Source organism: Amblyomma americanum, chromosome 8, assembly GCF_052857255.1.
Source record: "Amblyomma americanum isolate KBUSLIRL-KWMA chromosome 8, ASM5285725v1, whole genome shotgun sequence".
Taxonomy (NCBI): Eukaryota; Metazoa; Arthropoda; class Arachnida; order Ixodida; family Ixodidae; genus Amblyomma; species Amblyomma americanum.
The window spans coordinates 54,911,806-54,983,894 of record NC_135504.1 but is presented as its reverse complement, the minus strand read 5'-3'; the positions used below and the strand labels follow the sequence as shown (position 1 = coordinate 54,983,894).

The 72,089-nt window shown below is 48.4% G+C and overlaps 1 protein-coding gene across 1 annotated transcript; it reads left to right on the top strand.

Moving 5' to 3' along the window:
• The first annotated feature begins 36,649 nt into the window (after positions 1 to 36,649).
• On the top strand, positions 36,650 to 38,443 carry LOC144102394 (uncharacterized). Its single transcript, XM_077635676.1, has 2 exons — positions 36,650 to 36,921; positions 38,189 to 38,443. The coding sequence occupies exons 1-2, from the start codon at positions 36,817 to 36,819 to the stop codon at positions 38,441 to 38,443; spliced, it is 360 nt and encodes a 119-aa protein (XP_077491802.1). The 5' UTR covers positions 36,650 to 36,816.
• The last annotated feature ends 33,646 nt before the right edge of the window (positions 38,444 to 72,089 follow it).

Here is a 72,089-nt window from a genome sequence, read left to right as displayed (position 1 = left end):
GGTAAAAGTAAATACACGAAAGCCAGGGGGCTGTTAGAAGCGTTTTCTATCACAAAGATAGGCAACCAGTGCGTGAGAGACACTTCGATTGCATTGTACGTGACTGACAAGAGATTCCTGGAGTGTGCTTCATCATGTCTACTGCGATCTTTGGGCGGCCTGTCTGGGCATGTGCCGATGAAAGCTACATATGTACGTTTCTTGCATGTAATAACGTAGTTGGAAGCGGCGCCTCGTCCTGTTGCCTACCTTCGTGTTTTGTCCTTTTTTTCGAACCTTAAAAATCAAAAAGGAACTAGAACAATGGTAAAATCTCTTGAGTGGTCTTAGGTTCGTACTGGAAGATACGAATAATAGTGTTGGGCAAATATGTCTTCTAAATCTAGATTTAAATAATCTGAAACACAATTTACACTATGATCAAACTGCTAACAACTATAGTATTTTTGAAATTCGTCAATGTTAAAGAGCATTCAAAAACAGGCACTCCGTGCCGAGCAGACACAGGAAACCACGGAACAGGAACGGTCACTTAAAAACCATTAATCAGAGACAAGGACGCGAGGTATCCAAACAAGGCCTTGTTCACGGTCTCCTTTCCTTTTTCGCGAAAGAATGTCAACAAAATTATTACGCCTGCCTATCTTCCTCAGGTTTACTATTTTCCTGAGTCATTAGTGAAAACACTACAAACTTGAAAATAGGCAGCAACATTGACGCTGATAAAAGCGACGGCACTGATTTCTAAAAGTGAACCTGTACCATTTGTCACGAATTATAAGAGATTCACGTAATTGACTGTCTCATGCTTGAAAATAAAGCACGCCAAGGGTCGGAGCGGCCCTTTCTCCGCTGCGGCCTTTGCGAGCCTGGCCGCTCGCTTACAAGCGTCGTCCTTCCCCCGAGCTTCTTCCGCGACGTTGTTCCTCCATGCGACTGACGCGAGTTTGAACCGCGCATGGAGACTCCAGGGCTGGCAGCGAAACGTCAGTGCTCCCTGGCAGTGAAATGACCATATTCTAGCGACCAGAGGAAGCAACATTGAGCTGGTCCCAGAGGCGTGTTGCGACGCCACCAGTCATGGCATAGGTCGAGACACGAGCACCCATCCTCTGCGTTGACTGCGTACGTTCGCCTAAAGCAGCGAGGTGAAATGCCGCAGAGTGCGCGTCTGAGTCCCGGTCGATATTAGCTCTGCTCTTCCTGAAGTACAAAATTTTCAGCTTGTTTTTATTCGTTTCAGACAAATAATAACCTCGGCTGTCGCTTACAAGCACCAGTTTAGCCAATCAACGCGCACACGAAAAATTTGCGACAGTATTCGTGACGGCACAGGTTCATCTATCGTGAGATCTGTTTGGTATAAACCCAATTAAGATTTCCGCGGTTTTTGCACTTTTAAAATTATTCTACTCTGTATTTTGAAAAGCGGTTTTTGCCGGATAAGAGGGACTCTAAAGAATGCGATGTTGTTATCGACTCAAAGTGTTAAAAAAGGACAGGTTGACCTTTAAGTAACCCCACGAGGTTAAAATTTATCCGAAGCTCTCCAATACGGAGCGGCTCTCTCTCTTCCTTCTGTCATTCCCTACTTGTTTACTTCTCTCATGGAGAGGTTGAGGTGTCCACCGAACTCGGGATGTTGACAGCCCTGACTACTACATGTTGACCGGTATTCTTAGCCTTAATAGCTAATGGCCTTAAAGTACACAAGGAGCAGGATAATCTTCGAGCTAGAATGTAGCCCGACTCAGTGTGTTAGAAGGTACATACACTGATAGCCCATTCGTGCCAATGCGGGTCGTAAACCGAGCAAACTTACCTCATCTGAGCGTGGATTTCAATCTCTCTGATCAGCTGGTGCTCCAGGCGAGAACGCTGCAGCTCTGACTTTTGCAGCACCTGCACGCACAACGTTGGTGATGAAGATTAATTTATATTGTCACGTATTGGTGACGGGAGTGCAGGAAATAGTGAGGAAACAGCGAAAAGTGATTCTAAAAGTACACAGTACAGGGGGCTGCACTGCGCCCTGTCACGACCCAGCTGGTGGCCCAGCAGCAGAATTGTCTCAGGCATGACGCGGTGGGGATGACTGGTTCCCAGCAACAAGGACGCCACGGCCAGCAACCGACTTCGGACAGTCCATGGGGGAATAAAAGGACGGCACGTCAAGTAATTAACTGTATCCGACCGCAGAGAGCTCGCCGCAGTTGAGGCCCGCGGCGTCGGAGGGAACACGGGTGTTTTCGATTCTCGATTTGCAGCTTTCAAAACTTTTGCACCACAGTAGGAAATAGCAGTGGACTTGCGATTCCTCCTGGCCCATTCCCATCGGTCGCCTCTGCAACGAGTGACTCCGCTTGGTACGTAGTGTGCAACTTTCCCTGCCTTGGAGAAATGTGCCTCGTGATGGATTGGCCACCGCCTGATGAAGGGGCGGAACCTTAGGGGATTTAAGGAGCGTGATGAGTGAGAAAGGATGCTCTGGGCCTGGGCGACAAGGCTCATTGAGTCGTTCGACGCATGAACACTTAATTTTTGACTCTTTGCTCTTTTGTTCATACGTAAATAAGTTTCGTCAAACAGGCATTAAGCCCGCTTGTTCTAGTTTTCCCAAACATCAGGTTCCACCTTCCCTCAGCCCGAAGGCTCGAACATGCTGCGCAATGGAGCCCGGGTTCGAGTTAGCCGGCTCCCCACGACAACTGGTTGTCATTGGGGGATGCCGCTACACGAGTCGTAACATCCCACAAGGGACTGAATCACTCGCCGGCGGCGAAAGCAACAAGCGTGCTCGGCGGTCGTCGAACAGAATGCCCGCCGCCCTCGGCCGCGCTCAGTTTAAAGCTGGTAGCGAACTGCCGAGGCAGGGTGTCGAAAGTTACTGCGGCATTCTGGAACAATGTATAGTCAGCTCAACCTGAATGCGATCAATCGATATACATATTGCTACGGTTGTGCTTGTGCTTGGAACGCTCGTGCTTGGTGCGCTCGCGCTTGGAACGCGAAGAGGACGAAGTGCGTTTCGGCGGCTGGGCTTCGCGTGCCCGGTTGTTCGGCTGCGTGGCTGTAAGCTGTTTCCCTGTAAATATATTTTTCCCTTTTGGTGTGCACATCTTCACGTTACATTATTGGTGTGAGGTGCGGGGCACAGCCACAGCAAGCACGGAACTCCGCAGCGGTCGTCAGCTCGCCGGCTCTTCAACACTGACCAGCGAAGAGGCCGCTCCGTCGGCGTCCGCCAACCCGGCGTTCATCATTGCCCATCCGAGAGATCCTGGGACCTTCAACGGAACGGACGGCGTCGACGTGGAGGACTGGCTCGCAATGTACGAGCGCGTGAGCACACACAACAGGTGGGACCCGACCCTAAAGTTGGCCAACGTCATCTTCTACCTGACGGGCACTGCCAGGGTATGGTTCGAGACCCACGAGGATGAACTCACCAGCTGGGATCTCTGCAAGCGCAAGCTTTGTGACCTGTTTGGTAAGCCATTCGGGCGTCAGCTCGCTGCGAAGAAGGAGCTCGCATGCCGTGCACAAACGTCCACAGAGTCCTATGTATCATACATTCAGGACATATTAGCTCTCTGCATGAAAGTCGACGCCACTATGTCAGAGTGCGACAAAGTAGGTCACGTGCTCAAAGGCATCGCAGATGACGCCTTTAACCTTCTTGTATACAAGGACTGCGGAACGGTTGACGCAATCATCAAGGAATGCCGCCGGTTCGAACAAGCGAAGAGCCGCCGAATTTCTCCGCAGTTCACGCGGTTGCCGAATACGACTGCGACGTCGTCCTGTGTAGACTCGACTCCACCGAGCCGTCTGCCGACATCTGAGAGCCTGACACGACTTGTGCGCCAAGAAGTAGAGGCAATGTCCCCCGTTGCGTTTCATCCACCCGCAACAGACAGTACTCCAGCAGTATCCCTTATACAGGCTGTCGTTCGCAAAGAATTTGCCAATCTTGGGATTCAACCTGTTTGCTCAGTTAGTGCCCCATATGCTCGCCGCATGTCCCCGGAGCTCGGTTCTGAACGTGCATACTACCCTCGACGCAGCCGCAATCCAGATGAATGGAGAACACCTGATGACAGGCCCATCTGCTTTAACTGCTCCCGAGTTGGCCACATATCTCGACACTGCCGAAGCCGTCCGTCCTCGACCTACAGCCGCTACCCGCCGGGTTCTGCATATTCCCGCCGCTCTCCCTCGCCCTCGGAAACGACCTCTTCTGGCCACCACGCTCAGACCCCGCTTACCAACCGTTCGTCGTCACCTCAGCGCCGTCGATCTCCATCGCCCCGACCTCGCCGCCCTTCGTCGCCGGCCCCATATGCCCGCTCCCGGTCGGAAAACTGATGGCTGCAGCGTCTGGGGGTGATGCTGCTCTGACGACCCGACCAGAAAACCCTCCTTTAACTCTTCATGCTCATCGGAACATCCTTAACGTCGACGTGGACGGGGTCCCTGTTACCGCTCTGATCGACACTGGAGCGCACGTCTCAGTCATGAATGCTCGTCTTCGCCGTCGCCTAAGGAAAGTGCTCACTCCTGCCCCCTCAACTGTGGTCCGTGTTGCAGATGGCGGTATGTCTATTGTCGTCGGAATGTGTACTGCTCGTGTTTCAATAGCCGGCCGCCATACTTCTGTGCTCTTCACTGTCCTCGAACACTGCCCTCATGACATCATTCTCGGCCTTGACTTTCTCACCGACCATTCCGCCCTTATAGATTGCGCCACAAGCATCGTTCAACTCGCTCTACCTGTTCCTTCAGAGCCACCGGATCCAATTGTTCACCGACTGTGCACCGCCGACTTTGTCCGCCTGGACCCCGATGCCGCCACTTATGTCCGTTTCTCCTCTGTCCCGCCAGTTCCCGATGGTGACTACATCATTACTCCGGTTCCTGATGTGCCCTTTACACGCAGTGTTGCCCTTGCGCATACAGTTGTCACCATGTCGGCAAATCAAGCGTCCCTTCCGGTTCTCAACTTTGCCTCTTACGTTCAGCCGCTCCCACAAGGTATGTCGCTCGCCACGCTGTGCCCTGCTGCCGAATGCGTCGTATCGGCGGTGAGAAGCGTCCCACCCTCGTCGAACTGCCGCGACTCTGACGTCCCACCACCTGATCAATATGCAAAAATGATTGCTGCTGACCTCTTACCAAGGCAAGCTCACGACCTTCGGTATCTTCTGTCGTCTTTTCGCGACATCTTTGACTTCGATGACCGCCCTTTGGCTCGAACATCTGTGGTCACGCATCGCATCAACACCGGTGACGCAGCTCCTATTCACAGACGACCCTACAGAGTGTCCAGTACAGAACGCACCATCATACAGCAAGAGGTGGACAAGATGCTCAGTAAAGACATCATAGAGCCCTCGTCGAGCCCTTGGGCCTCACCAGTTGTGCTGGTTAAAAAGAAGGACGGCAGCTGGCGCTTTTGCGTTGATTACCGGCACCTAAACAACATAACAAAAAAAGACGTCTATCCACTCCCAAGAATAGACGATGCTTTGGACTGCCTTCACGGAGCCAAATTTTTCTCTTCAATTGACCTTCGGTCCGGGTATTGGCAAATCTCTGTTGATGACAATGACCGCGAAAAGACGGCATTCGTCACACCGGACGGCTTATATCAGTTTAAAGTTATGCCATTCGGTCTCTGTAATGCGCCAGCTACCTTCGAAAGAATGATGGACTCCTTGCTTCGCGGCTTTAAATGGTCCACATGTCTATGTTACCTCGACGATGTTGTGGTTTTTTCGCCCACGTTTACCACGCACCTCGAAAGACTGGCGAGCATTCTTTCTGTCTTCCGTAGAGCCGGGCTACAGCTCAATTCGTCGAAATGTCAATTCGGTCGCCGCCAACTCACCATTCTCGGACATCTAGTCGACGCTTCTGGTGTCCGCCCGGATCCTGTTAAAGTTAAAGCCGTCAAGGACTTCCCTATTCCCCAGTCGTCTACGGATGTGCGCAGCTTCGTCGGCCTTTGCTCGTACTTCCGCCGTTTCATCAAAAATTTTGCCGGCACCGCTCGCCCCCTGACCGACCTTCTAAAGAAACACACCCCTTTTACCTGGGGCCCTGCCCAAGAGGAGGCCTTTTCTTCGCTAGTCGACTTACTCACCTCCCCACCTATTCTGGCCCATTTTGATCCGTCGGCTCCGACTGAAGTTCGCACAGACGCCTGCGGTTATGGGATTGGCGCCGTGCTAGCCCAACGTCACCAAGGGCAAGAACGCGTTATTGCATATGCCAGCCGCCTCCTTTCTACAGCTGAGCGAAATTACTCAATTACAGAGCGCGAGTGTCTAGCTCTTGTTTGGGCTGTAGCTAAGTTCCGACCGTACCTGTTTGGCCGTCCATTCTCCGTAGTGACCGATCACCACGCCCTTTGTTGGCTGTCTTCACTGAAAGACCCCACAGGCCGGCTCGGACGTTGGACGTTGCGCCTCCAAGAGTATTCTTACACTGTTCATTACAAGTCAGGGCGTCTCCATCAAGACGCCGACTGCCTGTCTCGGCACCCTGTAGAGCCGCCTGATCCTGGAGACACCGACCTCGGCCCGTGCCTCTTCGCTATCTCCGATCTGGTTAACATCGCGGACGAGCAGCGACAAGACTCTTCCTTGCGTATTCTCATTGATCGCCTCAACTGTGCCAGCCGAGATCCTTCATTGCAACTGTTCGTCATTCAGGATGGCGTCCTATACCGCCGCAACCTTCGTCCTGACGGACCTCCGCTCCTGCTAGTCGTTCCCCACCGTCTCCGTTCATCTGTCCTAGCGGAACTACACGACCTACCGACCGCAGGCCACCTCGGCGTCTCCCGCACATACGATCGGGTCCGACGCCGCTTCTTTTGGCCTGGTCTGTACCGCTCTGTTCGGCGTTACGTTGCCTCCTGCGACCTCTGTCAACGCAGGAAGAGACCATCAACGTTGCCTGCTGGCCTTCTACAGCCTATTGACGTACCTCTCGAACCATTCTACCGTGTTGGACTCGACCTTCTCGGACCTTTTCCGACGTCCTGCTCCGGCAACCGTTGGATTGCTGTCGCGACCGGCTATGCGACCCGGTACGCTATCACGCGTGCGTTACCAACAAGTTGCGCAACCGATGTCGCCGACTTCCTATTGCAGAACGTAATCCTTCACCACGGCGCTCCACACCAATTGCTGACGGACCGCGGCCGCTACTTTTTGTCCCGAGTAGTTGACGATATCCTCCGGTCCTGTGGCACGCAGCATAAGCTCACTACAGCTTACCATCCCCAGACGAACGGGCTTACCGAGCGCCTCAACAGGACTCTGACCGATATGCTATCCATGTATGTCTCGCCCGACCACCGCGATTGGGACGTTGCCTTGCCTTATGTAACATTTGCTTATAATTCGTCGCGGCATGATACCACCGGCTATTCTCCTTTCTACCTTCTGTTTGGTCGGCATCCTGCGCTGCCATTGGATACATTACTACCGAGTTCTACTGCCTCGACCACAGAGTATGCACGTGACGCCATCTCCCGAGCAACTATGGCCCGTGAAATCGCCCGAGACCGGCTCACCGCATCTCAGACCTACCAGAAGTCAGTTTACGACCGCCGGCATCGCCCAGTACACTATCCGCCGGGCTCACTCGTCCTCCTTTGGTCTCCTTCTCGCCGTGTAGGTCTCTCTGAGAAACTTCTACGTCAGTACAGTGGCCCTTATTGAGTTCTCCGTCAGGTGACCGACGTGACCTACGAGATTACACCTCTTCATGCTCCGACGTCGTCCACTAGCCCTTTGACTGACGTCGTTCATGTAGTCCGTCTCAAACCGTACCACACGCCTGCAACATCATCCACTTAGCACCGGGACGGTGCTTTTGCCGCCGGGAGTTATGCTACGGTTGTGCTTGTGCTTGTAACGCTCGTGCTTGGTGCGCTCGCGCTTGGAACGCGAAGAGGACGAAGTGCGTTTCGGCGGCTGGGCTTCGCGTGCCCGGTTGTTCGGCTGCGTGGCTGTAAGCTGTTTCCCTGTAAATATATTTTTCCCTTTTGGTGTGCACATCTTCACGTTACAATATGTTCGCGTCTTGGATCGCGAACAAAAAGATAAATTCGCGTGTTCGCAGCTTTCAAGAATAAACAACAGTACGAAGGTTCACGCAATATGGCTCAAGGAAAGCTTTGACCAAAGTGCACAATGTCACAAGATACTGTGGGTGCACTGTGGGGTCGGAGAATTATTACACCCCCACCCCACATAAGCAGACCACCAGGCCAGACGAAACCTTTTACCCATTGGAAGCAGGTGGTTGGTACCCAGGCGCACTGGGCATCGACCATCGCATTCCCCGCCCCCGCCCCACCCCTTTCCTTCATACTAGGTGGAAACTCAAACTGCTTGGCTACAGCTGCGGTCGCACGCAGAACGTTTATCCACAGTTTCTTCACAGGGTAGTTTGAGTGCGCCTAGCTAAGCGTTTCAAATGCCTCGCATTTTTAACAACCTGCGTGAAAACACGAGTACTAAACAACATGTCAGCAACCTTCTGACTTTTTGGTTTTACATTATAGCTCTGATTAGCAAATTTCAACATTTGGTTGCCAATGTTATTGCAGTTCTCCGTCCGTTGAGCACTGCTTCCTTAAGACTGTGAGTACCCAAGCAATCTGTGTGTTGGCTACCATGTGAAGTATTACAGTCAAAAGGCTAAAAATAGCGGAGCAATATTAAAATTTTCCATTCCAGCAGTCTAAGGTGTTCAAATATTGTCACGTAGTGGTGAAGCCAGGCATAGAGAAGAAAGAGGGCCAGGCTTGCTCCGAAGATGAATGCTTGACTGGCCGATCTCTCGGCCCTAAAGAGAAATTAACCGTTCGGCGACGGCGGAAGCACCAAGTGTGCTCGGCGATCACGATGGAGCGGAATTTTCGCCGATCACGGGCTGCGCCCAATTTAAAGGTGACGAATTACTTACGAGATGAAGCACTGAAATCACCTACGACAATCTCGAACGTCGTATAAACAATTGCACGTGGTCACAGCCTTGCAAATCTGGTCGCTTTTCACACCCCAGCTATCACGTAACGTGCTGGCGGCTGCGATAATGAACAAGTGAGTGCTAAAAAGCTAAGCAGCTATACTAAACCTGCAATTAAGTTTGCCATGTAAGTCACAGCGCTGTAACATGCAGCCTAGCGAAAGGACCAAGCAAGGAACAGAAAACAGCAAGCGGCCTCCGAGTGCTTTCCTACGCCGCATATGCCTGCGCTTGAAGGCATGAGCTACCAGTGTCTACGACGCTCTTATGCAGCCACACGTGGCAAGAGTCAGGTGACTGGGCTTTGCCAAGAGCATCTAGGCAAGGAAGCTTATCGAATACGTGCCTCTAATCGTCCAAATTGTTGATTATCGCTTATCGCAGCCGAAGTGACTGACGACGGCAATTTTGATTGCGCAGTGGGACAGTTGAAGTGCCACCTGGGCACGTTGCCCATACGGCAGTGCCTGGGTTACGGGAAAAAAAAAGCATCTCTTGAAAAAAACGTCCCCATTTGCAAAGTAGGAAAAATGTCCCAGTTGGATGCCGTCAAACTTGACAGGTACGACAGAGAAGGGCTATTTCTTCTTATTCCTTCTTTGGAGACATCCGTTTTTGGGAACGTGCGCCATATTTTCTCGACAACACGTGTGCGCGGACAATGTCGAGCTGCTGAAAGATGGACTATGCATCATGCATCTGCGGATCCACCTTCTCCTAGATAATATAGGCCCAAGCAAGTCTACATAATAGAGCGCAGTAATGTATTGATAAGCCTACACTGATATATGTATATAGATGTGCACACCGTAGATTTCGCACACGGCCGCGTAGATAGGAGGTATCAAAAGGTAGAACGTCGCGAATAATACACGGCCAGAAACATAGACACGAAAACGCTTTCATGTTTGTCTTCTCGGGTCTTATTTGCGCAATTCTACCTTTAATTCAAATCAACTAGACCGCAGGAACGTTCTACTTAGGAGATACGTTCTCTAAGTTGTCCAGAAGATCTTGGGAAAAGAAGACAAAGAAAAGCGGCAGAATAAATAAGAAGGCCTCAATAGAATACATGCTATTTTAAGGAGACTATCCGTATATGAAATATTGGGAGGAAAGGTGCAGTAATTCGTCGGCAAGCGCTTGCGCATAGAGTTCGAATGCACTTCCGCAGTCACACCCGGTATTTCACTGGTATTTTCTCACAGTTGCCCGTTCCGTACGGGAAGGGGCAGAAATAGAGACAGAGAGAGAGAGAAGGAAGGTGGAAGGCGGAGCTGGTGAAGGCGGCGAAGAGAATACACGTGGCGACACTCGGGTGAAACAGTTGCGTGCGGACAGAGGTATTCCTGAGAGGAGGCTCTCGCTCACCTTTGGTGGCATGATTCGATGGAGCCGTAATTAGCCCTTACAAAAATTTCTTTAGACACCTTCTAGGCAATCTATATACAATACCTAGACAACCGTCTATAGTCAATGCAAATCACATAGACAGTCTATAGGTAATCTATAGATTTATGGCCATACAATTTTTAGCAGATTTTGTCTACAGGCTATGAATAGACAAAAGGAAATATTACCGCGAATATTTGCAGTGTTTGTTCGTTTTTCAAATCTGCCGCCACACCACTTTATCGATTTGTTTACGACGCAAGACGCGACTAGATTTATCTCGATTGATGGCAGCCAGGCAGAGCTGATTCTACGTTGTTCCGGAATGTTCTAGTAATTTTGCACGCTTTATCTCGAAAGTTCGCTCTCAGCTTTAAATTGAGCACGGCCGACAGCGGCGGGCATTCTGTTCGACGACCGCCAAGCACGCTTGTCGCTTCGCCGCAGCCGAGTGATTCAGTCCATTTTGGGTGCAAGTCAGCCCAATAAACAGTTTCCTTTAAGAAGACCATTTTTTCCATCTTCATCGCTGCTTCGACTGCCGTCACCACTACGTGACACCTGGTGGAGGTGCTGGGTAGCCTTCCATGTTCCGGACGCCCCCTTCAAGTCGTGAAGCCAGCCCTCAGCGCTTCGCACCCGAGGACGAGCCAGCAGCTCAGCCAGCCAGCCGGCGTCTCCAGGGAGAGGAGCCTGAGTTTGGGAAACTGCCGGACCGCACCAGACAGCGAAAATACACTGCTACGAGCACTGCAACCTCGCCGAAGATGTCGACACCGATCATACTGCAGCAGCCGCGGGTGCCGTCAACTTTCAATGGATCCCTAGGCGAAGACCCTGAAGAATGGTTGGACCAATTTTATCGCGTGGCGTCATTCAATAAATGGGATGATGCGGCAAAAAATGGACACGTGTTTTTCTCATTGGATGGCTCCGCACGCACGTGGTACCAAAACTACGAGTCGTTCCTTACGACATGGGAGCTGTTCAAGAGAGAACTATTGAAGGTATTCACCACTGTCGTGACGAAAGAAAGAGCCGAACGACTCCTCGAGTCCAGGATCCAGCTTCCGAATGAGCCCGTCCGCGGTTACGTCGAAGAGATGAAGCGCCTATTTCGCCGCGCTCACCCCGAGATGACCGAGGAAAAGAAAGTTCAGTTTTTAATGCGCGGCGTAAAAGAACAACTCTTTGGCAGCCTCGTCCGCCAGCCGCCAAAAACAGTCGAGGAATTCATGCAAGAAGCCTGCACGATTGAGAAGACCCTCGACATCCGAGCTCAGCAGTACAATCGCCCTTCCTCTGCCTGTGCAATCCGTTCGGACACGGCAGCCACCACCAGCGACAGCTTGCGGGAAGTTATCCGCGAAATCGTCCGAGAGGAGCTACGCCGATTACTGCCATCCTCCCCACAGCCACAAGCAGCGACTCTGATGGATGTGGTACGGGAACAAGTGCAACAGGCACTTGGCACCCCGACGGCCACAGAAGCCCAGGCCATGACCTACGCCGCTGCAGTAAGGACTGCTAAGCCCCAACGACAACCCCTACGTCCTCCCCGAGATGAGCCAATTGTTCCACAACGCCGCCTCCCAGCCCCCGCCCGCCCTGCCTATGACCGACGCTCAAGCCCCAGGAAATGCGATGCCTGGAGGACTTCCGACAACCGCCCGTTGTGCTTCCACTGCGGTGAGGCCGGCCATATTATTCGTCACTGCCCGTACCGACGTATCGGTCTTCGAGGATTTGCCGTTAATTCCCCACGACCACGCTTCGGACAACGTCCGCAGGAAATCGACGATTACCTGCGTCGAGAGGAGTACACGCCGAACCGCTTTTCGCGCTCACCATCGCCGTCAACATCGCGCTTTGCGTTGCCACGTCGCAGCTACGCAGCCGGGGTACGAGGAAGGTCTCCGAGCCCCCGTAGGGGAAACTAAAGGCAGCAACGCCGAAGATCCTCCACCGACCACGCCCCATGAAGACGCTGCACCCGCGACGCCGCATGAAGAACCGACACTCGCTGCACCGACGCCGCACACAATGAGAATCCCGACCACGACGCAGGCTGCCTTGAAAACGACGCCGCCACCCAGAAGAGCTTAGACCACACGCCCCACCCGCGACTCGCATACGCGACGAAGCCGTGACCCGACACCGAGAGCGACATGCAATGCAAGAGCCAGGACCTCCGACTTTGAAGTGAATATCGACGGCCGGAAAGTTACCGCTCTAGTCGACACAGGAGCCGATTACTCGGTTATGAATGGAAAATTCGCTACGCAGCTGAGAAAAGTCACAACGGCTTGAGAAAAGTCACAATGGCCCACAAATTCGCACCGCAGGGGGCCACCTCATTACGCTATCAGGATGCACAGCGCGATTGACTGTCAAAGGACATACCTATCCTGTGACCTTTGTTGTGCTACCGCAATGCTCCCGTGAAGTGATCTTGGGTATGGATTTCCTTAATGAGCATCAGGCGATCATCGACCTGCGATCCAAGCTGATCACGCTTTCGATGAACGAAGCCATCGCTTCGATGAAAACTGGGGAAAATCACGTTGCCCTGAGTGTCCTGGAGGAAGAAGTGAGCGTCCCACCCCGATCAAGCGCTATCATGACCGTAGGCGCCACGAAAGCCATTAACGCTGAAGCCATCATCGAGGGGAACATGCAGTTGCTTCTATACCGAGGAATCAGCATCGCAAGAGGCATCGCACATTTCCGCAATGGCACGGCCGAAGTACTGCTGACTAACTTCAGCGAAGAATACCGACATATTAACAGAGGAACGACGATTACTTTCTTCGACGAGACATCCGACGTACGAGACTTCTTCGCCCTCTCCGACCCCTCCGCAGAAGATTCGCCTGACCAAGAGAACTCACCCACTTTCGACATCAACCCAGCCTTGCACCGGAACAGACAAGACCAGATCCGCAATCTGCTTCAAAGCTACAGTGAGTGTTTTTCGACATCGCCGAAGGTGCGACAAACGCCAATTGCCAAGCATCGCATTATAACGGATCAACACGCACGACCTCTCCGTCAAAGCCCCTACCGTGTGTCACCGCGAGAAATACAAGCCATCCGGGACCAAGTCGAAGAAATGCTTCGCGACGGCGTCATACAGCCTTCAAACAGCCCATGGGCGGCACCGGTTGGTCTAGTGAGAAAGAAAGACGGCGCATTTCGATTCTGCGTGGACTACCGCCGCTTGAACAACATAACAAAGAAGGACGTCTACCCCCTCCCCCGCATCGACGACACACTGGGCCGCCTCTGGCGCCAAATATTTCTAATCGATGGACCTCAAGAGCGGCTACTGGCAAATTGAGGTCGACGAAAGAGATCGCGAGAAGACAGCATTCATCACTCCGGATGGGCTGTTTGAGTTCAATGTGATGCCATTTGGTCTCTGTTCCGCACCAGCGACGTTTCAACGAGTAATGGATACAGTGCTGACAGGCCTGAAGTGTCAAATTTGTCTGGAATATTTAGATGACGTCGTTGTCTTCGCCTCGAACATTGAAGACCGCCTCAAAAGACACCTAACAGTACTAGACGCTATCAAGTCGTCTGGCCTAACCTTGAAAGCAGAGAAACGCCACTTTGCCTACGAAGAGCTGCTGTTTCTAGGCCACATCGTTAGCAAGGAGGGAGTAAGCCCAGACACGCAGAAAACAGCTGGTATGGAACAGTTTCCAGCGCTGGCCGATAAGAAAGCAGTGCGCAGATTTCTTGGACTGTGCGCATATTACCGACGATTTGTGAAAACCTTTTCGCACATCGCCGAGCCCCTGACCAACCTGACGAAAGCAGACGTGCCGTTTAAATGGGAAGCGCCGCAAACAGAAGCCTTCGAGGAACTTCAGCGTTGTTTACAGTCCCCACCGATCCTTGCGCATTTTGATGAAAACGCCGATACTGAAGTTCATACCGACGCAAGCAGCGTGGGACTAGGCGCCATCCTCGTTCAAAAAAGTGACGGGCTGGAGAAAGTCATCGCATACGCTAGCCGTTCCCTTTCCAAGGCCGAGGCTAACTATTCTACAACTGAGAAGGGGTGCCTTGCCATCATCTGGGCTACGTCGAAATTCCGCCCCTACCTGTACGGACGACCGTTCAAGGTGGTCAGCGACCACCACGCGCTCTGCTGGCTTGCCAATTTGAAGGACCTCTCTGGCCGACTCGCTCGAGGGAGTCTGCGTCTCCAGGAGTTTGAGGTCGCCGTCGTTTACAAGTCCGGACGCAAGCACTCTGACGCCGATTGCCTCTCACGAGCCCCTGTAGATACACCGCCGCCGGACGACGATGAGGACGCCTTCCTGGGACCCATCAGCCCCAGCTCTTTTGCCCCAGCAGCAACGCTCCGACCCCGACCTAAAACGCCTCATCAAGTACCTGGAAGGCAAGGTTTCTTCACCCCCCCCCCCTCCCCGCTTCATTCAAGCGAGGACTGTCTTCCATCTGTGTGCAGAATGGGGTCCTCGTGAAGAAGAACTTTGCAGCGAGCAAAACAGCCTACCTTCTTGTTGTACCTGCTTGTCTCCGCGAAGAAGTTCTACAGGCTTCACACGACGAGCCGACAACTGGACATCCATGGTTTACTCGCACCCTCTGCCGCATTCAAGACAAGTATTACTGGCCCCGACTGTCTGCCGATGTCGCACACTATGTGAAATCCTGCCGATATTGTCAGCGACGAAAGACCCCTCCCACACGACCAACAGGATTTCTGAACCGCACTGAACCTCCCTCAAGGCCCATTCAACAGATCGGCATGGACTTGCTTGGCCCTTTTCTAGCATCAACGTCAGGAAATAAGTGGATCATCATAGCGACCGACTACCTGACCCTCTACGCCGAGGCGAAAGCCCTACCGAACGAAACGGTAGCAGAAGTCGCCAAGTTTTTCGTGGAATGCATTCATCTTCGACACGGCGCCCTCGATGTGCTCATCACGGACAGAGGAACAGCATTCACGGTGGAACTAACGCAAGCCATCCTGCGTTACAGCCAAACCAGCCACCGGAGGCCAACTTCATACCATCCGCAGACCAACGGACTGACCGAGCGCCTGAACAAAACCATCGCCGATATGCTCGACATGTATGACGATGCCGAACACAAAACCTGGGATATCATCCTGCCTTACGTCGTCTTCGCCTACAACACCGCAGTGCAGGAGACCACCAGGATGACGCCTTTTAGGCTCGTCCATGGCAGGGAGGCCACGACCACGCTAGACGCCACGCTGCCCAACGTTACAGAAGAATAAAACGTCGACGTTGCCGCCTACCTTCAACGCGCAGAAGAAGCTCGAAGGCTTGCCTGATTACCGATCAAAAATCAGCAGCGGTCCGACGCCAGACGCTGCAACCTACGAAGACGCAACGCGGAATACAAACCAGGAGACCAAGTCTGGGTGCGGACGCCCATTCGCCGCCGTGGATTGAGTGAAAAGCTTTTGCGCCGCTATTTCGGCCCGTACAAGGTTCTTCGTCGGCTAGGTGAACTGGATTATGAAGTCACCCCTGACGCAATGACAGCATCCCAGCGACGCCGCGTACGACCAGAAGTTGTCCATGTAGTCCGTCTGAAGCCGTATTATGCGCGCTAAAGGCCGCTGCATTTCCATGCTCTATTTTCGCAAGATCCCTTTTTTTCTCTTACTAGTCGCATTATTTGTTTTAATGAATCGGGTCGATGCTTCTTTGAGAGGGGAGTAATGCCGCGAATATTTGCAGTGTTTGCTCGTTTTTCGAATCTGCCGCCACACCACTTTATCGCTTTGTTCGCGACGCAAGACGCGACTAGATTTATCTCGATTGATCGCAGCCAGGCAAAGCTGATTCTACGTTGTTCCGGAATGTTCTAGTAACTTCGCGCCCTTTATCTCGAATGTTCGCTATCAGCTTTAAATAGAGCAGGGCCAACAGCGGCGGCCATTCTGTTCGACGACCGCCGAGCACGCTTGTCGCTTCGCCGCCGCCCAGTGATTCTGTCCATTTTGGATGCAAGTCAGCCCAATAAACAGTTTTTTCTTAGAAGACCTTTTGTCCGTCTTCATCGCTGCTTCGACTGCCATCACCACTACGTGACAATATCTATAGGAAGGGAATTAAGAAGAGCGTAAACAATCTATAGACCATTTTTGTTAAGGTTAGCAGCGGTGCGCCTCCTCCTGCATACATCCGATCGGTTCAGTGATGCTAAAAACTGCCAGTGGCTACAGGACACACCAGTCGCATTGCGGGAAGGCAATGGATGCAGCCGAGGCTCATGCTCGGAGCACTGCACGTATGCACAGACGAATCGAGTAGACGACAAACGCTCTCTGGAAGCTGCCCGCACACGCCCTGTGCAGCAAGGGGCCCCTGTGCGTGTCCAAACAATTTCTCAGGGAAAAAGTGACTCGTAAAGTTTCCCATGGCATGAAAACAATCGTCGTGCCGTCACGCGTGACGTCACTGCGTTAATCATTTCACGAAGCAGCAAGCGCGTATCACTGAACTTGCTGCGATGGCCGAGTGGCTTTGGCTGTCTGCAACTGATCCCAAGGCCGCGGGATCGAATCGTGGCAGCGGCGGCCTCATTGCGATGAAGGCCACATGCAAAAATGCGCGTGTGCCCTCCACTATGGCCTCCATCACTGTCCAAACTGTGCCACTTCAGGTCGTTAAACCCACAATTTGCAGCCCGAAAGACGCGGGTTCGATCCCGGCCGTAGCGGTCGCACTTAAAGGGAGCGAAATTCTAGAGGTCCGTTTACTGTGCGATGTTAGTGCACGTTAAAGAACCCCACCCGGTCGAAGTTTCCGGAGCCCTTCACTACGGCGTCCATCATAGCCTGAGTAGCCTGGGACGTTAAACTCCCATAAACCAAACCATTTTTTTAGTATCAGTGGTCGTACATGCGGTTAAGCGTTTGTAATTTTTTTTTTGCCTGTTACATAACTACGACGTCATCGAAGGGCTTGTGCCAATAACCAGCGCAACTCTGGTATCAGTCTTCCTCACCTGCGACAACCACCTCTCCCCTGCGGAGTAGGGCGGGGCGGTTGGGAGGTGCGTCGGCGTCGCGGCTCACACCCACGTGACGAAGGCACGGCAGCTGCGAGCTCGCTGTGCTCTGCTCGAGGCCCCCTCCATTGCCGTCGACATCGAGCAATGCCTGAGCCTGACGGGAGACCGGAGCTGTCGCCTGCAGTACGACACAGAATAGCAGTCAGCCGCGGTAATGACAATCCATACAAGAGTATTCCCTGAAATGCCACAGCCGGGGTTCTCTGTTTACACTATACAGGCAAACTTACTACAGGCCCCACTGTTACAGGGCGCTTCAGAACGGGCTCTATTACTTTGAATGTTTTACTGTCTTTCCTCTCCCACGTGGTGTCGCTGCTACTCCTCTCAAAAAAGACAGTCCGTTGGTTTTCCTATTTAATGGTTACAGCGCGATGGGCACCACAGAGAGTAAAGGACACAACACAATATACGGAGCTGCGTTGTGCCCTTTACTCTGCATCCCGACTGTCGCGCTGTAACCACGGAATAGAGAAAGCTACGCTCAAAGATTGCAGGGAGCGGCGAAGGCAGAAAGGTCAAAATCACTAAACGACCACCGGCTCTACTTTGACTGTTATAATGACTGCACGGGTCAACGCAAGTGATATCACAGACTGTCTTAGAGAGGCGGAAAAGCCCGAATTACCTCCCTATTTGGGCACCAGAAGGCGGTACCTTTGCTAAGCGCTACACTTCCTCTCGCTTTCTTAGCCTTTTATCTCTTCTCCTAAACGATGTAGATGCTGAAGAAAAATGTATAACTACCGGCTGCCAGTCACAGCTTAGCGGACATGCTTATGGAGTCGGCAAAGATGTAATATGTTACCCGAATGCCTGTTGTATTTCTTGGTACGACAGCCTGTTAGCCCAATCACAGGCAGATGTTGCAAGTCGACTAAAGAGACGGCAAAGCAGAGCACTCAATAGTGTAAGGCGCATGTTGGCGACGATGCTTATCGGGGTGCAGGGAATTCGAAAAAAATACCAAAAATTGTTTTACTATTGCGTGTGCTGACGGACAGAGATCAGCCGAGAAATATTATGGTTCACGTCACTCAGCCCCGTCTGCCCCAGATGCACCCGTACCCAGATTACTTGAGATCAGGTAGGCCCCGTCGGCCACGATAAGCCATACGTATCGCCTTGCAGAGAACCCAGATGTATGGAAATTCAAAACGATCGCGAAATAGATCGATACATCCGTAATTCGATATATAAAAAATTATTTTTTTTTTAAATAGTACCTACTGCAGACCCGTGCCAGGGTCTAAGCAGGGCAGGCATGTATTGATAACAGTAGTTCAGAAATATGCAGAACACACTCAAAATAAATACGCATAAGCAAAGACTGACAAATGCTACTGAACTAAAGCACGCAATAGCATGATTCCGATCGGATATGGTACGCGGAAAAAGCGATTACTTTAAACAGTCTTATTTATGTTTAGTAAACGGATCCCATACTATCGAAGCATATTCGAGATTTGGCCTGATCTGTGCGTTATATGTCAATAGTTTTACGTTGGGAGAAAAATTTCTGACTTTATGCCTCAGAAAATATAGCTTTCTAAACGAGGAAGGGCATATGTTATCTATGTGCGAATTCCAGGAAAGATTGTTAGTTATGGTAACACCTAGGTATTTGTAGCTATTAACCTTCTTTAGTGGCGATCAAAGAGTATTCATGTGGTTTAGTGGATTCTTTGCGTGTTAATTCTTCAGTGATAACAACCATGGATAATCCGCTGCACCAATCAAGTACATTTTTTACGGCGATTGGTAAGCTTATCTGCAACCTGGAATCAAGAATACATTGTACCCACGCTACAGATGCGCTTCTTGCTCCAATGCGCAAGGCACTGCAAACTAGGCGTTGCTATAGGCCTAACCTGCTTCGTATCCATGGGGGATGGAAAGCTTAGAGGCCCTCGCTAGCCACACTAACCTCGCCATCCGAGCTGCAAGAGAGAAATGAGCGGAGAGTCAGTTTTCGCAAGGGCTACTTATAGTCTTTGGCCCACGGCGTAGCGGCATCGTCTGCATCACCGGCGCATCTGTCAGCTGCGGCGAATCGGTGCGTCGCGACTATGTCTGCTGCGCATGCGCAAGCGCGCTCAGACGACGGTCAGCTGGCGAGGGGGACCCTCAGCTACGGGTTCCGAAATTGTGACGTGACGGCCTCTCCTAAATTCTTTCCTTCCTCTGTGTTTGCACAGCTGCCACAGCGGACGGATACCTGGAACTATAGCCACTATCTATAATATTATTTATAACACTATTACCAGTACAATATAAATGGACTGATCACTCAGTAAAATTAGTAGTTTGTTCTCGCAACGAACTCTGCAGCGAATGAGCGAAGCACGCCAGGTGCGGCCGCTGCTCGTCCTGTTACGTTCGCATCGCCGCATGACAGCCTGTCAGTCAAGAGATCGAGGCCACTACCCTCACGAGAGCCCACACATACCACTGGTACATAGCGGTAAGCAACTGTACTGTGGCAGCTTTAAAAAAATGGGTGCGTTCAACGTGGCTTGAAATTAGTTATGCGACCGAATTATGTGAAACATAGTCTCCACTGTCTCAAATTAAATGTCAAGGTCAAGTACCCAATGGTCAGAGTCAAATGGTAATGTGGCCACACTACCATAGCTTGGGCCATTCTAGCACGCAGTTGAGTTCGGTTAGAACTTGTAATGCATTGAATGTCATTGTCGAATTGGTATCTACTGTCTCAAGTCCAATCTCAAGGCCAAGGTGAGGTACCCAATGGTCATAGTCATGTGATCACGTGGTCATACTACCATGCAGTTAAGCTCGGTTCGATCTTGTTATGCATTGAAGGTCATTGTCGATTTGGAACCTTTTGTCTCAAATCAGAAGTCACGGTCAAAGTGAGCTGCGCATTGGTCATAGTCATATGATCGCATGGTCATACCACCATGCAGTAAAGTTCGGTTTTACCTTGTGAGGCATTGAAGGTCATTGCTGATTTGGTGCCTACTGTCCCAAATCGAATGTCAACGTCAAGGTGAGGTACCCAATGGTCATAGTCATATGATCATATGATCATACCAGCATGTAGTTAAGTTCGGTTTGACCTTCAGATACATTGAAGGTCATTGTCTCAGCCCCATCGAAATCGGAAGTTGTATCCCGAGGAGTGTAGATCTCGCTCTAAAAAAAAATTCTAGGGGCACTTAAAGGGACTCTAAGGGGGCTGGGGTGTTAAAGGACGTCGCTTCCCGAATATCCGCGGCCAGGAATTTTTTTAATGTGCTTTGTGGAGGTTACTAGTCAAAATTTCAGTTTCGTTGACTTCGCACCTTTCCCTCTCCTCTGGCGCTGCTCCGCCTGCCCCACCACCGGGGCGGAGCTTCCTGACTCGCCGCGGCCATGGTAGCTGTTTGACGTCTCAGAAGAATCTAGCAAATAGCGATCTCTGAGCTGTTATATGCAGGAGACTGCGATGCAGTGTGCATGAAAAATTCGCCAGAAAGTGCTCGCCAAGTTTTGCGTGTGATTGTGGGTTCTCTACTGCATGTAGAAGTGCATTACTTGCATCAAGTGTTCATGACTAACTCAATTCAGTGACTTGGGGAGCTTATGCGCTCTCCTGGAAAGGTGTTTCAGAGCCTCTTTAAGTAGCTTAAGAGTGCAATCGCAGGCTTCATCTCGCGCGCCATCTCTTGGCGCCGCGGCGTATACTCCACCGTGTTGATGGTTCCGTCGCTACGATTGGTTAAGCGGCTTTCGGTTGCTCGAACGTATAGGCTATACTAATTGTCGACACTAATTGTTGACGTTATTCGGTCATATTAATTTATTATATGCATTGCTGCATGCTCTTATTTCGCTCTGAACCCACGCAATACATTTTATCGCACTCAACCCTAACTCCTCCGTGGTCGCGGAATAGCGCGCCCCGATTAAGACCCAAGATTCGAGTCCCTGGTGGACAATTTTTCTCTTGAGCGCAATTGCCTTTCTTCGATTGTCCTGTGGCTGTGACGTCACGACCCTCTTGGACAATGCGAATTGTCGTCGCGCCGCCGGACCCTGGGCTCTCGCCACAACGGCTACTCTAACGCTGTCGTGTTAAAATCCCCCGGTTCGTCCGCTGGCTCGTTTTCCATGAAACTGCGCACTGAGCTAGCATATTAAGATAAATTTTCTCTCGTAGTAATTTTAACAACTGTACCTGCCCGTTTCGGCCGAGCATGACGCAAGCCCGGAATCGTCGCACGGAACAAAACCCAGACGCAGACAGCCACCTTCTTCACCTATGGGAAGCACGAAGAAGCCTTATCAGGAGATGGGGGCAGCGAAAATACAACATCAAAGTCAAACTGAAGATCGCCGAACTAACCAAGAAGGCATCAGTGCATGCCGACAACATCGCCACGTTTATGGAAACACTCAGAGGAAGACTAGACATGGCCTGAACATGGGATATGCTAAGAGCCTTGATAGACCCAACAAAAACCAAAGCGGAAATCTGCAAGTCCATGAAACGACTAATCCACACCTTCCCCGGAACGGAAGACAAACTATCACAGGCACTGCGGGGGAAATGCCACGACACAACCACGAACCCAATGGAAGACCAAGAATACACAGGAGAAGACAACCCCGAGATGAATAAGCCCATCACGCAAGAGGACGTAAGGGCAGCCATAGGGGAAGCCAAAAAGAATACGGCAGCCGGAAAGTACAGAATAAATAACGCTACCATTAAAAACGTGGGAGACACGGCCATCGCCTAACTTACCAAGTATCTAAACGAAATCTGGAGAAAAGGAATCGTGCCGGCGGAATGGAGACATGCAGAGGTAATTATGATAACCAAGCCGGACAAAAGACTCCAAATCGAAAACCTCAGACCAATCTTCCTAACCTCCTGCTTAGGGAAGATATACGAGAGAGCGGTCAATGCAAGGATCCCAAACTACATGCAGGACAAGGGATATTATCCTGATGCCATGTTTGGCTGCAGAAGGGCACTGTCCATGCAAGGCGTACCCCTACAATTAAAGGAGGCAGTCCTCACTGAGATACCAAGAAGTGGAGAACACATAGTCCTAGTGCTCGACATAAAGGGAGCCTTCGATAAGGTGGGACATGCGGCCACCACGGACGGTCTCAATAAAATAAATTGTAGAAACAGAGCCTTCCGATACGTCAATACCTTCTTGACGGAGCGAACGTCTACGATAGGCATCGGAAACACAAGATCTGAGAGCTTCACGGTTCTAAACAAGGGCGCCCCGCAAGGCTCAGTAATATCACCGCTACTATTCGACGCAGCGACGATAGGAAACACGAAATTGACTGACGAAAGAAAAAACATCAGCTACGCAATGCATGCGGATGACATAATGTGGACAACGACAGGCTACCTAGCAGCTACAAAGAGCGATCGACCATAGTGGACATTACGAAGGGCCAGAGGACTATTGGGCTCAGCAGAAAAATCAGAATACGTAAGAATCAAAAAAGGTACACGGAAATAAGACTCCCGAATCACCCTGACACTCTGAAACGAGACAATACCTAAGAAAATGGATGTCGGAGAGCTTGGAATGTGGCTGCAAAACACAGGACGATGAAGCGAAACCATCGCCTCTCTTAAGAATACAACAGAGCAAGTCTCCAGAATCGTGCGAAGAGTCAGCAGTAAAAAGAAGGGGATGAGAGAACAGGACACCCTAAGACATGATAGACAGTCTTGCCACGAGCAGGGTAACGTACACTCTCCACTGGCAGGAAATAAACAAGCAAGAGACTCAACAAATAGACACCATACTACGCAAAGCGTACAAAACGACGCTCAAACTTCCACTGTCAACACCAACCGAAAAGCTAATGGCAATGGAAGTATCGAACACCTTCGACGGCCTACGAGAAGCGCCAAGTGGTGCGCAACTAGACAGACTCACTCAAACCAGAACGGGAAGACACCTAATAGAGAAATTAGGGCTGCCCCTTTGCAGACAAAAAGACAAGAAAAAGATTAATAATGAAGACAAACAACATCCAGGTAAGACCCATACCCAGACACATGGACCCAAATATACGCCATAAAAGACGACAAGCCAGAGTCTGAGCACTCAACAGGGAATTCAGCACCAATCCCAGCGTAGTCTACACGGACGCAGCAAAGTACCCGTACAAACGCAAACTTCTCCGTTGTAACAGGCGAAGGAGGGAAAGAAATAACTAGCGCAACGATAAACAACCCAAGCACAGATGCAGCTGAAGAGGCCATTGCTCTGGAAATATCGCATGGCAACGCAACAGGACAAAACCTCACTATAGTGACGGACTCTAAACAAGCACGCAGAAACTACACAAATGGCAGGATCGACAGCATCGCCAACCATATTCTACAAGAGACGAGAAGGGACGTAAACACTAAACATAATATAGTATGGGTTTCGAGAGATGCGGGGATGAGAGGCAACGTGGCCGCAGACGAGTTAGCTCGAGGGTACGTCAACCGAGCAGACTCAACACTTTGCACCACGGGCACCTCTGACCCTGTTACCCCCACATGCTCAGACATGCTCGATCATTACAGGGGCAGGCAGAAACGCTATCCAGCCCCAAACAAAAGGCTATCCAAAGAGGAGGCGGTAGACTGGCGCAGACTACAAACCGGTACCTACCCGCACCTGCACAAACTACACAAGACTCTCCCTACACAATATGTAGACGAATGTCCGTGGTACCAGGGTAAACCTACACTAGAGCATGTCACATGGACCTGCCCTGAGGCAGACATAGAGCCTCGAATAGACCACCCGAGTGTGACGCAGTGGGAGCACTTGCTGGCCAGCCAGGACGAGGCAGCGCAGCGATTTCTTGTACGCCGAGCCACGATGGTAGCTGTCAAGTGCGGCATCCTGGACCAAGGATCGACCACGGCGCCCAGTGACCCGAAAAGGTCCAGTGCACTTTAAATTTGCCCCAAATAAAGATTTCTTCCATCCGTTCATCTGGGACGCTGCAGACGACACTATTAGGGCAAGTGGTGGAGGGCATCAAAGCACACTATGGGCGACAGATGGCGCCACCAGGTTCCACCACCTCCCGTTGGGCGGAAACCTGCGCTGTCGGCTTTCGGCCCCACGATCTCGGCTCAGAGGATTGTGGGAATGCATCATACGGTGCGCGTACTTTATATGCGCCGTTGCAAAATTTCCGTGAGACGAAAAAAGAATGGGAGGACGCTTAAGCTTCGTCTCTAAGAGTGAGACGTGACCGTGTGTTCGTGTTGCAACGCTGCCAAGTAGTCCATGGAACGCCAACGCCCGTTCGGCGCGACGCGTGGCCCCTTGTAAAAATTAAGTTAAGGACGCCTGCCTCACGTATCTCGATGGACACCCGAACCAGGCCGTAAGGGAAGGAAATTGACATGAAAATTGATTTAAAGTGAAGGAAATGACGCCTGTCTCAATTCTCGCTGGACACCCGTACAGGGGAGGAAAATCCCTTCCCTTACGGCGCGGTATAGGTATCCACCGGGATGCGGCATTTTTCGCTCACGGCCAAAGACTCCGACGACACCGGCTTTTCTGCGACACGAGCTCCTTAACGCTGTCGCGTTAAAATTGGCTGTGGTTTAGCTCTGGTTAACCCTTGTTGAATTTCTAAAGCTTCGTTTCCTCGGCACGCCGTCTACGCGGCGTCTAATTCCGATGCTCTCGAGAACTCAAAGCGGTATCTTCCTTCCCAAATTTCTACATCCTAAACAAAATGTACCCGACACAGTACAGAGATACCTGCCCCTGGTGCGGGGCCACACCCAGACTCTACCATATCACATGGGAATGTAAACGCAACCAAACATTCCACCAACACAATAACCTGAGTGCGGAGCAATGGGAGAGTCGGCTCACCAGCTGCGAGCTCACGGCCCAAAGGGGTTTAGTGCAGCACGCAAGTGAGGTAGCTAGGCTCAGTGCAGCCCTGGAATAGGGGCCCAACCTTGCTTAAGAAGAGGCCTCAAGTCGCCAGCGCAGTGAAGACGACGGGGGCCTCGAGACGTCAAGCCCTTAAAAGCACCCAAATAAAGTTTCTCTCTCTCTCTCTCCGTAGTTGCAGAGTCACTGCAGGACTTGGCACGAATTCTTCTAGCAGCATCTTCGTTATGACGCTTCCCGAGTCGTGCGGCGTGTTCTTCTGGCGTCTCTCGAGCGCGTTGTCTCTTCCTCGCTTCGTTCAGTCATTGTTGCACCTTTTTCGAGCTCTCCATAGCGACTAGAATCCACTCAGGCGAAGCGCATATATATTTAACCCCCGCGAGGCGACACTTCCTCTCCCTCTGCGCCATCTGTTGGAGCGCAGCGGCGGTGTTGCTAGGCAACGGCGGCTCACGGTCGTTTGTCGGCCACGGCATGCGGCATACGGCTGAAGTGCGCGACGAGCCGAAATGGCTCGCTGGCTGGCGTAGTGCTGCTTTCACAACAAAAATCTCAGCATGCGATTTTACTGCAAATGAGCCAGCGGTTGAGGTGGAGGGATTTTTAAAAGGCGCCACGGTTACTAGAATATCACGAGAATACACTACTTCATAGTGCGCCTTAAGTTTCACTTAACCTTAGTTTTGTAGTATCGTACATAACGTTTTAACGTATAGATTTGTTTTTCTATAGCGCCTTTACGATCTGCTACGTTGTCTGCTTTGTGCTTGATGCACGTTCGCCGCTAATCAAGAATTGGCGAAATGAGCTGGAAACACGTAGTTTTTCCCCCTTAGCAGTGGTATACCTCTACTTGAAAATCTTAGTGTCCAGACCATGCATCATAGTTTCGTGAGAATGCACGAAAAGCAAGCAAATATTCTATACGCACGCGTACGTAGGCCTTGCAGCTATAGATATGCGGTCACTTCCAGTGACCTTATCTTTTGATCGCGTACTCCGCTGAACTCACCCGTGCGCTGCAGCAGAAGGCTCCGCCGTACCGCAAGGCAGAAGGCGGCGAGGTACCACATCTAAGGAAAAGCACCAGCTCTGGAAAAGGGCACCAAAATAACTTTTCGTTTTTCTGCACCGTACACAAGTGCATGCATTCTGTTAGTGATAAATCTCCACGGTTTGATTCAAATGACCTATATAGTTTCACCAACGTCTATTCCTCTGTGGCTAGCGGTGTAATTCGTATCACTTGTAACAAAAGGAAAGCACAGACATGAAGGACATACGTGCTTTAAATAAAACAGCTACATCATACCAGAGACTCCGAAAGTGCAGCTACGTTGCACTGACTGGTAACATATGGAACATATCGAACCCATCGCGTGCAGTACCCCACGAGGCAACAAAGCTGGTTTTGGTTGATGTCACGAAGGACGTGATGGTCAACCACTTTTCGCTTTCGCTGCGAACTTAAGAACAATGCCCAGCATTGAGTCAGAACACTGCGCTCACACTCTGAATGTGCTCCCCGGAATTGCCAGCCGGTAGCGCACACTGAAGCAGCAATGGCGGTTACTTTGCGATGGAAAGGGTCGCGGGTGGAGGGTGTATTAGTTTATAGGGTTCAACGTCCCAAAGCGACTCAGGCTACCAGGGACACCGTAGTGAAGGTTTCTGAAAATAAGAGCACCTGGGATACTTTAACGTAGCTGATTAGGTGGCTTTGGCAATCGGCTGCTGATCCCACGAGCATCGATGGAGCCGAAATTATAAACCTCCTGTGTGGTGTATACTACATCAGTGAGTGGTGTTCTACACAAAACAGCCGCTATCAATTCTGTCCGGAGCGAGTGATGCTGGAAAATATCTTGAAAGGCATAGCAGCGATGCTGGAAGCCGGGGGCATCGTGAAAGGGCGCACGTTCGTCTAATTCGCTATTGGCCACTATAGCTCGGACCACTGCACGATGCATGCTACGCGCATAGCACAGCTATGGGTTGCCTGGTGTCATGTTCAAGCTGGTAGAGGTTCCGTTGCGTAAGAGCACTGGGAGATATCAATCTGAAACATTACAAGGGCCGCACACTCTCATTTACGATTCGATATGCAGGCCGATAGATACCCCTTGCAAAACTTTTTCAGGCAGTCTATAGACTGTCCATTGACTTCGGTCAATAAAATCTTTAGACTCTCTATAGACAAACACTACAGAACAGCCTATAGGCAACACATATCATATAGACAGTAGACTTTTTCTGTAGACAGTCTACAGAGTATAAATAGACAAAAATAAATATCTATAGCAAGACAATAGTCTATAAGAAGTCTATCTATAGGCTGTCTATAAGCTGCCTATACACCATTTTCTTAACCGACGTTCCCTTATTCTTCCTTATTAGAGTGAAGCACTGCAGTTTCATTTCTCCAGGGTTGACACCTGAACAGGGCCCATTTAAAAGATTCGTCAGGCAGTGCAGTAGCAAGGAGAAAAGCAAAAGAACCCACTCCTTCCTGTTTGCGCAATCTTTCTTTTTTTTCGGGTACGTCAAGGAAACGTGTGCACTCGTCACCATGACTTCCGTCAACGTCACCGACAGTTGCTCACCCGCGCCAGAGGGGCAAGTGCAGAAGATATAGGAGACTGTGCGTCGGCAAGCACTTAGACCCGGCGTTCCACGAGTGCCCCTCCAATTTTTAACGCGCTCTACAACAAAAACGGCATATCGACGCGCAGATGCTTTTAATGTGCTCAATTCTGGCGACGGTCCTCCACAACCTCACCTGTGAGAGCTACCCGTCCCCAGCTGACAGCATGTGGCAGGTGGGACGTGCGTCGGAGTACCATCAGCACCCACGCGACGAAAGCACTGCACAGAGTGTCTGCGATTCCTCACCCTGCAACCGCCCAGCCGCTGCCTTATGCGGCGAGGGATGCGTGAGCCTGACGGCAGACAGGAACAGGCACCCGCCCTGCAGTTTGACACGAAATGGCGATCAGCGATGATCATGACAAAGGCAACTATATCGTCAACTGGAAACTAAATCGCGTTTCCGTTGTTTATTCGTTGAGAGCGCAAGCAGAGCGCGCATGTACCGGAGCATGTTTTCCGTACGCAAATTCGGCAAAGTTTCGACTACTTAATTTTACTTTAGAGCGTTAGCTATGAATCCTCCTCCCTCCATGCCATATACCGCAGCGGTGGCCAAGTGGTTGACATCCGCCTTGCATGCGGGATGTGCGGGGTTAGATCCCCAGTGCCGCCGGGTACCACGTGATACAATGGTTACAAGCTTTACCCTGGTCTGGTGCTTGGCTTATATAGGGTGACATGCTTGGAAAATGGGTCTTTGACCCCACCTTGAGAAATTGAAAATACCTTGTGTCATTGTCGCTCTTTGTCCATAGATTCTCTTGAGCCATAAAAAATATAGAATCATAAATCCTCCGTGCCAAGAGATCTCCTGGGCCCTGGCAGTCGTTTGCATGAAATAATGACGTCACCACATAGCGAAGTCGCATGAGTAATTTTTGTCGGACACTGTCATGTGGAACATTGACCGCAAATTGGTAGTCCGGCTTATTCGCTAGTTCTTATCACCAAACACGATCTGCGGTGACATCCTTCGTTCAAAGTTCCTTACACTTAAACCTGACGGTGATGGAAGACAAGTGCAAGTGTTTAAGCGTCAAAAGGTGCGAGGGTCGGACTCACTAGCCGTACATCTCCAAGCAGCTAGCTTGGCGCATTTGGCCACCTATTCTTTTTTTCCTGTGTCATAATGATTACGATGAAGCTTCACCGCTTGATTAATGACACAAAAAAGGAATATACACGTATACATGAATATTCTACACGGATAACTACAATGGACGCGCATATAATATGAACAAATAACAAAATACTTGCACACACTACTGGCATACAGATTAGCAAATGTCAAACACCTTCAGTAAAATCAGACAACCCAGAAAATACCAGCTATATGCAGCCATTGCCCGATCGTCGCTCCCATCCTGACACTGCGAAAAGAGCACGTGACAGCAGTGTGACGCGTGCTCGTAGTCGTGTCTAGCGCTCTGTGGCCGCGCGGTTTCGCCTTCGCCTGTATTCAGCCCGAAGTTCCTTGCGCCGCAGCGGCGACGAGAATACAGTTTTCGAAAAGTTGAAACAGATATGGATGCTACCTTACGCTGTGCTACAAACCTTTCAATAAATGAGGTGTCATGCAGTAGAAGTTAACTATTCAATTAACACGTGTTAGCTGCATTTTCATGCACACCACCACTGACAATTCAGTTCCGCACAGAGCGCTCTCAACCAACAAGCCTGTTTTAAAAAATTGTTAGCCGGAGATGAAACACCTTGTATACGTCAGGCAAAAAATTGGATGACGCTTAAGATTCGTTTTTAAGAGTGGACGCGACAGCGTTTTGCAGCGTTATAGGAGTCGTTCGACGCGACGCCTTGCCCGTTGGACAATTTAAGGAAATGAGGTCTGTCTCACATATCTCGGTGGACGCCAGAATCGCGCCGTAAGGGAAGGAAAATGAAATGAAAATTGGTTTTAAGGGAAAGGAAATGACACCTGTCTCACAAATCTCGGCGGACACCCGAACCACGCCGTAAGCGAAGGAATGTTTTCGAAGCGCGGTGCCGACAACTCCTACTATACGACGCCGACGGCTTTTCGACAGAACGGGCTGTATACGGATTCGCAAAAATAGAGAACGCGCCACACAGAACATGGAAGTAACAGTGAGTCCGACATCGCACACATAAACACAACAATCACCTTTCTAACTATCTGTAAAAAAAAAAGATCACCATGCGTTCTCCTCCCCCGGCTCCTCCGAACGGCCGATACAAGTATAAGGAGCTGCTCCGCTTTAGAGCCGTAGTACCCGGGTTCGAACTCGGCCGCGGCGGCAGCGCTTCGCTGGAGGCGAAACAAAGAAGGCACCCTTTAACTGTGCGATGTCAGCGCAGCAGTATCTCCTTCAGACAATGCTTGGATCGCGAGTAGTCATAATGGCCGCCTGTCCCTCTCTTGTTCTCTCCTCCAAATTGGGCAATAGCGTAGCGCCGCTTAGCTCCCACGACGCCGAACTTTCCTCTAACGCACACGTCTCGTGGAATTTCGCGCATTTGCTATCGAATAAAGTATAATCAAAAATGTTTAAAGTTATGGCAATCATAATTTCTATATTAATAATCCTAAAATAAAACTAGTAAAGTTGGGTGATACGCTGGCGTCACTGCACGGCCCTTCAACAAAACAGGTGGAATATCGCAATGCTGTGGAAAAGGGCAGGGCGCTGCAGGCATTTTCTAAAGGAGGTACCAGTTAAAGATCCCCAGCTGATCGAAATTACATTGCAGCCCTCTACTACTGCACTTCTCTTTCCCGCCTTCCACTCCTCCATCACAGCGCGGCTGAAGTGTCCACCGAGAAGTGAGACAGTTACTGCGCCTTCGCTTTCCTCAAAACAGATTTTGAACCGCCATTTCCGATGGAAGCAAAGCGCAAAGGCGCCGGTGTGCTTTGCGATGTAAGTGCGCGTTAAATATCCCCAGGTGGTCGAAATTATTCCGGAACCCTCTACTACGGCACCTTTCTTCCTTTCTTCTTTCACTCCCTCTCTTATAACTTCCCTTACGACGCGGTTCAGCTGTCCACCGATATGCCAGACATAAACTACGCCATTTCCTTTCCCCAAAAACCAATTTTCAATTTTTTTCTTTCAAGCAGGGGAGGAAATGTAAATACAATGTTTTCACAATCCTGACAGTGCACAGTAGTCAGCTTGGAAAAGTAAACTGATCTCCACGTATCCATTACCGGCGGCGCGTTACACTCAGCCGGCAGCGTTCTGTTTCAGGTTGGTAGCGTTTGATTCCCAATCACAGTCAGCAGCGTACTAAACTCATTCTAAGATTAAGTCAATAGTGCCAGTTTTGAGAATGTAGCGTTCCACTCTGGTCGAGTTCCATTTTCAGTCCATGCCGTTTCGTTCTCAACCTCAGTCGGATGCGCATAAGCCCTGCAGTGCAGCCTCAGTCAAAACTAACCGTGCCATAATCGGTACATCGTCCCCTCACCTGCAGCGACGGGCGACAACCATTGCTGAGAACAGATTTGTACTCGGCGTAGTACTGAGACGCCCGCGAACTGCGCCGTCTGTCCGTGTGGCAGTGCAATGGGGATGTCGGAGGAGAATGACAAGTTGGAGCTGTCCAGAACCAGTAAGCTCCCGTACGAACTTCTCGGAGGCGCCGGATGCACTGGCAAAAATTAAGAACAATCGGAACCACTAGGCCTACGCCACGGTCGCCCGGCCCCTAAAAAGGCCTGGGCGGCGGCCAGATTCCGAAAAAAGCATTCAACATCCCGTTGCTATAATGAAACGCGTCATTATTTTATTCCATACATTTTCATCGATGCACACCACTGGACAGAATTCTTGAAGTTTCAGTAGAACGTGGCAATTCCCGACGCTAGGGATAGTCGCAGAGACTCATGGCCACCATAGCCTCCCAGACCGACAGGGCGCCGTGAGGGTGAATCGCCGCCATCTTGCACCGCTTTAAGCCATTATAGGCTTAGCGAACACGTAGAATCTCCCTACCCAGTAAAATGCTTCGCAGGCGAAGCAAGCTGTCGAGAATCAGATCGCAAACTCAAATGCTGGCTACATCAAGTTACCGGCCGTAGACTGAAAGACAGACGCAGAGAGTGCATCGGCTAAACTAGCAGAGAAATGCGTCGAACTCTGCAACGCATGCAGCTGCGTGTGCAGAACAGAGAACACTTCGATCGCCGGACAAATGAAAATGTAGTTGGCTTAATGATGCCCAGACGCTCAAACCACATTGCACTGCAATACCTCTGTCTTGCTGTGAACCCCCCTGCCTACCATCGCAACCCTGGTATGAATGGAATTGTTTCGCATTAATTGTGGACCCTGCAGTACTCACCTTGTGCGGTGACGTGTCGATCCGCCGCAGTGACTGCCGCTGTGGAAAGCTGCTGCCGGTGGCATGTAAGTACAGCTGCAGGTGTCCTCCAGAGTGTATCCGATAAGTCCAATTTCGGGCCGTGGAGAGTGGGCACTGGCTTCCATCCTCCTAGTCACACGTTGAAGGGGCGACTGGTTAGACGGATGGCTGCTCTGTGGGAAGCCCACTTCAGCGGAGCACCGCGCGATCACGTGACTTCCTTTTCTCTCCTTTCTTTTAGTAGGGCTATTTTTCTAACCTACACTCAGTGCAAGCTGGTGTAGGCGAGTGGAGGGCGTGGCTAAAGCTGTGACGTGAGGCGCTGCACTCGTCGGCACTAGCGTCGGCCAATAGCGTGATACCGATCGTCGCCGTCCTAGGGAGCAGACGACAAGGTCTGAATGTTGGGGTTGTCCTAATATACTATAAGATCAAATGAGAAACGTACACTGCAAAAATTTTTTGCGCGGCGTTTATGAGGGTAGAGAAATGCAAAGGACATTTTTGTTTACCCTCAAATGGAGCGCAACACACAAACTAGTCTGCTCAGCCCATGCATGGAGCGTACCACGCAGCTGTCGCTAAATTTCTTGCACAGTAAGTCGGATGAAGGGCCGATGACGAGTTCCTCGTGCGAAATACAAAGCATCCATTCATCTGTCGTGACTAGGGGAACAGCGTTATGCGCCGCGTTGAAATTGAAACCGGCGTTCCGCGGCATATGGGTGCGACTTTCGATGGCTGTTTCTCGGCTCTCAGTCAAGGGGCTGGCCGGCCGCTTTGAGACACCGCTGTATTAATACACATACGTGAAAGACGATACTGTAAGCTTAGGGAGCTTCGCACTATGATACATAGATTCGTATATTACCATGTATGCAAATATACTTATATTTTTCACGTGAGTCGACCAGTGCTGATACCAACCGAATGAACGCGGCGTATACCTAAACGCGAAGTAGCGTTCAGCAGACTAAAATATGTACTTTCAGTCGTGCAAGCGATTTTATCTTCTTAGAAGGTAAGGTTTCCACTGTCTTAGGGGGATGGGTACACCGCCACAACGGTAACGTCGTCCTGGCGGCCGAACTTCACGGACTTGCGAGGCTGCGCTGCAACCGCTGGCGGCATTTACCATCACAAAATAGCGTTGTGCGTTTGAAGCGCACTCCTTTTTTCGTCTGCTATCCTACACCTCCAAAGAAAGCGGTGCAGAAAGTGTAGCTTTCGTTCCACACTACGCGTAAAAGAAATGCGTCCGTGTAGGTTGGGGGGGGGGGGGGGGGGGGGGGGGGGGCTGCACTTTTGCTACACTGACAAAAAAATCAAACCATGCTACACTGGCTACTCTAGTGTAGCCAGTGTAGGTTAAAGAAATGGGCCTAGTGTCTTCTGCTCCCTTCGATCTCGACCGCGGCGGCAGCGTTTCGATGGAGGCGATACGCAAAAGGCGCCCGTGTGCTGTGAGATGTCAGTGCATGTTAAAGGTCCCCAGGGGGTCTAAATTATTCCGAAGCCCTCCACTACGGCACCCCTTCCTTCCTTTCTCTTTAATTAAGTCCCTCCTTTATCCCTTCCCTTACGGTGCGGTTCAGGTGTCCAACGATATATGAGACAGATACTGCGCCATTTCCTTTCCCTCAAAACCAATTATTATTATTATTAATATTATTATTATTATTATTATTATTATTATTATTATTATTATTATTATTATTATTATTATTATTATTATTATTATTAAGCCTTTCCTTTCCCCAAAAACCAATTATTATTATTATTATTATTACTACTATTATTATTATTATTATTATTATTATTATTATTATTATTATTATTATTATTATTATTATTATTATTATTATTAATATTATTATTATTATTATTAAGCCTGTAGTGCTGCAGGATTTATTTCCTTGTTTCTTATTCCCTTTCTGTACATGTTATAAAGAGATAAGTTCCCCTAACTGGGCCGAACTTACGCGGAAAAGCAGCGTGCACATCAGTGCATTGAACACTGCGTTCAGCTGCAGTTTCGGTAAAATGAAAGCTCAGCGTGCCGCTGTGTAGACAAGTGCCACCTTTGCATCACCTGCCGCGGTAGTTCAGTAGCTACAGCGCTCGTTCCGGCGTTCGAACCCGGCCGCGGCGGCCACATTTCGATGGAGCCGAAACGCAAACGCAGCCGTGTGGTGTGCGATGCCAGTGGACGTTAAGGATTCCCTGGTGGTACAAGCTATTCCGAAGCCCTCCACTACGACATAACTTTCTTACTTTTTGAAGCGAAAGTTTCACTACGCCAGTTTTTCATGAGGGTACCGTCAGCGCAACCCTAAACAACTTGGGTCGCACAATCCCTACGGGTGGCAGTGATAGAAGCAGCCACCTGCCAGTGCAGTGGCGCATCACTTAACCGAGGCCCCACTGCGCTGGTAGTGGTATGAGGACTCGCTGCCATTTATGAATGTTAAGTAGAGAATGAGCAATTCTGCATATATCGACATTAAACCACAAAATACATCATCGTGTCATTGCCTCCTGCAACTGAAGAATCACCAACTGTTTTCGAACGTCTGCTCGGTTTTACTAAGTTAAACCCCTACCAACCTCCCCATATGATGCGGTTCGATTGTCCACCGAGACGTGACACAATTACTGCGCCATTTCGGTTCCTCAAAAATCTTTCTTTTCGTGCATCTTGAGCAGTGACCGCACATAGTCCGCACCCAAAAAGAACTGGTGTGGATGCTCTCGATCTTCGCCACCCGAAGCTAAACACGCCCTAGGCGACCACCAGGTACCATCGCGTCCGCTAGGATTTCCGAAGGTTGGCGGGAGAAAGCAGTGCCTTACCTGCACAGGGGACAAGTCAGAGTCGAAACTGACAGCGGCCTCTCCTAGATACTGCGCCATTTCTTTTCCCCAAAAACTAATTATCCTTATCCCTTCCCATACGGCGCGGTTCAGGTGTCCAACGATATATGAGACAGATACTGCGCCATTTCCTTTCCCCCAAAAAACCAATTATTATTAATTATTATTATTATTTTTACTCTCCGTGCCTGGCTGCAGTCTCCGGCAGGGAAAAGCCGCCTAGCAGTCAGCAGCGTGACGGCGGCCTGCGGGTCCATGCCACCGGTCTTCTTGCAGCACCAGGGACGTGGCTCAACTGCGGGGCCAGTGAAGGTGCAAACGCCAACGTGGCAGCGAGTGGCGGGACTGGTGGGGTGGACGAACGCCTAGGAACGCTGCATCGAAATAACCAACCAATGGCGGCTCGAGCACGACACGCAAGAACGGATTCGAGGGGTGAGCAGTTTTGAACTAGCAATAATGCACTTCACTGGTATATACGACATCGCATCTGGGCAAAGCATTGGCTACGTGTGGCCTGGGGAACAACGGGTGCGTCACGGAATCGCGACGAGTGATGTGTGTGATGGGTGCGGTGCAGTGGAAAGACTAGAACACCTGCTCCTTCGTTGTGCCGCGTTCGCCGATGCTCGGCGGCATATAGGGCGCAGGGCATACTACCAGACTCCTTCATGACGCTATTGTGGCCGCAGGGCAGTGCGCGCACTCTTGAGCGAACTTTGGTGAGCCTCTGTGCATTCCTCGAACACACGGGCTTGACGTCCCGTCTGTTCTCCGTCAGGTAGTTACACGCAGTGACCGAACGCTCCGCGAGTTCTACCTTGAACGATTAATAACTGGACGCCCCACTCCAGTTGTAACCAACACAGTGCTGTGAGCGTGTATGATTTAATTCCTCTAAAATGAAGTAATCACGCGCACAACCTGGACACATTTCTTATCGTGTAAATAGTTTGTACATATTACTTCTCCCCCTATCCTCTCTTCCTGTGCCCTCACCTCTTTCATTTAATTTCTCCATTCCGTCTGCTATCCTTTATTTCCGCTGCCCCAGCTCAGATGCTTCAGTATCCATGGCAGATGTCGGGGCTAGCAAAAAATCTTTTCCTTCCTTTTTATTATTATTTTAATAAAAATCACTTACTGCTGCTACTACTGCTATTTCCTTTCATCAAAAACCAATTTTAATGTTATTTTTCTTAATAGCAAAGGCGATTTATTATGGGCACTTTACGAATGTTTTCTTTTTTTTAGCTCTGTCTCCTCTTCGCCTACGTGGCATTTCTTCTCCCTTTGTATCTCTCGCGAATTACGTCATACCGTTCACGTGCTCATCACCATCGCCGCCGTCCGCTCGTGTCGTGCTCGTGCCTCCATTCGTAGCGTGCCTCGATGCAGCATTCGTCGCTGCTAGTCCGCTCTCGCTCACCGCTGCCACGTAGGTCGTTCTACCTTCATCGCCGACGCAGCAGTGGTGGGTACCAGCTGTTCCAAGAAGACCGGTGACATGGACACGCCGCTCACCCCCTGCCTCGTTTCCGCCTGGCGTCCTTCCATAGCGGAGACTGAAGCGAGGCACACGCAGGCTGCTGGCAGTTTCGACTCTGTGGAGGTAAGCCCTGACTCTCTTCCGACAATTACAGGCAGTTCAGGACGCGAAGGTGCCTGCTGGTCGTTCGGCATGTACTAGCTTCAGAATATGTTTGAATGTAGTCGTGCCATTTCTATCGGGGGCACCGATAATGTACAGTCCTTCCGCACTAAGCACAGGTGCCAGTAGTCTGAATCACGACGGCAGCCGTCATTTTTCAGAAAGAGTAGCTGAACAAAGGGTAGATGCATTAACGTCCGCTTTCCGTTTGTATGTATGCTCGGCCAATTAAGCATATCATTATTGTTCAAGAGACGAACCGAAGTGGAAGACGAATGCTATTTTTATAAGAATGTTATAGAACAACCACGATGAGTGCGCAGGCCCAGCTCGCAGCCTAAGCTGTTCAAGACGCTCTGTTAAGGGAACCTTTCCGCTAGCCGTTATCGCAGTCTGACCAAAGATGCGAAGCCACACGCCGAAGCGGCTTGCACAGATAACACTGAAATGGAGTGGTAGGACATGAGCGAACGCGCCTTCTGAACAGAGCGTCTTGGCCGACGGCCTTGCTCTGTGCTTGAGCAGCGTCCGAGGGCGGCGCCTAATCGGTGTCATTCCCCCGCTTCCGATTGTAGTACAGGCGTTCTTGCTATATGTCCGACCGATTCATTTCTCAATTTTTCTACGCCATTCCTTGGCTTTTAGCAACTTATTCTGATGTAATCAGTGACTAATCAACGTAATTCACTGCGCACTGAGTGTTCGATGCTAAAACACTTGTTCACATTTTTAGGCGAGTTTTCCATGCATAATTCTGGCCCAGCATTCCTGTAGCAGACTCGCTCTAATAATGGCGTTAGTACTTTAAGAGCGAAAGCTCAACTCCTCTACAATGACATTCAGTGCCTCAAGAGGCCAAACCGAACTTAACTGCGAGGTGCTATGGCCCAAACTATGGTAGCATGACCACGTTATCATATGACAGCATTCAGTACCTAACCTGGAAATTTGGCTCTGAAATTTGATTTGAGACAGTGGAGACCAGGCTTAACAGAGCTTTCACTCGAATAACTAGGTTCAAGCCACGTTAAGCCCAGATTTTTTTCAAAGAATATTTACAGTGAGCGAGAGCATTGCCTCATAATGAAGGACGAAATCTCTATAACAATGTGCACTCTCGGAACACCCAGCATTTGATTATCGCACATCGGAGAAGGGAACAGTAGCTACGAGTGAACGCGAACCTATGACTTACATACCGATGAACTCTCCTTCCTTGTCCATGCAGCAGCTCCACATGTCCCAGGGCAGAAGGCGGCTCCAGTCAGTCCTGCCGCCTGGGGAGCAGACCATCCACGAATGCTGGGATTGCCGAGTCGACGTCCAACTTCCGACCAGGCCCGTAACCCACGAAGGATACGAGAATGATCGCTACGACGCCTCTCTCTTCTTTACCCCGCTATGCCGCATGGGCCAGCAACCGTGCAACAGCAGAACAACAATGGCCCTGCACGTGGGAACCCACATCGGGGAGCGGCTCTGAAGTGCGGCGATGAATCCGCCGGCGCAGCCGCTGCTCAAGGGAGTTTCTGCAGGACCTAAGGAGACTTCTTGCGCGGCTTCTGCAAGAAGCTCTTCGCGCAGAAGAGTGACCGGGACGAGCACCTCCGCCTTGAGCACGCCCGTCGGCGTCGATTTAAATATGCCTGCTATCCCACTGGAGAATATCCCAGCGCTCCAGAGTATACTGATTCGATACCACGCCAGAGTTCGCTTTTTACAGTAGTAATTGGAGTGACAGGCGTGGTTGGAATAAAAATATTCACATCTGTGTATGTTCAGAGCATCTTTTAGAGCGGTTGCTTGCGACTCATCGGCGAAACACGGAGTCCCGATTGGCACCTTCGGAACCCAACGCTTTAAGATTTGCATGGATGAAACGACAGCTTGTGTGTTGCGACCAACCAGGTACGTGAAAAAATGCGGAGTGAAGTTAAGCTCCGACTTAACGGTGTGGCGTGTTACCGCTAGTCAGTCCCTTTAGCGGCCTGGGATTCTCTGTGCATATCACACTGCAGGCACGGAAAAAATTCTTTCAATTTCTTCAACTTTTAATTCTTACAGCGAAAGCTCTTATAGCTTTGTAATAAGCCATTTAGGAGCTTCAACAGTAGCAATTGCGCATAATGTTACGCGGCTGCTTCATTTTTCTCAGTGAGGGATTCGAGTGTCCATCTAAAATGTGAGCCAAGAATGCGAATTTAATTTCCTGAAATGAGAGTTTACGCCCTTTACCTTTTTATTGGTCCCCGCAGAAAAAAAATACAAGAACATAAATGAAAAAGAGAGGAAGCCCAGTCCAGGCGACCTCCGGATGCTAAGACCCGCCGCGGTGGCTCAGTGGTTAGGGCGCTCGGCTACAGATCCGGAGTACCCGGGTTCGAACCCGACCGCGGCGGCCCCGTTTCGATGGCGGCGAAACGCTAAGGCGCCCACGTGCTGTGCGATGGCAGTGCACGTTAAAGATTCCCAGGTGGTCGAAATTATTCCGGAGCCCTCCCCTGCGCCACCTCTTTCTTTCTTCCTTTCTTTCTTTCTTTCTTTCTTTCTTCCTTTCTTCCTTCCTTCCTTCCTTGAGTGCCTCTCTCTTTTGAATACTCATGAATAATAATAATTGGTTTTTTGGGGGAAAGGAAATGCCGCTGTATCTGTCTGATATATCTTTGGGCACCTGAACCGCGCCGTAAGGGAAGGGATAAAGGAGGGAGTGAAAGAGGAAAGGAAGAATAGGTGCCGTAGTGGAGGGCTCCGGAATAATTTCGACCACCTGGGGATCTTTAACGTGCACTGACATCGCACAGCACGCGGGCGCCTTAGCGTTTTCCCTCCATAAAAACGCAGCAGCCGCGGTCGGATTCAAACCCGGGAACTCCATTCTGCCTGCTATCCTTTATTTCCGCTGCCAAAGCTCAGGTGCTTCAGTATCGATGGCAGATGCCGGGGCTAGCAAAAATCTTTTCCTTCCTTTTTACTATTATTTTAATAAAGAAAAGCCACTACCACCACCACATCGCACAGCACCTTAGCGTTTCTCCTTCATCGAAACGCTGCCGCCGCGGTCGGGTTGGAATCCAGGAACTCCGCATCAGTAACCGAGTGCACTAACCACTGAGCCACCGCGGCGGGTACGTTAAAGATCCCCAGGTGGTCGAAATTATTCTTGAACCCTCCACTACAGCGCCTCCTTCTTCCTGTCTGCTTTGACTTCCCCCTTTATCCCCTCCCTTACGGCGCAGTTCGGGTGTCCGCCGAGATGAGAGACAAATACTGCGCCATTTCATTGAACCGCCAAAAAAATATATCTTCGCTTACCCTGGCTTACTGATCCGGACTACCCGGGTTCGTACCCGACCACGGCGGCAGCGTTTCGATGGAGGCGATACGCAAAGGGCGGCCGTGTGCTGTGAGATGTCAGTGCGCGTTAAAGAACCCCAGGTGGTCTAACTTATCTCGGAGCCCTCCACTACGGCACTCCTTTCTTCCTTCTTCTTTCAGTCCCTCCTTTATCCCTTTCCTTACGGTGCGGTTCAGGGGTCAGCCGATTTGTGACACAGATACTGCGCCATTTCCTTTCCCAAAAACCAATATTCGCTTTCAGTAAGGGCGGGGAACGCTCTCAACGTTACAGACACGAAAAATTGCCTACTTACCCGATGCATCAAATTTCGCTCTATAACCAGATTAAGCAGTAGTAAAACCGCAGCTATTTTTTTTCACCGTCCGCTACGGTTCCTCATTCTCTCTTCTTTCAGTCCCACCTCCATCCCTACTCTTACAGCGTCGTTCGGGTGTCAAAAGAAATGTGAGACAATTACTGCGCCATTTCCTTTCCTCAAAAAACCAATTTAAATATTATTTTTTTAATAACAACCGAGATTATTGTGGGCATTTCATGAATATTTTCTTTTTAAGCTCCGTCTCCTCTTCGCTTACGTGACATTTCTTCTCCCTTTATATCTCTAGCGAATTACGTCATATCGTTCACATGTTCATCACCATCGCCGCCGTCCGCTCGTGTCGTGCTCGTGCCTCCATTCGTAGCGTGCCTCGATGCAGCATTCGTCGCTGCTAGTAGCTCTCGCTCACCGCTGCCACGTAGGTCGTTCTACCTTCATCGCCGACGCAGCAGTGGTGGGTACCAGCTGTTCCAAGAAGACCGGTGACATGAACACGCCGCTCACCCCCTGCCTCGTTTCCACCTGGCGTCCTTCCATAGCGGAGACTGAAGCGATGCACAAGCAGGCTGCTGACAGTTTCGACTCTGTGGAGGTAAGCCCTGACTCTCTTCCGACAACTGCAGGCAGTTCAGGACGCGAAGGTGCCTGCTGGTCGTCCGGCATGTACTAGCTTCAGGATATGTTTGAATGTAGTCGTGCAATTTCTATCGGGGGCACCGATAATGACAATCCTTCCGCACTAAGCACAGGTGCCAGTAGTCTGAATGAAGCCGGCAGCTGTCATTTTTCAGAAAGAGTAGCTGAACAAAGGGCAGATGCATTAACGCCCGCTTTCCGTTAGTATGTATGCTCGGCCTATTAAGCGTATCATTATTGTTCAAGAGACGAACCGAAGTGGAAGACGAAAGCTATTTTTATAAGAATGTTATAGAACAACCACGATGAGTGCGCAGGCCCAGCTCACAGCCTAAGCTGTTCAAGATGCTCTGTTAGGGGAACCTTTCCGTTAGCCGTTATCGCAGTCTGACCAAGGATGCGAAGCCACACGCCGAAGCGGCTTGCATATATCACTTAAATGGAGTGGTAGGACATGAGCGAACGCGCCTTCTGAACAGAGCGTCTTGGCCGACGGCCTTGCTCTGTGCTTGAGCAGCGTCCAAGCCCAGTTCAAAAATACACCAGGATGTATTGGTGTGGTCTGATGTTTTCTGGTGTGAACACGAGACAGTTTTAGTGTGTTCTACTGTTTACACCAGACTGGTTTGGTGTGTGCTGGTGTGCACATCCTAGTGTGTTAATGTGTTTTGATGTGCACACCAGACTGGTTTGGTGTGTGCTGGTGCACACATCCTAGTGTGTTAGTGTGTTGTGATTTGCACACCAGGGTAGGTTGGTGTGCACATCATAGCGTTGGTGTTGGTAGCGTGCACATCAGAGAGATGGAGTTTCTTGAGTTTGTAACACTGCCCACAGAAGCGAAATTATTCGCTGTTTGGATCATGAGCAGCTCAGCATAATTGTACAATAGATATGTAAGCCATTACATCACACCAATGAATAATAATTTAATTATATAGAAATAATTGTATGTCGAATATCACGGTGAATTACACGGCGTCAGGAAATATCTGAAGGTTGAATATGACGCTCCAATGCAACATCGAGTGCCTTTGAGGGGCTGATTATGGTCATTCTAAAACACGGAGGCGCGAAGCGTCTTAGTCTAACTGCAATTTTGTAGCAGTTCGCAGTAATTATTTGCATGACACGCGCAGCGCTAATAGCCCCGCGCCAGCGCCTAGCGTGCTTCCCAACGCCGTTCAAATCCAGCGCGCTGCTGCTAGGTCTTTCGAACCCGACCGCGGCGGCTGCGTTTTTATGGAGGAAAAACGCTAAGGCGCCCGTGTGCTGTGCGATGTCAGTGCACGTTAAAGATCCCCAGGTGGTCGAAATTATTCCGGAGCCCTCCGCTACGGCACCTGGTCTTCCTTTCTTCTTTCACTCCCTCCTTTATCCCTTCCCTTACGGCGCGGTTCAGGTGTCCAACGATATATGAGACAGATACTGCGCCATTTCCTTTCCCCCAAAAAACCAATTATTATTATGCTGCTAGGTCACGTGGCAGGAAACAACAAACCCTCCTCTTTATCCTCTCTCTCTGCATTCCAGTGCTATATCCGGTTAGGCCTTACGCCGAGCAGTGCCATGGTCCGTGCTGCTGATAATAATTATAATTGGTTTTGGGGGAAAGGAAATGGCGCAGTATCTGTCTCATATATCGTTGGACACCTGAACCGCGCCGTAAGGGAAGGGATAAAGGAGGGGGTGAAAGAAGAAAGGAAGAGAGAGGTGCCGTAGTGGAGGGCTCCGGAATAATTTCGACCACCTGGGTATCTTTAATGTGCACTGACATCGCACAGCACACGGGTTCCTTAGCGTTCTTCCTCCGTAAGAACGCAGCCGCCGCGGTCGGGTTCGAACCCGGGAACTCCGGATCAGTAGTCGAGCGCCCTAACCACTGAGCCACCGCGGCGGGGCCCGTGCTGCTGCTCGTGTGCTGTTTGTGTTTGAGTTCAAAATCGTTGCTTCAAACTTGCGTTTGGGTCTCCTGCTTATCGTAGCTTGCACCGCGTGTCAGCAATGCAGCCGTTCGCGTACTTTGTGAATAAGTGACCACGCCGAGAAGCATGGAGCCGTTTCATCTTGACAACACGTTCGACTTCAACCGTGGCAGCCGAAAAACAAGAAAAGAAAGGGGTTACTGCAAGGCGTCGAGTGTTCGTTTCCAGGTGAGACCCATGTGTAGCGCAGGAATGCGCGCAATTTGCGACCGCAGAAATAAACGAGCGAGCACAAAGGCGAGAAGAAACGGAAGGGACGAGGCTCTGTCAGTTCTGTCCTGTTCGTTTCTCTTCGGCATTGCGCGTGTTTCGCTGGTTGTTTCCGCGGCAGCTAAGTGCATTCCACATCGAATCATCAACATGCTGGTCTGTCAGTGTTCACAGTGTATGCGTTGCTACGCGAGCGCCGAGGTCTGTCATAGATGCGTTTGCTAAATGCCAGCCACGCGTAGAGTCCTAAATGTAAATGTGCGAATTGGATACCGCGCAGCAAGGCGCTGTCGCAGCGAACTGTGTGACTGTGTTTCGGGATTTCGTTAATGTGGTTGCCCGACTTCCTGTTTATTATTCGACGTGCGACGTGATCGTGCGCTGCCTGCACGCGTTTTTTGACCACTATCGGCCCGTTGCGGACTGCCGATAGCGTACGCCGCTCGGTCTGTTTCGCGTTGTGTAATTCGCTACGCGTATGTGCGTCTTTATGATGTGGCGTCTTAAGATTAGAACACACCTCTACGAGCCGATTACACCAGCTGTCAAGCTCAGGGTGCGAGGGGGGTGACGCGTCAAGGCATGCAAGCGACTGAGGGAACTGAGCGACGCGTCGCAGCGATACCCCAAAAGGAAGCTGGCTGCTCGATCACCAGTGTAACATTGGTAACGTTGCCTGCAGCTGTAAAGTTCTTTTAGTTGCAGGCGGTCGTGAATAAAAATCATAGCTAGATTTTGACGAAGAAGTAGTCCTAGAAAAAGGGCGCCGCGTAGCCGTTTCAAAATAAGTGTTTTTGAATAACCTGTGTAGTACAGAGCTCATCATGATAAACTAGTGTGAGCAAGTGGCGTTATGTATTTAAAGTTTGGCTGTTTAAACAGTTTCTTGTGGTTGTGTGAAATGCCAGCCATACAAATAATTACTAGGAAGTGACAGGCATTGTGGGTGCAAAAATACACAGCGGGAAATTGTTATGCAGGTGAAGTGCCTGGTGTTCAGTAGTGAAGAAATCTGAAAAGAGCTTCATCAGAGAAGATGTCTCGACTGTCCAGATTTGGGGCAGCTCTCGTCTGTGCCCCTTTCAGCGTACATTGCAGAGCACAAGTATGTATTGAGTTTTGTAAGATCTGTTTTTTCACCTCTGTGTTGAGATCAGTGTGTTGCAATGTCTACTTTGGACCAGAACGTTAACGGCACGTATTGGCGTTCCCCTATTCAAAATAAGATATGTGTCTCTTCTCAATAGGTCACCATCAGATAGTGCCACTTTCATGCTAAGTATGATGCAGTGCTTAAATTCAGGGGGTCCTCGGCAAGCCTCAGAACCCCTACCAAGACTAACGAATAATTTGAGACTCCCCGTACTAGAATGTAGGGAGTGTATGAATCCGAAGCAAGCAACCGATTTTCTTTTTTTGTTAATGGTTGTTAGAACATTTCTTCTGTCATTTCTAAAATTTCGTGGTGATTTTTACAAGAATCATTAACACGTCTTATTAAAGCCAAGATGGGAAAAAATGCAAAGTTGACAGCACAACACAAAGGGTGGTAAAAAAAGGGAAACCCGCACCCTCATACCACGAGTGAGTCCAGAGCTGGCCGCTCAGCTCCGAGGCTACGCAGCAACGAGCACACTGGCATAGCCTCAGCTCGGCCACTTTCTCGCTCTCCCGCTCCTGTTCCCTCCCCACCAGTTCTCGAGCCACTAGAGGCCCCCTTCAATGCAGCCAGGCTTTAAAAAACACCAATATGAAGTAATGGGCTACAGGGCAGCATTTTGAGGTGGTATTACAGCTGAGGACAATGCTTTTATCCTTTGTTGTCTAGTACCCAGGTCACATGGCACTCCTCATAGACCATTATAGCATAAGGATAACCATGTCATTCTTCTGCAATAATACCGGTGTCACATGGCACTCTTCCGAGGCTGCTCCAGCAAAGGCATCTTATTTCACTTGGCCAAAAGAATATCAACAGTGTTATATAGTGCAGCTGTGAATGCGCCTCAAAGATGAAACATGAATGGCACTTTACAGCTTCCCTTGTAAGCTTTTTTTCTGCGGCCTCTCACTGTAGTTGCAATATTTTTACTGCCTCTAGATTTGAGTACAAAATAAGCACCGTCTACTGCAAACTACTTCAGGATCTGTTATATTATAGCCTGTGCACAAAAAAGCTGAAAGTGCTAAATGAAAAAAAGGTGAATCTTCAGCATAAAACATTACCTCAGTTATTATCATGGTGAGTTTTGATGGTTTTTTTTGCCAATTCACTCGCCTGGTGTTGACACTGTGCAAGGTCAGTGAATATACTTGTCCAATGCAGCGTTAAAAAAGATATGTGACCAAAATTAGGTGTTTATAGTCCTTGAAACTAATTTTTTAGGAGTTGCACATTTCACTGCTCTCAATTTGCAGAGGTAGCAGTGTTTAGTACTGCTTGCCTTCTTTCTGTTGTTCTCTTTTCATTGATTGGTTGTGCCCTGTTTTTCTGTGTTATTTTGTGTTGTGTCATCACGTAGTGCATCCCTTCTTTTCTGTTTGTGCATCCCTTCGCTTCAGTGCTTTTTTTTTTGTGGCAGGCCTCATGACAGCTGGCAGCTTTCCTTTCATTTTTGCCTTCTGGTACTAGAAAAAATACAGCTCACTGAAAGGCTCAATTCTAAATTGTACAGCATCATTTAGGTGCCCTCTTCCTTCGTCGCAGATGCCATGAATGGGGATGCCTACTGTTGCCAAGAATCTTACATTGACACAAATTTGTTTCACAAATGCAGGGCATGCTTTGCTCTCATGTAGAGTTTGTGCTTTCGCAGTGTATATTTTGTATATGGTCTCTTAGTTGGTGACTGACACAGTGGCGTCATTGGCTGACTTGTATTATTATGAGGTGTTAGAATTTGTTTCTCTCATTGCTGATGAGTGTTTACGGGACCTTATTATGCCTTCTTCAACAGTCATGTCTTTTTTTGTTGCTTTAGGTAGGATACTGTGGTTCAAATGAGCGAGCATCTGGGGCCAGAATACCAGTATAACTTCGTGCTGTTTGTCAGCTTTCTTTATGATGTGCATAACTGTGCAAGTATGGAGTTTTTTCAGGTCTCAGTGGCCCTTTATTTGCTTTAGTTTTTGAGCCTTTATGCCAGATGTCAGATTTTGGAGGATAGTTTGTCACAGCCTTCATCATTGAAGTGGGGTAGCACAAGGTGCCAGCCATGACAATTGGTCATTGTAACTGAGCACCCCACCCTCACTTTATGAGCACACCAAAGCTGAGATCAGAAGGCAACTTTGATAAGCATTGACACCTGAAGTCGTCTTTTTACAAGCATGTTACGGACCACTTGTAAATTTCCTTTAGCTATTGGGTTCAAATCATGTTTTTGCTTATTCAAACTCGCTGAACTGCACTTTCATTGTGCCTTCATGGAATTTGACGCCGGATTTCTGCTCCTGCAGCAAATCATGTAGGTAAGATGGGAGGTTGTGTTAAGTAACGCAGCATGGAAGTGAAAATCACAATGCCCACTTATTACTATTTTTTGGTCCTTGACCAATTTCTGTCACTTAGAGGCACTGTACTACAAAGTAACTAATGTGTGCCGGAGCCGCTGGAAACCTTTTGTGTGAAGAAAAGGCATACTGACTTTGGTCGTGACAATTTGATGATTGTGCAAAATTTCAAAATGACCATTGTACTACTTCTTCATGCACATGTACTCTCTAGTGTCACATAAGGTGTAATGGCGGAACTTCTCTCATTTTTCTTTGCACTTCAGTTTTGTTTCTATTTATATTTTGTATTTCTTAGCATGAACACCACAGGCCATGCACTTCTGTATTGCTTTGTATAAGGAAACAGTGGCGAGTACAGCGTGTGCGGGCTCCTCATTGAAAACTGTTCTGAGGCACTAAGTTGTTTGCCTTGGACTATATCAATAGCTCATGCACTTCTAGCTCAAAAAATATTAAGTAATATTTCGTACAATTTTGACTACAAGAAATTTGCTAAGCAGCGTGTTGAGGACATATCAGCTTTACTGCAGGTCAACCGGCATTAGTGCCTTGCTTGACAAGGGTATGGGGAAGAACTGTAAATAGAAAATTGCTCTTGCAGTCGCTGCGTGTTGATATAAACACTGGCAGTACTCCTTCTATTTTATTTTCAGTATTTGTTGCTCCACTTACTAATCTGTGATTTTCAAGGATCAAGTTAATTGTTTTTCAATAATTCTGCAGTTAAAGTTGCAAATTCTTAAAGGGAAAGCATGCTATCAGAACTCACCGCTGTTGCATGGCACCATCAACACCAAGGTGTATGTTTTGCATTGGTAATAAACGAAATGATTTCTTACTTTCTTGCTTCAACGGGTGTTAAAGTATACTGCCATTTTGAAGTGTACAAATGCAAATATTATCATATTCCTGGCTGTGAATATGGCTAAGAATTTGTATACGTGTGTTCTTTTTCCTGTAGGTGTATCTGAATTCAAGGTAGAGAAGGCAGTTTACGGCAACCAGAAGGGAATCCCAAAGGATGCATGATTTCACAAGAGGGCTGCCACTACCATCTGGTGAACAGGAGCAGTTGCACAATGCAGTTCCAGTAGCAAGTGCTCAGGAGGTGACAATGGAAGGCAAGGAAAAGGTTCTCCACAAGGCTAAGCATAGAGGGCAGGGATAGTCGGTTCTGGGAAGAATTATGAGACATCATTCCAGCGCACAAAAAATATGTCCGGTGACCATGGTGTCTATTCTCTTTGTTCGTGTGTTTTTCTGCGCTGGAGTGATGTTTCACAATTCTCTCCGCAAGGCATTGACTGAAGTGGAAAATCGATGCACTGAGATGTAATTGCCAGCTTTAGCTGGCTTTATCTCAGAGGCATATACTCACTCTATCAGTGTATGCGAGAATTACGACTCAGGTTTGTTAGTGGTTTATAATATAAAAGCACCAAACAAAGCATAATGACAAACATATAAGACGTGACCAAATAATTGTAGATATTGTCTTCATGTGAAAGTTCATTTGCAGGAGGTTAATTGATGGGTGCAATTAGCTGATGTGAGGATAAAAGCTTAAAGGCCTACGCTCTATGTGCAATGTGGCAGTGCATGAGCAGTGAAATTGCCCATAATGAACAACTTTTAATGAATACTTTTGTATCATGCAATGGAAACAGAAGACTGGTGGTACTTGGGAGTCAATTGCCCTGAAGCTTGGATTTTAACTGCTGAGGCTTGAGTGGTGCTGATTCAGTGTAGGCTTTCGTGGGTGCTGTCACATTTGCCATCATTCATGAATCCTCTGGTTGTCTCTGCTTAATGACGAAAGTTTCCATATTATAACTTGTAGCCATCACTGAAAATTTTGCACAAAATAAGCTTGAATTGAATGCTAGCCGACCTATTGTCTAGCTGACAGATGCCATGATGGAAGTGACTGTTGGCGTCCATCATGCAACCCGTAATGACCCCTCTTTTCCCTTCTCTGCTCTCTTGTCGAGCTATTATGCATATAGTTTTGCAAATCATATTCTAACTTGGGCTACTTCAGCTTACATGTAAAAAGCTTTTGGCTACTTTTTGCTCAAGCATAGGTGTGCTTGAGCTATCTTTTGCTAGTTTTGCTGCATGCTTTGTAAAAATAGTTTGTGGCATTGATTATGACTATCCTAACCACTTTTTCACACTTAGGAGTGATGGCCCAGTGAGGCCTTGTAGAGATGGCTCGAAGCGGATGCAATACTTTGTTTCATACATGTTGGGAGGGATCATGCGAATTTTGTGTTATTTCTATTTTATTTATCATACTGTTAGTCCCACTGGGACTGTTACAGGAGTGGATTTATAAGCAAGATACAAATTAACAGACAGTAACACAAGGGTCAGCAATAAGGTTTAAAGAAAAAAGATATTAAACTATCAGTAAGCGGTCACATAGAGTGTGGCATAGTTGATGGAAGATAGTTCGCAATTCTGGTCTTCAAAGCATGCGTTCAAACACATTCAAAGCAGTACAGGCAACTGGCCCAACATTGGAATCCGTATTAGCAAAGGCCGGCCTTACATGTTTATGTGTGGCAGTAAACATTACTACTTTGGAAAAGGCGCCAGTCTGCCATACAAGGTCAGCAAAGCTTAAAGAACCCCACTTGTTCTAAGTCATTTTGGAGCCCTCCATTACAGTCGAAGAACAATTTTTACCAGCCGAAAAAGAAGATGGACAAGAGAACCTACACTGCTTCCTGTGTATAGGTTCTCCTCTTGTGTGTCTTTTTTTGGCTGGTAAAAATTATTCTTTGACATGACTTACCAACTGGCCCACCATTCAGCCTTGCTGCACTACAGTGTCCTGCAGCCGTTATTGCTATCTGCCTTGCTATGAGAAGCGGCTCTTGCAAGTGATATGCCTTCTTAGAACCAATCAACTGGTTAAGCTTATTCTTAAGAGGGTTTCAAATTGGGCTAGTTGGTACTTAACATTGTCAAACATAATTGCACTTTTAGACTGACGTGGGAGAACACAGGGACGGCACAAACACTGGTGCGCAAACTATCAACTGAGGTTTAGTGTGGTGTGCACACATATATAAGTTTAACATATCAAATGAACCAGCAACTTTGCTATCGTATCGTCAAGCATCAGAAAGAGTTTGTCCCAGCAGATCGGTTTATGTTTGGTACATTTTGTCCAAGAATTGCTTTACCTGTTTGGTAAGCAAAACTGAAGGGTCACTAACACACGTCCCTTCTTTTCCCGATTCCAAGCATTAGGCTTCCCACAGCTCCCTGGTTGTCTTATCTCTGGATTTCGGCAGAACTGTAGTCTGTTGGAAGGGGGGTTTGCAGCTGTCGCATCTGGCGCAATGTGCCGCCAGATTTCCAGGTGACTTAATCTGCCGGCAGTTGCGGTTATGCTCTCTGAGTGTTTCATTTAAACATCTGCCCGTCTGGCCCACATATGCTCGACTGCAAAATAGTGGTATCTTGTAAACCACTCCTTCACAGCACTCGACGAACCTGTTTGTGTGCCTGACGCCACAAGACTTCTTTTCTCCAGGACTGGTTTCTTCATTTACCTTCGCACACAGTCCTTTCAGTTTTCTTGGTGCGGAAAAAACTACTTGCACTTCATGCCTTTCGGAAAATTTTTTCCTACCGTAAATTCATGCACTTTCTCACAATTTGAAAAAAGTTGCTGGAAGGCATGAAGTGCAAATAGTTTTTGCCGCACCAAGAAAACTAAAAGGAATGTGTGCGAAGGTAAATGAAGAAACCAGTCCTGGAGAAGAGAAGTCTTGTGGCATCAGGCACAAAAACAGGTTCGTTGAGTGCTGTGAAGGAGTGGTTTACAGGATACTGCTATCTTGTGGCCGAGCATATGTGGGCCAGACGGGCGGATGTTTAAATGAAAGACTCAATGAACATAACCGCAACTTCCGGCAGATTAAGTCACCTGGAAATCTGCCGGCACATTGCGCCAGATGCGATAGCTGCGAACCGCACTTGCAAAAGACTACAGTTCTCAAATCCAGAGATAAGACAACCAGGGAGCTGTGGGAAGCCTAATGCTTGGAATCAGGAAAAGAAGGGACGTGTGTTAGTGACCCTTCAGTTTTCTTTACCAAACAGGAAAAGTAATTCTTGGACAAGAGATACCAAACATAAACTGATCTGCTGAGACAGTCTTTCTGATTCTTGATGATACGATAGCAAATTTGCTGGTTAAAATGCATTTTTTTGTTTTGACATGTTAAGCTTATATATGTTCACACGCCACAATAAACCTCAGTTGACAGTTTGTACACCAGTGTTTGTGTCATCCCTGTGTTCCCCCACGTCAGTCTAAAAGCGCAATTATGTTATTCACTTAACTCGGAATCAACTAGGACATTTTTTTGTAACTGGAACCCTAGCGCATGGATGCACCAAAAGAAGTGCATCTCACTGGAAAACAGGGAGTGCTAGGCACCATAGTGGATAGTGCACAGTACCCAGAATCTACTGTGGGTTTTGTATGTGTGCAAATGTCTCCAGGTACCGTGCAGTGAACTGCACTAGATGCTCAGGATGTGTATAGCAAGATAATACCTAAACAAAACTGATGTGTGCTCAGGCAGCTTTGGTTTCAACACATTCAGCAAGAAAATAATCTGGCAGCTTTTTTTGCACATCTGTTGTGGTTTTACAAGTGGCAGGGTTCAGAGCATCTTGTTTAATTTTCATTGAAATTGAGTGGGAGAAAAGTTTCCTTTCGAATCGTTAAAATTCCAGCCTTGTCGTTTTGTATGTGGCATTGAGCTTAAAATAAATTTCAAGTCTGCTTTTTATGCTTTTCTGCCAAAATGAGAAGAAATGAAGAGGAATGGTCTTCTAAATAGATGCAGCCAGCCATTGATTTACTTTTCTGCACCCTGTGGGCATAAAAAGTCTGCATACATGGATTTTGTCACCCTGAATTGCACTCGCATTAAATCTTTTGTTTTTACTAGAACTGCAGCTTATCTCATTTTTGTGCCCATCTTTATGGGCATCTTCTAATCATTTCTCTAATGCTTTAATCCCTCTTAATTTTTTGTTTTCTGCAGCGTAGAATTTCCATGGTAATTTATTTCTCTAGGTTACGAAGTATTAGAATCTCTGATTCTGGTAATGAATGAAATTATCCGAGATGCTAGAGTGCTGTTCATTGTCTAAGAAAGCTTGATTTTGTATTAAAAGGACTGTCATGCACATACCACATGCAATGCTAAATATTTGGTAGGAATTCAGATTATGAAGCGGGTGTACCCAGCTGTGGTGTAAATATGTGCAATTGGCTATGAATGCCAAAAACACAACGCAATAATTCACACTTTCATTCACACAGTATGGTGATGAACAAGGGCAAGGGGGACGCACCACAAAGCGTTTTTTGGCATCTTTCCGTGTATGCATTGTCACACTGTGCGAATGAAACTATGAAATATTAGCTCATCCAGCAACTGATTTCAAGCAACTTAATGCAAGTGGGGTGATTTATGTGAGTAGCATTGATTTACTATAAAGCAGAAGACTCACTTGGTTTACTGCAGAGGCATTGCGAGTCGTATTGAATGTGTAGTACATGTTTGCACCACTGAGCTAAATTTAATGGCAACATTTGCTGGTTGCCTTTGTTCTGTGATTAGTATAGTGTACTTCACACAAATTTGCGATTTTGTTCTGTTGTTCTTCAGGTATTGGGCTACACAGCTAGAGTCAAGCTGCTGTCAGGGAAATGCAAGATTTTTGACTTTCTCAGAAAAGATGCATGCTATGATGCAAGGGGCCTCTAGCTTGACTGTACTGCCAATTTTGTCTACCAATAAAGCTAAGGATGCTTTTGAGCAAATGTGAGCACTTTTTCTTTCTATACATGCTTGTTCTTCATCTTCGGCAAGCACACAATTTATGTGGTTATGTGCATGCTCCAGCGTACAATCGTAAAAAATTATGACGCTGCGAGTGTGGGCCAAACTATGCCTAACTGTGTGCAGGTGCCACTTATAAAATGCTCGTGCCATCAAGACCGGCACAGCGAGATCGGTGGATGTTAGTGCACCTGTCTCGACATCAGGAGTGCTTCCAGTTTTACACCATTTGGCGTGCGCTCACAGGGATCTCTTTGGTTTCTGCTCACGATAGTATGTCCAAACTCACAGCATCTCTATAAACACATTGTACAGTACACCAGCCACACCAAATCGAATGGTACACCGACCACACCAGGAAACACCAAATGAAACCACACCAGAACTGGTATCAGATGACCGGGTTACAGCACAGAACACCAGACCGCAACACACTAAAACACACCACACTACACCACATCAGGACACGTGTCTGAAAAACCGGTCTGGTCGGAACACCAGACACGGTCACAACAGAAAACACTACACCGGGTCACACCAGAACCCGTGTCTGAAAAATCCGGTCTGGTGTAAACACCAGAAACGGGCTGGTGTTTTTTTCAACTGGGAGAGCATGAAAAGTATGTAATGAATAAAGCTAGTAGGAATGCAGCTGTCATGAAAAATAGGGCACAAAAAACTTTTCCGACCTCCTGTTAACATTTTGCTCTAACACCTCGTAAAACACATATAGTACGGCGTCAAGCCGGTATATCGTGGTTTCACTTCTATTGCCTCCTTTATATACGGGGCAGACACGAGCTACTTTTCAGCTCATGAGGAAACAAACCATTTCTGGACATCACATCAGGAAACGCACCACTTTTTAACAGCACAGCCAGTCGCTATCCGTACCCACTCAATACACGTCCTCCGCTCCCTCACGTATCATTCACGTCTGTCAGTGTGAGAGTGAGGCGAAGTGAGTATAAATGAGTGAGTCGACTTATGCCCATCATAAACTTCTTTCTTTATTTTCCTCATTCTCCTGTGCAGCGTAGCATGTCAGAAATTCGTAATTTACCCACCTGCATTTTTTTCTCAGGTTCATGCAGGCCGAACTGCCGCTCCTGGAGGTGCTTCACGCGCACTACATCGACGTGCAGTGGGCAATGCAACAGGTCACATGGCTTCGAAAGAGACATCCCGTCGTCACGACTCGACTGGACAACGGAGAGCAGCGGTGCTTAGGACGCGGCGTTTATTTCGCCCAGCGGCCCTGTTTCGGCTGCTACCGAAGGACTTTCATCGGTCTAACGAAGCCACGCAACCGTGTCTGAAATCCCGTCGAGAACACTGTATCTAAACGTGTGACGCCTATGGGCAACGAACCCGGTTTCGACTTGTCAGGAGAATCGTGTTTCCATCGTGTACAACCTCACGTTGCTCGATATCGCAACAATAAATGCATTTTTTAGTCTTTTTTACACTCCTCTTCTAACTCCTGTAGGCCGCCCGGCCAGCGCGCGTTCATCATGTGGCGCATAGAAAACAGATATCAGGGGCATGCGCAGAAGCGACTGAAGGGGGCGGAACCCTCGCTTTAAAGAAAGCGCACGTAACGGAAGGTACGGAGCCACTCGCGCGGGAGTTCGATTCATGGCGGGAGCGCTGGCTGAGGTCCTCCGTATGTGAGTGTTTGCCCTGGCCTTCGGGGCCACTTTCTTTATGCCTTCCGGGACTGGTTGTCGTTTCCTTGCATATATGCACCTGTTTTGATACACTCGCGCAGACACGAGCGTAATATCGATTCCTTCTTCAATTGCGGTCCTACGGAAATGAATACAGGCTTAATTCGCTGTGAACGGCCGTGTTCGTGCACCGTGGCACACTGCACATGCGATTTTTCCGGTATTTTCTATTCACAGCACGAAAAGAAGCAGGAAACACGAAGACCAGCGAGCAATGGGAAACCTGCGCTGCGAAGGTGGCACTGCAATTGTTCCATTCGATGACTCAAAACTGCTTTTGTCCGCCGCTTGCGCCGCTGCAAACGCGAGAACACATTCTGCGCGATTAGATACCGCTTTGGCTGACAGCATTCATTTCCCAGCTTCTCTCGGCGCAGCCCACAAGCTGACGCACGGCACGTCCGCCTTCGCCAGAGCGCGGGGGCTCACGCCAATAAGCGCCAGAAGGCGTCGCGGAAAAGTACTAAGAGTATCAGAGCCTGTAGACCGACAGCGGGGGCTTATGCAAGGATGTCCTCATTCTCCTTTGTTGTTCATGTTGTACCTGCAAGGGTTGGAGACCAAGCTAGAAAGGAGCGGAATAGGCTTCAACCTTTCTTTTTTCAAGCAAGAGTAATGGATTAAACAGTCATTACCGTGACTAATATACGCCGATGATATAGTGCTAATGGCTGACAACAAGGAAGATTTACAGAAGTTGATTGACATGTGGCACAGAGGGAGATAGATTAGGTTTCACGTTTAGTAAGGAAAAATCTGCAGTCATGATATTTAATGATGAGGTCGGCGAGCATAGAATACAGGACTCCACGCTAGAAGAGTGGTTGAGTACAGTATCTTGAGGTGTGGATAAATAACGGTGCTGAGTATCTGACAGAGCATGAAAAGTATGTAATGAATAAAGCTAGTAGGAATGCAGCTGTCATGAAAAATAGGGCACAGTGGAATTACAATCGGTATGAAGTGGTAAGAGGGATCTGGAAGTGGGTGATGGTGCCTATCCTGACTTTCGGTAATGCGGTCCTGTGCATGAGACCAGACGCTCAACCAAGGATAGAAATTAAGCAACGTGGCGTAGGGAGGCTAGCTTTGTGAGCACATGGCAGTACACCAAATCAGGGGGTGCAGGGGGATATGGGATGGGTGTCATTCGGAAGCAGAGAAGCCCGCAGTAAGATAGCATTCGAGGAGCGATTGAGAAAAATGAGGGAAAAGCAGTGGGCTAGGAAAGTTTTTAGATACTGTATATTAGGAATGTTGACACGAAATGGAGAAAGCTAACTATCAAATTGACAAGCACATATCTGGACAGCTGTGGGGGGGCACATCAGCAATTATTAGTTTAAGAGAGGTTAAATAAACAGAGAGAGCTCTGTGAAAAACAGGGATACTGACGAAATCGGCACTGGGAACATACAGGATCTGTAAGCAGGAAGTTGCCAAAGAAAATATCTATGATAATTGTAGGGGAAGCTCTTTGTTGTTTGAGGCCAAGACGGGGCTTTTGCGGATTAAGACATATATAGTCAGGTACCGCGAGATAGAAACGTCGTGCATTGCATGCAGAGAGGAGGAGGAAACGGACACTGCTGGGGCAAGCAGCGGGGCTGATTTATTTAAAGTATTGGGGTCTAAGGATAGTGAAGGAAATTTAGATTTTAGGCGGATAGAAGTAACCAAGCGAAGGTTATCTGATTGGTGGCTAAAATCAAGACAAGAGTAAAATTTCACAAGTCATGGCTAGGTGGCTTGAACCACCGCCCGATTTAAACGGTCCAGCCTTATCCATCCATCCAGCCAGCCATCCGGCCAGCCGGCCGCCATGATTGCGGTTATAGCGAACTAGAATACTGTCATAGCGGCGCGAACGGGAGGGCGCGGGCGTGCCCTTTGGCGTCGCAGCCACCAGATGGCGCCACTGTAACTTTTTCTAGCGGCGCCGTCGCTGGTGCTTCAGGAGAAATAAAAACTCAATTCTTAGCGCACCGACGTGAGTATCTCGTGCGTTTGATCTTATTTTTCTGTTGGCTCATATCGAAGAAAATGTTTTATTTTCATTTCATTTATTTTACCCTCAGTGCTTTCGCATTAAAGAAGGGGTGGGGCAGTGAAAAACAATACATAGATAAAAAAGAGCGCCACATATGCGAACAATATAGAAAAATGCTAAAGGCAGAGACCAAAACATTGAGAACAAACGTACGGAAGTAAATAAAAGGATTACAAAAATAAAACCTTAATTATAATCTCTATATTGCTAAATAATATATCACAATTGGTCTCATTCTAACAGTGCGAGTAATCTGCTTCCAAAACGCGAGGGGTCGCTAATACAAGTGGCTGTGGGTGAAAGATTATTCCAGTTACGACATGTTTTAGGGAGAAAGGAATTAGAGCAGTCACCGTGCTGCAGTGTCGAACAGCTACTTTTTGATTGTGGTCTACGCAAGGTGAGATGAAAGATGGTGCCTTTACACAGATGGCTTTAAGGTAAGGATTGTGGTAGTAAATTTTATGAAAAAGGCAAATGCGTGAAAGTTTACGGCGAGTGGAGAGTAAGGGAAGTTTAAGATTAGATTTCATTTCTGTTACACTGGCGGTGCGATGACAATTTCCAATGATGAAACGGACACTTCGATTCTGCTCGGCCTCTAGTTATTTTATTGATGTTATGATGCCGGGGTCCCAAAGCGAGCATGCGTACTCTAGCTGCGGAAGAATGAGTGTGGTGTATAGTAGCATTTTCAATGAAGGTAAAGAGGAAGAAAAAATTCTGCGGACGCACCCTAGCACGCGATTAGACTTTGAAGTGATGAACTTGATATGAGCATTCCAAGAAAGATTTTAACACACATTAACGCCAAGATACTTGTAAGACGATATTGGATTCAGCTGAGTGTTGGTAATAAAATAGTCTGGTGTTGTTTGCTGGTTTCGGGTTACACGCATGCATTTGCATTCAGATATGTTTAATTCCATTTTCCACAATTGGCAACATTCAGAAGTTTTGTTTAAATCTGCCTGTAGCTGAACAATATCATCAGTGTTGTTAATTACTCTAAATTACACACTCGTCAGCAAACAAGCACGTGTTAGAAGAACTCTTTAAAGATGTCTTTTACGTATATTAGAAATAACAACGGGCCAAGTACCGACCCCTGGGACACACCTGAATGTACTGGCGCTGGTGATGAGTCGTGGTTAGTGGCGAAGACGAACTGAGTACGGTTACGAAGGAAGGCACGAATCCAGTCGAGTAATTTCGGATCAATGTTAAGTTGGCTCAGCTTTAAAATTAAAAGAGAATGACTGACTTTATCAAAGGCTTTTGAAAAATCTAAGAACAAGCACTCTGTAATGAGTCCGGAGTCAGAAGAAACATGCAAGTCTTCAGTGAAAATCATTAACTGCGTTTCAAACGAGAAGAATTTGCGAAATCCATGCTGTTTCGGAGTAAAGAACTGGTTGGTTAGTAGGAAACAAGATGACTGATTATGATGTGCTCTAGAAATTTACATGGGACGGCAGTAAGTGAGATGGGATGGTAATTACGTGGATCTTGCGTTTCCCCTGATTTGTGCATGGGGATTACTTGGTCGGTGAGCCAGTCATTAGGAAGGGTGTGATGGTTTAAAGACTGCGAAAAGATACACTGTAGTATGATGGAAGAATATTCTACAGTATTTTTCAAGAATTTAGTACTAAGGCAATCGGCGCCGCAAGAGGATGACATTTCAAGCTGATTAATAATGCAGCGAATTACTTGTGATGAGATGACAATGGGACCCATTGGTAAAAAGTGATATTCTATGAGTGAAGGTAGTGCGGAAGTGTCGTTGGGGCTAGAGAACGCTTTGATAAAAGTGGTATTGAGAAGCGATGCGCACAGCCGGTCAGGAACTGGATCGCCTTCCTGGGTAAATATATGTATGGTGGTATTTCGTTTTCCTTTCACGGTGTTCCAAAACTGCTTCGGGTTATGGTTTAGCATTGCTGGGAGGGTCTGATTAAAGAAAGTAAATTTGGTTGACTTAAATGTCTTTGAGTAAGCGACTGCAGCGGCTTTATACGCAGACCATCTGACAGTAGGGTGCGTGAAGCGAGCTATACGAAAAAGCCTTTTTTCTTATTGGAAAGCTGATTAAGATACCTGTTGTACCAGGGCGCAGCACTATTGCTATATACCTTTTGGTGGATATGTATGCCTTCACAAGGTCAGAAACTCTAGTTTTGAAGATCTCCCAGTTACGATGAACACTGCGGTCGACATAAGCACTCAAGAATTCATCTAGAAATAAGGACAGATTATTATTAATAGCATAGAAGTCAGCCATGTTGTAATCTATGGCGTATTTGTACCGCTTACGTGACCGTGCTGGAGGTTGAGAGAGGTTGAAGTTGGTTATCATGTGATCGCTTAAACCAGGCAAATGAGTGATAGAGGACACGATGTCTGGTGATGATGTCAGGACAATATAAACAACGCATGACGCAGTGGGAGTGGCATGTGTGGGCAGCTGAATAAGTTGCGATAACCAGAAATCGGAACATATGTGAAGGAAGCGTTTCGAATTGGAACACGTCGAAACAAAGACTGGGCTATCATGATTCCACTCAATGTCTGCAAAGTTGAAATCGCCTAGTAGAAAAATGATCACACCCGGAAAGTGTAGAGAAATTGCATTGAGACAGTCGTGCAAATCTTCACACAAACTTATGGGGCTTGACGGTGGTCGATAGCACACACCAGTAACAATTTTCATAAAACGGAAAATTATACAGCACCAAACAATTTCTAAACTAGTCATTACAGCAACACGAAAGCATTCAATTTGTTCGTTGACAGCAAGTAAAACACCACCACCTTGCCTTTCATATCTGTCACATCGAAATATCTTGTAATTCTTTTCACAAACAAGTAGCTCACTGTCTGACACCTTATCAGACAACCACGTCTCTGATAACGCAATGATATCAGCAGTACATTCATTTATCAAAGCGCTCAAGTAATCTATTTTCGCCAAGTGCTTCGTATATTGGCAGAAATCGCTCTCAGACCGATGTTCTCAATGGCAGTACCACCACCCCTGGAGAGTCCCTACGTTCCAGTGCCTGGTAGAGTACGACCAGAGCGAAGGGAGCGCGGAGACTCAATGTTCTCGTTGTTTAGATCAGGTCCAATTTCAAACACTAGGTCAGTTTCCGCATTATACCATAGCATTTGCCATTCGCAATAAGATTGTTGTGCCTTAAATTGACTTTTAAATCAAACTCCTCCGCATAGTCAATTCGCGGCTTTCTCGCCTTACGTGTCGCCGCAGAAAAATCATCCCTCATAGATACTTCTTGTTCCTTCAGCAACGATCGCTTTGAGTGCACTTGCACCTTGGTTTTATGTGCGGCGAATTTTACTATCACGGCCTGGCTTCGTTCTCGTCGAATCTTGCAATTCTTCGCGCACGAGCAATTCAGTAACTCCTTAAGGAGAGTTCTAATGTGTCGGCGATAATGTTAACTTTTTCTTCGCATTGCTCGTTAGTCTCAGTAGAACTATAATCAAATCCATAAAAGTTAAGGTTGTCACGCCGTGAGCGGTCCTCGCTATCATCTAAACGATCACGCAAAGCATTTGTTTCCTTTTGTACAAGTTTGAGTGTTTTGCGTGTATCGCAAAGACCCCGTCGCAAGTTTTCAAAACCAGCCGTTACGTTTTCTACTGCATCTAGACGCTTTTTAATGTCGGCAAAATCACCTGTTGGTCTCGCTTGACCTCGGATAAGTCTTTAGACATCGTAACCTGAAATGCTTCTATGCAAATGAACCTTCGACGTATGTCATCGAGACTTTGGAAATATCAGGGAGCGACGCATTCCCCGGACTAGGGTTGCTCTCTACATCGCCACTTATAAACAAAAGAAAAACGCTAAAGGGCTGCAGCACTGCTTCTGGGCGTGGAAGCACAACCAAACACCGGCCATCAGATTTAAAACATTCTTGAGGAAGTTGACTCACCTGCACAAAGAACAGAGACCAGCGGGAGGCCATTGGTGCGGTGATGCCTCCATGCCCACTGACAACGGTGCTCGAGATGGAAGGAAGGGAGGTCTCAGACGTTGCTGGCACATACCCACTGCGGGGGAGTGGCCAAGGTACTGGTGGTTAATTGCTGGTTACAGGAAAGTTTTCAAGGGAAAAGGAGTGGTAATAGTATGTAGTCTGTTATATTGGAAGATGGAAGGACAGGGGTCCTGTTAACTTGGAGATTGAAGACGGGACAATGGCTTAATGTGCGCATAATATTATACAATGCCTGTAATGTTTCAATTTCGTACTGACTGATAGCAGGAAAAAGAAATTAGAAGTGGAGTCGCTGCGTTGCTTGAAGAAAATTTTGCAATGCAGAACGCACACTCCTATCGCTTCGTCCAAGCAAAAAAGCGTCAATGGAAAGAACAACCGCGGAGGACACAGGCAGGCCCAGTTGATGAACTGGAATTTGCAAAAGGCGCTTCCTCAAATGATTGAAGCCGCGGCAGAACAGCAGGAAGTGATCTATTGTCTCAGGTTCGGCACAAAAAGGGCACAATGGGGAAGTCGCCTGGCCAGATCTGTGAAAGTAGAAATTTAGAAGGGGTACCCGACGATGCAAACGCGTGAAAGAGACCTCTAGTCTTCGTGAGCGCCACTCTTTGTTACTCCAAGGATGCAGAAGATGCTGATATTCGGTAGTTGATGTAAGAGAGGCAGCAAATTCCTGAAATATTGTGTAGCTGCGAAAATTCACCGCAGCTGTATATGCACTCATTGACAGGACAGCAACAATTGGGCTGCAGAGAGAGGCTACTGCTAAGGAATCTGCAACATCATCTAAGTGAAAGCCCATGTGACCTGGTCCCCAAAGCAACCTTACCGAATTTAGATGGAGCGAAATCAGGAACTTAAAAAGGAGTAATACCCGAGACTCAGTGGGTGAGGATAATTAAGAGAAAATGGACAGAATCTGTCATAAACGCGACATGGGAAAGGGTTCTTCCTAATTTTCGTAAGGCTAAGATTACTGCTAATAATTCAGCCAGAAAAATTGGAGTGAAGTCAGGAAGACGGAGAGAAAAAGACCAATCCAGTGAAGGCTAAAAAATTCCCACACCTGCCTTTTCGCGATCCTGCGAGGCATCGTTAGCAATAAGAACATGAGAAGGAAATGACCTCAGGTGGTCCTGCAACAGACCCTGAAGAAGCGGGAAGGGCTGCAGCTTTGCATTCGATGGGAAAATGTCATCGAATTCAATCTGGCCAGATGATGAGTTGTTATACATTTGGCGGATATGAATATTTATGGGATCAAGGAGGGACTGCACGTAACATATCTGTGGAGTATGAAAACGAGACCAGGCGGCACTAAAAAAGGCGGAAGGTTGACTAAGAAATATTATACTGGAAGCGTGAAGAGGTGAGTCGAACAATTTTAAAAATGTTTGAACAGTTAAAAGGCGAAACCTAGCTGATAACGATGGGATTCACGCCTCAAGGTGCAGAACAGCATTGGCGACATATTTTGGAAGCCCCAGACAAAGGCGCAACGCCTTACGATCCAACAGCACAAGAGGGCGAAGTTTATACACAGGAGCTTCTGAGAATAAAACACACCCGAACTCCAAGATAGGGCGGACGTACATTTAATAAATCATCAGAAGTGTATGCGTTCTCATGCCTGACCTAGCTCTACAAAGCCTGCGTAGGTGCCAATGACCCGAACTCCTTTTGCAGAAACTTTCTCAGTGTGTGGCCTCCAGGATAGAGTAGAGACGTATATTACTCCAAAATACTTCACCGTCTGAACTTGAAGTATTATGCTGTTTCTATACATCAGGCAGATACTTACAGGAACAGAAACCAAAAATACTAACAATGCGCATTTCCTCACATTGAGGGACCGATGAATTCTTCATAACCAGTCGTCAAGAACATTGAGGTAATTTTGCAAGGTTCGATAAAGAGTGTTAATGTCACCTGCTGATGCAAAAAATGCGATATTGTCGGCGTACACATAAGTTTTCACATTCTGAATGCATGGAATGGAGCTTAGAAAAATGTTAAAAAGAACAGGTGAGAGAACTGATCCTTGCGGTACACCTCTTGTCTGTGAAAATCTCCTTGAGGAAACACCATTTTGGCAGCAGTAAAATTTTCTATTTTTAAAAAAAAAACAGAAATCCAGGCTACAAAATAGCTTGGGAAGTTCCTGTAAATTTAGTAACAGAGTCGCGTGCTCAACGCCGTCGTATGCTTTACTGACATCCAAGGTGACAAGCGCAGGAAACTTTTGTATAGCGAGCTAATTTAATACGGCTCTCTAGGTCAGTGTTGGCACACGAAATTGAGCAACCCGGCCTGAAACCAATTTGACATGGATTCGAGAGAGCATTTTCCGAAATGAATTACGTTAGACGGCTGAGAAGGACAATTTCCACCAATTTCACTAGTTTCGATGTTAATGAAATAGGGCGTATGTTATCTAAAGTTAAGCCCTCCCCTTGCTTTTTAAGCAATGGAACTATTTCAGCAAGACGCCATTTATGCGGTAACCAAGGACCTTTATTAGAATGGTTAACTAGAGCCAACATTCTGCAGGAGATTCATTGAACAAAATTTTGATCATAGAGGAAGTGACCTTATCGGGGCCAGGAGCCGCTGGGGATAAGCGCAGAACAATTTGCGACAGCTCAGGCATAGAGATCTCAGTGAAATCACTTCCGGTGCTTGTGAATATAGCAGGAGAAGTTAGAGCAGATGTAAAGAGAAGCTCTAGGCCACACGCAATATCTTCTAAGGCCTTTGCGATGTCAGCAGGGGACTGAACGAGGGATTCAGTGTTGGCAGCCGGTGGAATCACCTTGTTGTGCCTCTTGAAATTAAACAAAGCTCGTTTATTTCCTGATTGTGAAAGGAAATCATAATGATTTGTATTATATTTCTCCTTTGCACGGGCGACAGTGCGCTGAAATGTTGCTGCAACATACTTATAATCCAACCAAATTTTGGGCATTGATTGATGAGAATTTTCCTCCAAGCTGCTTTCCGTCGTCTATATGCACGCGTGCACTCAGCATTCCACCATTTGTTCACGATTGCACCCTTTGTTTCCTTAACCAAAAATTCAGACTTTTGCCTTGCATGGTCCAGTACTGAACATAGATGTGCAGCCTTGCTTTCGGCACTTGTCTGAGCGCAAGGGTCTGAAGTGATTTGGAGGACTGATATTAGCGTGTCTTTAAAGCATCTGTAATTTATTAACGCGCGCTGATGTCACTCAGGAACAGTTAATGTACACGCAAAAGTGAAACTAATCTGTAGATGATCACTGTTTGTTGCACAGTCAACAGGCGCCCAAGACATAACAGTAACTACTTGGGAGGAAAAATTTAAATCCAAGGCGGAGTGGCATTGACTCCGAAAAAACGTAGGCAATCCGGAATTGTTGCAGAACAAGTTGTTGTCAGAAGGCCAATCAAATAGTCTAGAACCAAAGCTGTCTATTTTAAACCCCCACGTCACATGGTGCGAATTGAAGTCTCCGAGTAATAGAACCTGAGATCGGCTACTAGACATGAGTGAGTCAAGGGGCCGAGTGTCAGGCACACCAAACGGGAAATATGCGTTAGCTACCGTAAAGGGCTGTTGACCTGAGACACTGAGGTCAACCGCAAGAACTTCACATTCATTGTCCGCATATTGGAAAGAAATGCATGCCCTGTGGCAAAGCTTTGTAAAGATGAGCACTAACAACCCTCCCCCTCGTGATGACCGGTCAAGCCGGAACGGACGGTAATCCTTGAGATAATTGAAATTTGTAGTTAGCCATTTTTTCTGAAAAGCAACCAAATCTGGTAGAAGCTGATTGCATGGGCAATTTAAATCTGTTAAACCTGAGAATATAGATCGAATATGACACTGGAGTACACTTAAGAATCCTATCTTGGCGGGAGTGCCGCAGCCGCGACTGCCTTTTCTAGAATCCTGGTCTTAGCATTTTGACTTGCGTTACTTTTCTTTGCTTTTGACTGGGGACAAGATGGACCTGCAATATTCAGAGGAGACCCACTTCGTTTCTTGGTGGGAAGATCGGACTCCATATCCATACAGTCCATAGAGGATGCGTCCATAATGCTGTTCGAAGGAGAGGCATGAGAGGTCTCTTGTTGCTCACATTGTTTTTGACCCTGTGGAGTGGAATCGATTACTACAGAAGGAGGAGTAGCTTCGGAAGCCAAAGAAGGCAAGAGCGGAGCGGTGGACACCTGCTGAAGATTGGACATCTGAGCAGCTATGACCTGCGAAATGCACGTGCATACGGTTTCCATAAGGCGATCAATTGCATTTGCCACAGCTTTCTCAACTGCCGTTGTAACAGCCTGGGACCAACTAGAATCCATTATGGGTGGGCATTTGGCGGCCACACTAGAGTAGCCTGAGGCTATCTCCTTGACTGCGGCAAAATCCTCTCTCCGCGTGTATCTGAGCTTGTCTATAAGCTCAAGCACCTAAACTTCTTGTGCTCGTGCAGGACAGTCAAGCGAATCAGCAGGGTGAGCACCACTACACAAAACACATTTCTCTTGCTGTTCAGGAAATTCCTCTCAGCAATGACGTTCCCCACAGGCACAGCAGCGTAAGGCCGATTTGCAGGCTTTGCCGCTGTGGCCAAATCGCCAGCAGTTTTGACACTGAAGGGGCCGAGAGTTAAAGGCATCTACTCGAAAAACCAACGGCCACACCTTAATCTCTGACGGGCAAACTATTCCTGCAAATATGGCAATGACGGACTCCGTAGGAATTTTTACTCCGTCAACCATCCTGCTGCATCGATGAATAGCAATCACTCCCGCAGGCGAGAGGTTCTCAAGCGTTTCCACAGGGCTCAACCAGGAGTCGAACCCTCGGACCAAGCCCTTGGAACATGCCAAATGAGGCGGAATGAATGCGCTCACCGGGTGGTTGGCGAAGGTCGTACACTTTAGCAGGTCTTCAATACAGTCTTTATCCCGTGACCTGCACAAAATACCACCCCTACCGAACTGCCGGACATCAGTAATGCGCATGAAGTGCTTGGATGTAGATTGAAGAGCCACCTGCACTGCCTTCGGGTTGTTAAGTCGGATAGCGCCTCCAGCGGAAGGCACTAAAGCGACCGGAATGCTCGAAACTCAACTGCGGAAAAAGAGGTCAATTGAGAGCTGGTCTTGAGGAAGAGATGCCGACCAAGGGGAAAACCCTTGGCCAGGAGAAGATGTAGACATTAAGCTCTCGTCCCGCGACCAGTCACCCCAGAACAGGAGCAAGCAGGCACAGACAAAAAGAAGGATAAATTTAGCAAGCTAGCGCAACACAGCCAGGTACTTAGTCGCTACCCCGCAGCCTGGGTTGCTGGGCCACGTCACCTTCCAGAGCTGGACGTTCCAGAGCTCAGATGCTCGAGATGTTGTTCTTGTTGTTTGCCTATCAAAAGATGGCACATACCCACATTGGGGGATCGGCCAAGAATCGGGTGGCTACTCACCTGAACGCAGTTAATAAAAATGGCCAGGCTTAGCTTAGTTAAGCCAAGAATGCGTTGCATATCTCGATGGAGTTCCGTGCTGCTCCGTTGACTCGATAGCCTATTGACTCGATCGCCATTGAAACTGCCCGTGTAGCAGCGCTCGATCGCCTTTGAGTCGATAGACTATCGGTTCGAGGGCCCTCGAAATGCCCGTGTGACAGGGGTATAAAACTGTCCCGGCGAAGGAGCGCAGTTCTTTTATACATATGCCGTGACATCAATCATAGCGCAGCGCCCCTAGCGGGAGAAGCGGGAGTCAGGTGGTGGCTGCGGCCGCGCGCGACCGCGCGAGTTGGGGCCCAGCTTCTCCTCCGGCTGTCGTGACGTCACGTCACGTGGTTTGGTGGCTGCCCGGCCGCGCCCAAGGGCTGAACTGAGTGATTGCAATATGCAACGCATAAAAAGGAAAAGCACGTGGGAGCGCAACACCGGTCAATTCTTCCTCATGAACATAAAAGGGATGAGAGTTTTGAATTTAAAATTATAAGAATAATAGTAAAGACAGAGATTAAATAATAATGATTAAGTCAAAATATAATGATTGAGAGAAAAGGAAATTTTGGAATACTTAGCAAGGCAGTCGGTGAGATTCTATCAGGAAATTTAGAACAGCGGAACAAACAGATCTGTGGCTGTACCCAAATGTGGTACAAATGCTCGGTTTTCTTGCCGACCTCAACGCCGGACTCGTCGTTCTCGATGTCCCTCCGGGTGCTTTGTTTGCAGCAAAGATCCCAGCGCCACCACTTTATTCAAACAGACAGTGTGCACATCACTCAGAAAAGAAGACGCAACAAGATAACGAAGAAGTGGAGGCTAGCGCATCAAGACTGTTGAAGAAAAGACCCAAGGACACGTCTGCGACGAAGTTCCCGTACGCCGGAGTCGATGTAGGGCCGTATTGGTAGGTGTTCATAAAGGCGCAGAGGAATTGCACAAGGAACAGAGACCAGCAGGAGGTCATTGCTGCTGCGGTGCTTCCGCGCCCACTCCAACCAACCCGCCCCACAGCACGTGTTAAGGGTCAAGTGGTGACTCGTGTGGCACGGCATTTCTAAGCGCAGCTTTGGACACTTTCCTATAACCGTCGCTTTTTTTCTCTCTCTCTAATCCCTTCCTTCCCTCTCCTCTCGGAGTGCCTCTCTTGCCGCCCACAAAAGGGATTCTCCGCCTGTCACATCAGCAGTTCGTTCTCTGAAGTCTCCTTGTTCCTTGTGTGCCTTCCCTTTCAGGGTTCGCTAGGATTGCCAAGTGCACTTCGAATTTAGTGGTTTCCCGTTCTCCTGCCCGACTGTGGTCGCGGAGGCATTGGTCCTGTTTTTCAAGAATTTGCCTCTGTCGAGTGCTCCGAGGAAATATTCGTTCCCACAAACTGTTCAACATGCTGCCGCCTTCCGACATCTGGAGGTATCTTGATTCCTTACCATTTCTAGCTTGGGAGACCATATTGTCATTTCTGGACGCAGCGTCCCTGGCAGCACTCGCCGAAGCTTTCCACCACCTCGAGTGTTTCGTCTTCCATGAGTATGTTGTGCGCGAGCTCAGATTTGCGCTTGACGCCGATGAGCGAACCATAGAGGTCTTTCATGAAGCAAACGTTTTCAGCCATGTGAAAAAACTGGATTTCAGCAATTGCATTGGCCTTTCGTCCACAGCGCTGCTAGGCTGCTTGTCCACCTGCAATCAATTGCAAGAACTGTACTGCGTCAACTGCGTCATTCGACCTTCCGAGCTATTCGCATTGCTAGATGTCAAATTGACCAAAGTTCGAAAGCTCGAATGGTCGCTGCACGATAGCTGGTACTACGACCCGTGTCTGGTCCCCTACATCCGGTCGCCAAACGGACAGCTCCAACTAGAAAGCATGTACATGGAGCTGGTAGCAACGCGAGGGAATACTTGCACTTTAGAGCATATCCTGCTGCAGTGCGGGCTGCTGCAAACCTGCATATCCACTCCGTTCAGAAAGAAGGTTCAAGCTTTGAGCTCGCCGAACTGTGCACGTTGTTCAGTCGTCACCTGCCCCTCTTGAAAACATTCAAGTTCACCTGCGAACGGATCTGGGCTTCCCAAGATCTACAATGGTCTTGCCGACGAAGTCCGAGCCATATTCATGCTGAAGACGTCATGATCGGCAACATGAGCTATCAGCTGAAGCCGGCCCGTTCACGCAATCTGGTCAATTTCGAGGACGGACCACAGAACGAGCAGCTAAATGGAGTTGAGCAAGCAGTCTTGGTTATGCAAGGCAACGAACACATAGAGCATCGCCAACTTCACGAAGCCGTCTCGAAGCCGGGGCGCTGGAGTCAAGTATCGTCCCTGTGCCTTGTCCTGACAGCACCGCGTGGTCAGGAGCCGTTCGGAACTTTGACCGCCTGTAGGCGCCACATCGAAGCAACTAAGCTGTTCTTCAATACGGGCGTGTCCAATATCATAGAATTAAACATGGCGTCGTTTCACTTCGACTGCAACACGAATGGGTCCGACATCGTGGCCTCCGCGCTGCCTCATCTACGGGCACTGGCGCTCGAACCCTGTGGCGTCAACCAGGACGATTCCCTCACGTTGCTGGCCCGGGGATGCAGACACCTCGAGGAGCTAGATGTCCGTGCGGAGTGCGATTCGAATCGCGGTTCGAAGTGCGTAGTCTGCAGGGTACCTCTTCGCTTCAGCGAAGCGGACTTCAAGGAGCTGCACGGGACGACCAAACTTCGCCGGCTGAGTTTGAATGATACGGCCAAGATGTCATCGCTAGCTTTCCTGAATCAGTGTCGCGTCACCGAGCTGCGATTCAGCCTGCACAGCCTCGAGCAGGAGGTGACGGAGGCTGCCGGCTTCCCTTTTTGCCCTTTTAGCCTGAGTCGGCTGCTGCGATCCAACCCGAGGCTCAGGCAGCTGTCGATCGAGGCCCGCGTCACCCCTGTAAGGCTGAACGTGTTCGCCGAGGGCCTTGCAACCGTTTCCACTCTGCGACATCTGTGCGTACTCACGGTGTCGATCACCACCGAGCACCATGTCACCTCCTTTTTCACGTAAGGTATTGATTTCCTTTTGTCCAGTCATGGTACCTCGGCTTAATCACAAGTGTCTTATATTCGCATCCACTTACACTCGCCCCCCAACCCCCTCCCCCCCCCCCCCCATTCACCAACTCATATTCACTCTCAAAGCATTTTGTTTGTGCCTGTCTGCCTACGGGTCCTTCTGAGTTCTCTTTTTTTCTGGCGGCTTATGTTCTAGTGGCCTTTGCTCCGTTCTCTTCCCATAGCGTAGCTTTACTGGTGTGCATACCCTGCGCAGATTCAATGATGAGCCCTCCGTATCTTTATCTGGTCGATTTTCAGTTTCACGGGTAGCTTCCATGGCCCGAACCCATGTTACTCATTTGTGTTCCCACGTTTGCTAATAGCGCAAGTGAAGATGCTGACTTTTGCTATTCTCAATGTGGGTGTTCATTGTGCGTGGGTGTCCATAGATTAAAGGGCGCTGCTAAATAGTTACTGCTCGCGAAGGTTTTGCATTTAAATACCAAACATGACATTGACAATGAAGCGCCCGCCAGTCTCCATGAACACATTCGACGCGCGTGTCGAATACGAATATTTTTGGGAATGTGGGAAATGGAGTGTTTTTGAAAAGAACGGGTGTGTACCTGTACGCAAAAGGAAATAACTGAACTTGGCTTTTTTTCCTGTAGCACCGCTAGTCGCAAGCGCATATGGCACCTGCGAACCCGATTGAGTGTTCTCGCTTGAGGCAAAGTGGGTGAGGGAGCCACGCGCCCTGCAGTGCATCGCATCTTTAGTCGAGAAAACGTCATTCACGGAAAAACACTGGCGCAGCAATCTTGTACATTTTGCAGAGGATTCCCTGAAAAACGATTGGTGATGAGGCTAGGCGCATGCGCAGGACGTCAGTGAAAAAGAAAAAGGCTTATTAGAGAAGCTGGTCCAGGCGATTCCTCGGGGCCTTCAAATACAAGCGGGGAAATGATTACTGAAACAGGAGCGTGTAAACATGTTATTCCGCTCTCAATATTAAAGAAAAATAAGAGAAAAAGACATTTCACGCGCCCATTTCACTCGCCCACTGCCGCGGTTTGGTGCTACTAATCGAGCGAGGACTCGCCCACATGCAGCGGAAGCTTGCATGCAGTGGCGCTCTTGCTAGGACAGCCTCAGCCGTCTTTCCGCGTGCATGTTCTCGACAGGGGAGGGGTTACTGCAAGATATGACGTTTCAATATAACCATACCCCCTCCCCCCCCCCTCCCCTCCGCAATGGCACTTCCTCGGTTTGTTGTTCTTTTCCCTATATTTTTGGGGAGAGGTCCCTCTGCCGGTTTTTTTTTCTTCTTGGCGGTCTTTTTAGTATCGGCACTTCAAAAAGCGAAACGAAAAATGCATCACCCAGCTTGATTGTATTTTTGATGCACTTGCATTGCTACTCTTTTTTGTTTTTCCGATGATAATAATTCTTACAGACAATATAAGTTGTATCTATTTTTTTCATTGTAAAAGATGAAAAATTGCGTTAAGAAAGAGGCGCCAAATTTCATTGTTTGCCTTCTCACATCAACCGCCAGAAATAACCACCCCCTTTCAACACTATCGGAAAAGAAAAGCTTTCTGGAGCAGATTACAATAGTACCAATAAACATTTCGGTGATCTCCTTGGGTGGGCGAAGGAAGATAGTGCCTGCTCCGGGCTCATGCAGGGCAGCTCCTCTATGCACACACCCGGACTCTGAAAACCCTAAGCGTGAACAGCAGGTCTCTCTAATTGGTTCTGATAAGCGGACAGTCCTTGTCTCAAAAACAAGCTTTAGAATTCTCGTAATATGAACTCGAGCTGTCTAGGCGGCGGGACAAGACACACCCATCATACTAGCAGTGGCAGAGCGAAATTCGATCAAAAAGGGCCGACATAACCCGTCGCGGCGCATTGTACCCGCGAAGGGTCTGCGCACATGCCAATGTTGCACTATAGTTAGGCGAACCAGAAAAAAAGCTGCCGTTCCTGCGCCAGCGGAATCTTGTGCTGCGGCCGTTCGAAGACACCTGCATGTTGCCTCGCCCTCGAGCGCCCTCGGAATTAAATATTTGAATTCCTCAGCCGTCAAGAACGTAAAAAAAAGAACTATACGTACTGCGTCGTCCCGAGACACATTAGGTAAACTTCGCTTCCGCATCCACTAGCCGTTCACATGCGCTTCAGCTTGAGTTTTATTTATTTCAGGGACAAAAGAGGAAACTCTGACAAAAGGCGCTATGGCGTGACGAGGTCACAGTTCTGCATAACAGTGTACCGCAGTGCGCTGGGCGTAAAATGAAGTTGAACACAGTGTTATGGGAAACCAATTAATTACAGAAAAGGGCAGTGTCACACCAAAAAATCTAATGCGTACATTGGCAGTAGCCCATGCACAAGAAACAGCCTATAAACATTCCAAAAAATCACTGTAAATAACTAATAGACTTACGTTTACGTGACAAATGCATCCATCACGAAAAATAAATGTAGTTAATTCATTTCAGCATTGATTAATTGCTTTATAATGTGTTTTTATTCTTGAAATTAGAGTGAGCAAACTTGATAATAAAATTGGTTGACTGAGGACAACTGGAAACTGGTAACTTAGCTTTTACTTTCCATAATTAGTCTTTGTTTTGGTGACTATGTTTTTATTTTGTCTGGGATTATTCGGTAAGAGGACTGTTAGGAACGATTGGATACAAATGATTTCCTATTCATATGTTGTAACCAACGAAATGTGTATACCAGTAATATGCGCTCTCGGGCTAGTCGGTCCATTCTCAGAGTTCTTTTTAAGCCACACAAAGGCGACAGAGTGAAGGACTAGGAAGGCAGGACAGGGCGCTGTCCTGTGTTCCT

Coding starts and splice junctions, on each gene's coding strand:
- LOC144102394 (XM_077635676.1), top strand. CDS start 36,817: ATGGACACGCCGCTCACCCCCTGCCTCGTTTCCGCCTGGCGTCCTTCC. Junction 36,922..38,188: donor GCAGTTTCGACTCTGTGGAG/GTAAGCCCTGAC, acceptor TTGTCCATGCAG/CAGCTCCACATGTCCCAGGG.